The sequence below is a fragment of the Peromyscus californicus genome, unplaced genomic scaffold (genome assembly GCF_007827085.1).
Source record: "Peromyscus californicus insignis strain IS unplaced genomic scaffold, ASM782708v3 Scaffold_11__1_contigs__length_118956290, whole genome shotgun sequence".
NCBI lineage: Eukaryota > Metazoa > Chordata > Mammalia > Rodentia > Cricetidae > Peromyscus > Peromyscus californicus.
This window is the reverse complement of record NW_026294402.1, coordinates 10,392,160-10,464,248: the sequence shown is the minus strand read 5'-3', so window position 1 is coordinate 10,464,248 and position 72,089 is coordinate 10,392,160. Positions and strand designations below refer to the sequence as shown.

General features: G+C 42.4%; 1 protein-coding gene across 2 annotated transcripts; it reads right to left on the bottom strand.

Moving 5' to 3' along the window:
- Positions 1-11,819: 11,819 nt before the first annotated feature.
- On the bottom strand, positions 11,820-71,644 carry Sesn3 (sestrin 3). Of its 2 annotated transcripts, XM_052752368.1 has the most exons (11): positions 71,344-71,642; positions 39,137-39,258; positions 38,792-38,857; positions 36,402-36,599; positions 34,626-34,808; positions 32,065-32,301; positions 30,617-30,791; positions 24,221-24,339; positions 23,290-23,480; positions 21,196-21,340; positions 11,820-19,468 (listed from the first exon to the last, which is right to left on the bottom strand). In XM_052752368.1, exons 3-11 carry the CDS (start codon positions 38,840-38,842, stop codon positions 19,382-19,384), a joined length of 1,386 nt encoding a protein of 461 aa, XP_052608328.1. In that variant the 5' UTR covers positions 38,843-38,857; positions 39,137-39,258; positions 71,344-71,642; the 3' UTR covers positions 11,820-19,381. The 2 variants fall into 2 exon arrangements, with proteins under 2 accessions (XP_052608328.1, XP_052608319.1); XM_052752359.1 differs by lacking the exon at positions 39,137-39,258 and having other exon boundaries at positions 71,344-71,644.
- Positions 71,645-72,089: the final 445 nt, after the last annotated feature.

The window sequence follows — 72,089 nt, the reverse complement described above, 5'->3', positions numbered from 1 at the left end:
ATTCACCCCCTGGTGTGATAAGGAAGGTCTATTTCTCTCCAGGCAGAAAGCGGGCCTTGCACTTTCTTTGGTATCCTAGAAGAGATGGGCGCCCAGGGTGTGGAGGATCAAGACCAGCCAATTGAATGTGGCCACAAAAGGACATTCTTTTCCTTGAAGGTGGAAATGACAAGGCCTGGCTGCCCTGAGAGATGTCCTCCTTCATCCTGACTCACAATGGCTGCGCCCAAACAATACCTTTGTCAAATTTGAGCCTACGGGCTTGGGAAAAAAAAAAAAAGCCAGAACAATTCATTTTCCCAGGAGTAGGAGCTGACTTGGTTGGTGACCTTTACACACAGTGGAGATGTGGACACTTGCAAATTCAGAGGTCAGAGTTGAGAAAGAATGAAACCCTCCTATAGGTCTGCCTACCTGGCAGATGCAAGCACACTGTTGAGTGTGTTGCTGCACCTTGTGCAGGGCCTGAGAGTGAACAGTGTTTGCCTGCAGTTGTAAAATACACACAGAGACTGTGTATGCATTCACACATACATACATCCACATGGGGACTCAGAGGCCCTTGAACAGCATCTCTTGGTTCCTAGGCTGGTGGAGAGAACATCCCTGATGGGATATGCACAGTCAACCTGAGTCTCTCTGGGTTGTTCCCTGCTGATGGGGAACAACAGGGCCGCCCATAGGGCATTGCAGATCTAGGACAAAGTGTTTGTCCCCAGCTGTGATTGAGCCGCCATGCCTGGCTCCTGGCACATCCTGAGAGGGCAGAGCTATGTGAGTCCCAGTGTTTCTTCCCCTCCCCTGTCCAGCTCTGGAGACACACAGCAGGGGTGAGATGGAAGGGGTTAAGAAATGCCGGTGGGATAGTGGGCCCAAGTCCTTTTACTTCGATCCTTTTCTTTTCTTTGGATTGGAGCCTTGGATAGTAGCGTGCATGCCTGCCCACCTTGAGGGTCCTCGCCTTGGTAGGCTGACTGAGATGAGAAGGCTGGTGGTGGAGCCTCTTGCTAATTTGCATCTAGACAGTGCCACTGGGGGTCCCCAGGCATGCCTGACAGACAGCAAGGGGGGGCCGGTGCAGAAGCTGCTAGATGGCGGTGCTCTCAGATCGGGAGTTAGGTGCAGTGAAGGTTGAGTTCCACCAGACTCTGCCAGCCTGCTCGCTTCTGTCAAGGTGGCCAGACATCACTGAACGCTGCCACAGGGCCCTCTTTACTGTGGAGCCTCTGAGCAATCCCAGGCCACACTGCTGTTCTCTACACTCTTGCACAGTGAGTGCATTTCCCAGCTTTACCTGCAGAGGGCACGCTTAGTCCAGGTTTCTGTGTGAGCCCCTCGGCATCGCTCCTCACTCTACCACTGGCAAGGTGGGACTTAAGCGTCTTCCAGGTGGATCTCCCTCTTCTCTGCATGGCTTCTCTTTCCTGCCCCTCTCAGGGCAGCATGGGGCATCCTACACTGGTTCTAACTGGCCAGGCTCTGCAAGAGAAAGTGTCTGTCCTTGTCACTAGTAAAGCCCAGGTAAACTGGCTGTGTGGAGGGGACTGTTCTTTTGTCTCTCCTTCCTTTTAAGAACTGTTTACATTTTAAGTAGCTGAAAAGTTTCCAACATAAGGCAAGAGGGACAGAGAACGGTTGTGTGTAGTATGTGTGTGTGTATCTATGTGTCAGTGTGTGTGTGTGTGTGTGTGTGTGTGTGTGTGAGAGAGAGAGAGAGAGAGAGAGAGAGAGAGAGAGAGAGAGAGAGAGAGAGAGAGAGAGAGAAAGAAAGAGAGAGAGAGAGGGAGGGAGGGAGGGAGAGGGAGGGAGTGACTGCCTGTGCGCAGAGGCCTTTGCTGCCTGCTGTGGTAACAGCAGTGGCTGTGAGCAGAACTGACTGTCCTCTGGATGTCCTCATGAGTTTCCTCTTAAAATGATTCTTCTTGGCAATTAAAGGCTCATATGATCGTTTTTATCATTCAACACATATTTATGGAATATCTACTATGTGCCAGTTAAGGAGGCTTTGCTGGGCCTGTGGTCAGACCCTGAGTGTCACACTCTGCTGGAAAGGGGCAGTTGGATAGAGCTCCACAGGCGTGGCAGATGGTGGATTCAATGGGGAAGCAGGGGAGAATTGTCCTTGGATATTTAGCAGCAGATGGAAATTGATATTCACAATCTGAAGGCCAGAGTAGTGGTGTGTGTGTGTGTGTGTGTGTGTGTGTGTGTGTGTGTGTGTGTGTGTGAGACAGAGAGAGACAGAGAGAGACAGAGAGACAGAGAGAGACAGAGAGACAGAGAGAGACAGAGAGAGAGAGACAGACAGACAGAGAGACAGAGAGACAGAGACAGACAGAGAGTTGAACCTTGACCCATAAGAGCAATGCTAGATTTGAAAGGTCTCCTGTGCCATGATGTATGGGTGCATTAAGAACATCTCTGAGAAGGACGGAGTGGCTTGACCAAGACTGGACAGCTTTGGAAAAGAGAGTAAAGTGGTTTAATTTTGGATACTTTTAAGAAAAGCAGCTAAAAAGGTTGATTAAGCAGACTTCTGCCTGTAGAGAGCCCAGCTAGAAGTGAGAAGTGAGGTTGTCAGGGTATAGGTGTGGGCTGGAAGGGCTTCCAGGACTACTGTGGTTGATGAGGGGACTTGAGGAAATCCAAGCTCTGGGACAGTGGTTCTCAACCTGTGGGTCGCAACCCCTTTGGGGGTCGCATATCAGATATCTGGCATATCAGATATTTATGATTCACAACAGCAAAATTACAGTTATGAAGTAACAACAAAAGTAATTTTATGGTTTGGATGATCACAACATGAGGAACTATGTTAAAGGATCACAGCATTAGGAAGGGTGAGAACCACGGCTCCAGAGGGGTGGTTTATGTGCCTCAGAAAGGAACTGTGTTAGACAATGTAGTGTAAAGGCCACTTCTAAAACTGATATGACAAACGGAAACACACGTAAAAGGAGTGCAAGTCACAAAGTGCCTTGTGTTTGGGTAGAAAAGCTGGGTAGTCTGCCCAAGTAGTAAGTAGAGAAACTGGAGTTGTGTAAGTCCAAGCAGTGTAGGCCATGGGGTAATGGGGGAGTCTGCTGGAGTCCAGCTTCGACCCGTTCTCACCTATTGAAGGGTTCATGGGTGGAGGAGAGAGGAGTGAGGAAATATTAGGTAGAAAGATAGAAAGAGACGACAAGAAATACAGAATAGCTTCAGGAGGGCCCTGGGTCAATACCTAGCCACCCAGAAATTTATTCAAAAGGGTTTTTTTTTTTATAATATACCAAGGGGAGAGGCGAAAAACCTCCCCCTTGCAAGATCAAAGCACACCATACAGCCAAGTGTAGACCCTTCCAAACACCTGGTAAACATGCCCGTGGCCAAATCATCTCCTTGCGCAGCCCTACTGACCCTGAGTAAAGTCTCACTAGGAAGCCTCTGTGGGCCTCCACAGGGTAGGGTGGCAAAGCTGACATTCTATTACCCACTCGTCAAAAAGCCAGGCAGGCAGTTCAGAAGAGACATGGCTTCCACAGCAGGACATGGCAGGTAGTGTGGCCTGGGCTCACTGTTAACTCACACGCAGTGTGTGAAAGATGTGTCCACCTTGGCATTCCCGGGGGAACAAGAAAAGTCTCTTGTCCAACTCAGGAGTTGCATCTCTATACTAGGGCTACTTCTTTGTCTTTGCCACACAACCCTGTCAGCTGCCTGGTCTGTGTTCATCCTTCACTACCTCTCACGGCACCCCACCTGCCTACTCCATAGAAAATGGAGCCCCCATGGCTATGTGGCTCTCTCACGGGTCTGCATTGGACTTCTTCCTCGATATCTTTCCTTTTGTTTGTCATATCCCAAATGGGCAAGGCTGCCAGATTTAGCAAAGGGGGAAATAGATGCTCTTTAAATTAAAACTTTAGGCAAAAAAAAAAATTGTATGGTCCATACTTCTATTTTTAAAATTGTTCATATGGAATTCAGCTGTCCCTGGGTGCCCTGTATTTTCACCTGGGAACCTCCTATGGGAATGGCAGTTCTAAAACTCCATTTCCATCATTCTAAACCTTCCAATGGTTCCTATCATTTCTATGGCGGGAGCCAGGAACTCAGGTTCATGTAGGTACTTAATGCAAAGATCTGAGTGGGTAAGAGAGGTAAGGTAGAAGCAGAGCAACTGTTTTCCCCATCCCAGATATTCACATGTAGACTTAAAAACTATATAATGAATCTCAACTAAAGCAAACACACACACACACACACACACACACACACACACACACACACACACACACCATATACCTACCCTCTTCCCACCCACACCCAACCTGTACGCACACAGTTGTCAGAGCGCCAAGTTTCCCAGTGGAAACCTGGACTAAGCCAAACCACTTGGCCTTCACTTGTAGGTCCTGGTTTGGGCTCTTTGGCCCTTTCTCTCACTACTGTCCAGCTTGGACCCTTCTCTAGCTTTTCTCTACCAACTGACCATGTTCAGCCCTCACAGTCATCTTCCTCTCAAGCTAGTGCCTCTGCCACGCAGGACAACCATGCCCCTCCCTTCATGTTCTGTTTCCATGGTGAAAGTGCCCGTCTATCTAGGGGCAGCTCCAGTGGCCATCGAGTCTTTCCAGCAGACCTAAAAGGAGACAGTCCCACATAGACTCGACCATGTCCTGTGCCCTTTATGTCCAGAATCTCCCAGTGACAGAGTTACTTAAGGGCAGTGACCCTATCTTGTGAACTTTCAGATGCCACAGTGAGCATTGTTGCAAACACGTGCTCAGTGGGTATTTACTATGGGTCTGAAAACTCATAACTGCACCAGCTGCAGACTGATGGCAAAGCTGGAGACCAGGGGTGCCTCCTTTGCCAACACTTCCTGGCCACACCTGTCCCCTCCCTACTCTTTCAAGCAGCTTCCAAGTCAGAGCTTTCAGCCCAAGTTGTGTAAGCATTGGCTTAAATGATGGTTCATGTAGAGCCCAACCTTGAAAGATGGTTTTTTTAAGGCTTCACTCCTGTTGGGCATGTGTAGTAAGCCAGACAAGGAGCTTTGAGAAGAATTCCATTTTGGCGAAGCCTGCCTTCTGGTCCTGAGGAGGGAAAACGCCCAAGGAACATTGGTGACTTGGAGACTGTTTATATAGGTCAGAGTCCTGGAAAAGTGAAAACTAGACATTAAACTTGGTGAAAGAAACAGGCACAGGCCAGGTGACCTCCAGTTTTGCTAACTCTGAAGGCTTTAAATGTATCACCTTCTCCGATTCGTTGGCCCGCCTAGCGACGTTCTGGCTGGTGTGAGCGGGGCAAGGCTGGCTGCCAGCTGTGCCTTCAGAGGACTCCCTCTTCAAGGCTTCCTCCAACCCCAGATATCACCGCTGCCTCTGGGAGCTGTGTGGCCAGCCAGAGCCCCTCTGCGGGTCCAGTGGCCCTTTCCCCTCTGAGCATAGTCATTCCACAGGAAGAGGTGTCTGAAGAAATGCAGCTTCTGTGTAGCGTCAGGCCAAGCTGCGCAGGACAAACCCGGCAGTGGAGTCTCAGTCAGACACACTAGAAGTAGCTCTTTGTTGCCCACCAACTTCCACGAGGCCATACCAGGCCCCTCGGATAGGACTGTAGTGGAGGGATTGGGAGTCATGGTCAGGGGACTAGCATGTGGTGGGGGAATGGGTCTCCTGGGTTAGTGGTATTCTTTCAATCGCCCCGTGTTAGTGTCTGGTGGGCAGAGCTTGCATACACCTGTGTGCCAGGTGCTAGGAGAGGAGCTGCAGAAAATGAATAAAATATGGACGTGACTAAAATACAGTCCCTAGATGTCTCACTCAATGGAGGAGCTGGGCATGGGTGCCATGGGCACTGGAGTTGGCAGCATGGCAGTACCGTGGCTCAGTGGTTCCGAGCACTTCCCTGGCGTCAGACAGCCTGGCGTGGCCACTGATGGGCTGTGTACCACTGAGCTGGGCACTCAGTTTTCCTTTAGCTTGTGTTTTGGATCCTAAGATGGCGCTCACTTCAAGGCGTGGGGCCTTAATGCCTGGCGCTGTTTATCGTTCACACATGTGCGAGGTGGGGGAAGGGTGTAGGTGCACAGAAAGGAGCAGCTCCTTGGATAAGGTGGGGTGCAGGGGCTTCAAGGAGGAGGTGACATTTGCTTTGTACCCTGAAAGATGAGTAGGGGAGTTCAGAAGACTTGGATTCAGGGAAAACTGGGGTTTGGCCATGTGGTCAGAGAGAAGACCGCAGCTGTGGGTGAGGACACATTCCTGCAGGATGGGGGAGTGAGAGTCTGCCCTGGCTCTGAGTAGGTTGGGAAGGGCCTTACTTTTCATTGCTCCTATAAAGGTGAAGAAGGAAGGCAAAGTGTTTTAAGGAATTAAAAACAAACATCATCTACCCAGGGTCACTGAACCAGTTGGTAGAGCTTGGAATTTGAGGTGGGGTCCTGTCACACTGCACAATCCTGCTGCCTTGAAGACCTGCCACCCATGTGTCCAGTTACATTGGGCTGCAGTGCATCAGACCATACTTCTCAAGAATTAAAGGAATCTAGAATGCAGGTGACATGGACCTTGCTGAATCAGCATCAAGATTTAGTCTGGGGTGTGTTTCAGACACCCAACAAAACTGTTAGGCTCTATCCAGATGGCCCGGGACCCAGTAAGTGTGACCGTCTGACTATCTAGTGCTCTGAGCATAAAAATCACCATGGCAACCACAGTTATCTTCGCTTTGGTGTTGGCTTGGCATGGCTGAGAGAGACCCCATACTGGCTGGGTAATTTTGCTTTAACCAAGGGTTTTGTTCCCTTAGGGGCCCATCATGGACCACTTTGTGCAGGCTCCAGGCCTGGGGAAGAGTCCAACTGCCAGTAATCAGCAGGCTGAGAGCTCTGTTCTACCTGGGTGAAATCCAGGGTGATCAAGATGCTGGCCTGACAGCAGTGAGTGGTGGCAGCCAGCAGGGAGAGCATTGGCAGGTGGCATTCTATTGTTACAGTCCTCCTGTCTGATTGGATATTAGGACCCTTAGTCCTACAAACATTGTAGCCCCTTTGCAGGCCTCGGTATCAGAACCCTGGGCTCCTGGCAGTGACCAGTGTTACAGGGCCCAGCTCTCTGGAGCTCTCCTGGTGAGCAGGGCCTGTGTGTTCTCCTCTCTGGCTCCTCACAGCCTTTTATCAGTGCTCTGCTCTCTCATGGCCTCTACTGCTCTTCTTTTCCCGCCCTGGTTGCTCTGAAATTGTTATCATCAAGGCTGCCTGACCCTTCAGTATATACTATCCGGATTAGCTGAAGTGCTGGCCTGCCCAGGACTGTGCCTGAGAGTTGGCCACCTGCTACCCCTTGGGAGCTAGAACAGTCAGCTGACTGCTCAGGACGTGGGCACCAGAATTTGCACCAGTGGGATTGCTGGCCACTAGGTGGGATTCAAGCAAGCAGACAGGGTCTCCAGTGCACAGGGCACACAGCAGAAGGGCCAGTCACTGCGGGGGTTTCAGCTGTCAGCAGTGTTCCTAATGGACGTAAGCTAGGCCGTTGGGGCGCATACTGACGGGGACTGAAAGCTGGGCAGTAGTAGTCCCAGCTGCTGAGCCTACCTCTTCGTGAGCTGTCAAGTCCACCACTGCTGCCCACTCTGTGCTGCCTCTGCTACCAGCCAGCTCTGCACAAGAAGGTGGGTATGTGTGGGGAGATAGATAGATAGATAGATAGATAGATAGATAGATAGATAGATAGATAGATAGTAGATAGATAGATAGATTAGACAGACAGACAGACAGACAGACAGGGCCCATCCTTTACTAGGCCTCATGTTGTAACACCTAAGCAGGTAGCACAGGAGAATGTCTCTCAAGGGGTGTTTGGACCAATCACTGCCACTTGTTTGGGCCAACCATAGCCTTGTCTCTTAGCACCAATCAGTCATTAATGCTTGTGGCTTTGGACCAATCACAGCCTTACTCCTTAGCAACTCCTTAGTCACCTTTGTCCCTTCACCTTGGAAAGTGCTCCTTCTTTTCTCCCTCCCTCCTAAGGAGGAAATGGTCCATCTAGGCTTGTGATTATAGAAAGGTAGACACAACTGTTTCAAATGGGCCTGGCAGGAGCTGCCTTCAGGAGTGGTGATCAGCTGGAATCATTGGGATTGTTTGAAGAAGTCATGGAGAGTTCTGGCTAGCTGGTATTGGCAGAAGGGTAGCCCCACTGACCATTAGGCATTATGGTAGGCCTTGCTTAAGACAGCACAGGAAAGAAGTGAGAATCCAATACCTGGTGATCAGAGTCCAATTGCCCCTTCCCCAACATCATTTCTTATTTACAGGAACATGAGTAGGAGGTGCTTACACCATAAACATAAGAACTACCAACAATAGTTTCAACAGATTTTAACCATGTTTTAACCATGCTTAACATCTCACCCAGTGCCCAGGGAATGCCTAGTCCTCCCACCTGTCTCAACTGGGCCAGGGTCTGTGATGGCTCCTTCACCCATCACATTCATAGACTCCTTCTTTGGTTGTTCTGAGTGGATTCTTCAGCTGTTCTGGTATTTTTGGAGACACTCACTGGTTCAGTCATTCTGAACTGGGGAGGGAAGACCTTGCAGTGGGCGAGGAGGCAACATGTAGAGGGGATTCCCATCTCCATCACTTTTGATGCTAGGAGATGAGACACTACCACAGACCCTATAGCACTTACCATGGGGGCACCTGGCACTCACTAGCATCCTGGTGGGGACTGACTGGCTTGCCTTAACATTTAATCTTATTTCTTGTCTTTCCCCTTTGCTTCAACACATAAGTGAGGTAGCTTTGTGGCCTTCTTGCTTTTTCTCCTCCATTTCTGTTCCCTCCACCACAAGTTCCATGTGAGGACCACATCTCCTCCATTCCCTGTTGCAGCCAGCATGGGGACAGGTGTGGTACAGACCCTTTTCTCTGTATCACTGCTCCTTCCATTCCTTGGTTCTTTCCACTTGTCCTGGCCCGTAACTCTCAGGAGTCCCTCAAGCCTCCTTCATGGCTTACTGTTTCCCTAAGCCCCATATACAAAGCCTCGATTAGTCTACTTGATATCTTTGCCCAAGTGCCTTAAAGTCATCTCAGATTCCCAGATACCAAGACAAGTGGTGTTTTATGGAATCCCTATACTTTGAGTCTTGTCCGATGTGAGAGATTCTGGGAAAGGAGACATTTTCTGAGATGGACTTTCTCCCCACCTTCTCTCCAAGGTAAGGGAAGCTTACCTTAGAAGCTATAGTTTGATTTATAACTTTTTTATATAGAAAAGCCCCCACCAACAAAGTGCATTAATTTAAGGCTTTCCTGAATCTTGTAGTCCATATTCCTAGGTGAGAATGGATTAATGGACTTCACCTCTTATTTATTAAATCATATGGCCTTTTTTGGACTAAAAAAAATTTTTTTAAAATTAAAAATATCAAGTTAGCCAGAGAATAAAATTATCTCATTTTTTGGAGCACATATTATCTTTTTACATCTTAGTAAAGTGTCATATAGATAGCATATGACAATAGTCATTTATACCTCTGATCAAGAAGCCTGGGCTGAATTAAGGTGGTGCACTTCAGTATAAAAATGAGAGAAAGCATCTGGGTCTCTGGCCCTGCTGAGCCAGGGTCTGTATTACCATCGAAGGCCATGTGAATGCCTTACGTCTGGGCCACCACCTGGAGCCATGTTTGTGTCTGAGTGCCACCCTGCTACTGGAGCCATGCCTATCTGAGTAGCATCCAGATCCGGCTGTTGTGGAGGATTATGTCTGTGTCCATAATCCTACCACAGCTGGGGTCTGTGTTGAAGTCCAAGGCCTGTGTGACCACCAAAGGCCACATGAAAGCCTGGGGTATAGGCTACAACCTATGGCCTTGTTAGTGTCCCAGGGCCATGCTGCCACCATAGCCATGCTGAGTGGCTGTGCTGCCACCTGCAGCCATGGTGAGGGCCATGTTTAGGTCTGTGGTCCTGCTGCAGCTGAGGTCTGTGTTGGTATCTGTGGCCTGTGTTACCACAAGGGGCCATAGGAACCATGTGTGATGAAATCAGAAAGCCATGCTGAGCTAGCCCCACCCTTCACTGGCCCCGCCCCTTGCTGGTCACTGCAGCAAGAGATATGCCCCTGACCCTCATGGGAGAGCTACTCCCCACCCCCCCCCCCCCCCCACTTGGGAGAGATGGCCCCAACCCTCACCAAGGGTATGAGGAAACTGGCCCTGATGGCAAGGGCAGAGAAGAGCTGGCTCCGCCCCTCCCCTGAAGTGGGTGGCTCCAGTGGCCTGGACCAACCAGCTCAGCTGCCACACAGGCCTTGGCCTTGGGTTGGCCCACTCTAACATCTACCCCATCTAGGACTTGCTGGAGTTCATGAAGGGACTGATCCTGTGGAATGATACAAACAGGATCTCCATGACTCAGGGTGGCAGAGGGATATCCGAGAGGAGTTTTGGTGAGGGTTCAATGATGGTGGGGTACCAGAAGCCAGAGGCTTTGGACCAAACCAATGACTTAATGCAATGAACATTTGCAAGTAAGGCTGATTGGACAAAAGGGTATACTATGTGACACACTGCAGCTCCCAATGCCACTAAGATGAATGAAGAGGTATTGGAGAGCTGGAAAGATAGTGAATAAAGGCTTTTTGTTTGTTTCTCTTTCAAAAGTTTCTTTTAGGGGGGACACTGTAATGGTGAGGGGTGGATATGGGGGAACCTGGGAGATTAGCAGAATTGGGATGCATGATGTGAAATTCCGAAAGAATCAATAAATAAATTATGTTAATAAAAAATGTCAGAAAGCAGAGTTCAGAGTCTGTATTTGCTAAGTGGTGATTCTTAGATGACAAAGCCAAGTCTTGGCTTTCTCCTCTGTAAAATCAAAGGGTCAGCTCTTTTCAAGTTATCGTGAGGACTGAATGAGACTTTATACAGGACAGAACAAAACACAGACACACACATAAAGTTGTTTGTAACCTTATAAAAGTCTTGAGAGTGTGGACTTTGAGTTTGGGATAATCTGTTTCAGAAGGGCTGGTCTCAGTTGCCTGCCCTTTCTCCCCCTGGAGGTTGCAAATTATATAAAAAAAGGCTCCAACCAGCAAGAAGCTGGTTCTGTTGACCCCTACTGCAGTTGGAATGTGCGCCAAGGAGGTATTTTGTCTTTGGGATGGATTCTTAGGACTTTCATTGGGAAGCCTTCACAAAAGACCCTAAACGTTCCTCCCGATTCTTCCTTGTGTGCCAGGAGCCTCATCACCACTCAACATTATACAGGCATCAGTTCCTTCCCATCCATTCTCCTTCCTACTTGACCTCAGTTCTTAACACCATTCTCTGGGCGTTTTGACTATACATTCAAATTCACTTGTGAGCAAAGAAACCAGTGCACATGACCTGATTCACCAAAAAGGTTTCAGATAGGTACTTCTCTCATTCTGTGTGTGAAAATCAGAATTCATAGAGATTAGATTACTCCCAGTGCCCCAAAGATACCAGAATATGACAAAAATGGGTTTTAAACAGTTCTGACCCTGTGCTGAGCACCCCTCCCCATTCTAATGATGATATTGGCAATAAGACACTAATAACACTGACTTGCCTTTTCTGAGACAACCTTTTAAAAGTAACAGTAGTTCTACATTCTGAACAACTTATGCTACTGTAGATCAAGAGATAAGAAATCAAGACTCAAAACCACTGGGAAAGACAGCAATTCCCACAACCCTCACATATCCCAGAGTGCATGTTTCAGTTGCTAAGCAAATGCAAATTGAGGTGAGAATATTCTTCATTGTAAGTAATGAGAGAAAGTGGGATCAGTTTTGCCGATTTTATTGAACCAATAAAATTCCTACTAATAACAATGAAATAAATTCTGCAGGTATAAACGTGATACAGTTTAACAAAACCCATTGTTCTGTACCTATAAATAGATTTTCAAAATGTCATAAAAAGTGCAGTTATGAATTGTTAACAGGTTAATACACAGTTCCTTTATTTCAGATGTGTTTGTCTTGATTCACTAACAGTTCCTTCTTTATCTGTTCAAATAATATTACCCATCCCTCCAAAACAAAAACAACAACAGCAGAACAAGAAGAGAGGCGTTAAAGCACTAGGATATTACACACAAGCTGGCCTGTTTGGGTCAGCTTTAGTCAGAACTGTCAAGTCAGCAACATAAGAACAAAATTAAGCCTACCTATACATACAAGAAGCTCTCATGGGTTCTGCCATCTCCAGAACTGCCAATGCATGTGGAGGGCATCATCAGTAACCACCATAGTCTACATCTACAGCAGGGTCTGCTCTGCTAGAACAAGGGTGAAGTGGCTGTTGATAAAGCTTTCTATTTTCAGAGTTGAAACTACAAAGAGGATGCTGCCACTTGACAGTGAACTTGTGGACCCTAAACTGCATCAATAGTCTATTGGAGAAAAGCTTATCCTAACTTAAACTGTATAGTAAGAGACTGATGTGTGTGTGTGTGTGTGTGTGTGTGTGTGTGTGTGTGTGTGTGTGTGTGTGTAGCAGTCTTCAAGATCATGTCATCCACCTTACGTGAGTCCAAAGTCACGTGCTTCATAAGGAAAATTACAGCAACAAAGCACAGGACTACGAAGGCGAAATATCACAGCTTCTGATTACATTGAATATAAAGTACCAAGGAACGCAAGGGTAACTCTGTGTTAATACTGATGAATTAAGAACTAGGACAGGTGCTTCACAGCATGCTACATACATCACTCACAACTCAAGGAGAAGATGTCTACATGGAAAGTCATGAAGTTGGCATCTGACTCGTGCAATTCAGCTACAGTCTTCATGGATACATTCATTTATGCAGCTGCCCTGCACAACCAGGATTCCAAAGGATTTTCAAGTTCAACTCCTAGTTCATAGTTAAAAGTTACATCCAGTTCTTCCATGAGAGGAACGCTGCTTTCAGGTTTGAAGGAGGTAAGCCAAGTGGCGAGGCCATGCTTCCAGGGTGGCCTGACAGGGTTTTGGTTGACCTTGTCCAGACTCTGTACCTATTCCATTAGTAAGGAGAAGATGCCAAGTGGCCTGGCACTTGCTTTCACGTCCATCTTGTTTTGGGTTAAAAGAGTAAATGTGACAAGAAAGAGGAAGGAAAAAATCCTATTTTCTCTCTCTGCAGAGACATCCAAATACCAAGGAAATGTCTGCACTAGATGCAAATATGGATCACTTTTCCTTGGTGGACAAGGTACCATTTAACTCATCTTCTATTTTGGGAAACCAGTGAGATTTATGGAGAGATGTCTCTGCTTTAGAAAGGAAAACCTTGGTCACTCACCTGATACACTTCCCTCATCCTACTTTTTGTTCTTTTATCACACTCAGGAGAGCCAGTTAAAGTTTGTAAAGATCAATTAAGAAATCAAGTTTCTTCTGGATGAAAGTGTACATTTAACTCAGTGGTACCCATGAGTAATGTCAATATTTTAACACTAACGACCACAGACTCTCTCTCTTTTAACAATTCTTTCTGTAGAAATGATACATTCATTTTAAAAGGTTACTTGGAATAAGAAATAGACAGTTTTAGCAAAATTTTGCATACCAAAATTATGTTTTATGATATTTCAATTTTTACTGTTTGGGCTCCTATGAACTATGAAGTGGGGGTGCTCATTCTACAGGCTACTTTGTGGCACATGCTGGTTACCTCAAGGGTTTCCACATGCTTTCAGAAGCACACACTCCTTTACCCCTTCCATTCTGAACTTCATGGCAGTGCAAGTCCTAATTTAGTCAAAGCTAAATGAACACTTCATGGTGTGTTAAGTCACCTGGTCATTGCCTAACTAGGTGCCTCCTTCACTTTGAGTCTTTAAATGGATTAATTGGGCATTGCCAAATGTGGTGCTCATGAGTGGCATGGAAACATCTGAAGATCATCTCAGATCTACACTCCCAAACAGAGGGGTTCACCTTTGGGTTAGACAGCCATCTAGCATCCTGTTAGGAGTCTGGTAGTGGGGAAGGAGCAGCGTTACTGCCTCTGTGCGACATCCTCCTTCTTAATGACAACTATCTGGACATACAGGATGGGCAGCTGGGGGAGCAAGACTCAAGCCAGCACATTTCCTTCCTATCTCCCAAGGTAAGTTTTTCTCCCAGCGAGAAGGGGAGGGATGCGATTAGAAGCTTAGTTAATTGAGTCAAATGATCCTGTACTCAGTTTTGTGGGATTTTTTTATCTACATTACACAGCAAATAGGCCAATGTGATCCAATCTGACCCTCTAAACAAACACCTTTAATAATGGCCTTCCATGAGAAATGTGTTTTAGGGTCCAGACAGCACCAGTAAAATGGATGTCTGCACACTGCTCACACTGTCTGCCGGGGATTTCTTGTTCCACTAAAGACTTAGGTTAATCGGGACCATGGGGGAATTTTAACTCTGCATTCAAGCAACCGGGACTATTACCAGTATTTACCATCTAATACAGACCAAGTTAGGCTAGCGATTCAATCACTTTGAATTGAATTGCTAAATGCTAAATTCTGCATGGTAGAAATAGTTCAATTTCTGTATCATGTATAAATATAAAGGTTCCTACTTTGATAGAAGGCAAACATTTTATGATTTATTTAAAATATGGAGTAGTATTACTGAACAACAGAGAATGAACCCATGAGAAGGCTGGGTGCTCTGCATTTATAGGCTCTTTGGGGATGAGGTAGAGGAGAGCAAGATATTTTGGCAGCTGGGAAGAGGGTATGAACAGCTGGGGGTGGACAGGACACACCGGATGCTGTGATATGTCTGGTAAGGTGTCCAGGGCAAAAATATAGACGGGATGGTGGAGAGACCAGAAGGGGCTTGGGGAAAGCCAGATTCTCAATGATGGGGAGACACACTCAGAAAAAGACATCCGGTAATGCTCAGCAGGTGGCTGGCGATGCTCCATTGTGAAAGGCATTCAGACCCGAGAGGCTTGGGGAGGGAGGAGTGGGAGTGGTGGCTGAGGCACTTGGAGGAAGAGGAAGGCAGGAAAGGGTGGACGAAGACTGTGGGACCCTCCACCTATAGAGCAGGCGCAGGCGCCAAGGACAGCCAGAATCTCAGCCCGGTCTTCCAAGTGGTCCTGGAAAACGTTTTCTTCCTCACAGGGCTCAGCCTTGGTGCACATCTCCACTCCAGACCCACTTCACACCAGTCTTTTCTGTTTTTGGTCTTACCTAAGCAGGTGCTGTTGATGGGTCCGAATTAGCAGTAAAAGAAACTACAGATGTGTAGGGTAAACACTCTGCAGACTGACAGGATACACTCCTGCTATGGCCTGCCTTAGGAAAGACTGAGTCTGCATCTGAGTCTCCACAGAGGGACAGTAGGGAACAGTGCAGGGTGACAGCCACCTAGAATTGGTTTCCAGCTGCATAGACACGCAGCATACAGTGCCCTCTTCAGAGGGGCTGCCTTTCTGCTTGCTGGTGAGGTAACCACTAAGAATGCTCATGCACTGTGTATGTGGATCATCCTGCATGTTTTTATTCCATGTAGAATGGTCTGTTGCACTAAGAATGAGAGTGGTGATTTAGAACTGTCCTCAAACATAACAAAGTAAATTATGCGGTTGTCGCAGCACATACCATTTACATGGTACACTGGATTTGTTCTCTGTCCTTATCTTAGTTTAAAGGAGCCTTGCCATCATACAGGCATGCACTTGTCACTGGAAGTGATGACTATTTTAAGTAGTAATCTATAACTGTTTGCTGATAAATTTACTTTGGTGCGGCATAAAATTCTACGATTTTGGATAAGCAAAACTTTATGAGGTGGGGGAGGGAGTACTTCCCTGGATGATATCCATTAGATCTTAGACTTATGTAAAGCCTTTAACAGACATAAATAAAATAGGGCTCTGGTTCAAATTTTACATGACCTTTATATAAATCTTACTTAAGTTTTCTCTTTTAAAAATAGCCCTGAACAGCTGTGCTATTATTGGGTTTAAAACTGGTTTAAAAGGCCAAGGCTACATCCTGGACTCTGTGTTAGCTACCCCTGATTTACAGAGCACCCTAAGGGGTGGGGGGCAAATTATTCCTTGAGACCAAGACAAGGTACTTCTTTTAAAACGTAGTCCATCTCAAAAGCCTTTTCCCATCAGCGTAACCCAAGTCTACCCAAGGAAGCCACTTGGGAGGCAGCCCCAGGGCACTCTGATCACTCCTACAGAAAAAGAGCAAGTGGGTTAAAGAGCAGACCCACTTTCATGGGTAAGGGACTTACATATTTCTTTCTCTCTCTTTTTTAATTTTTGAGACAGGGTATCACCATGTAGCTCAGGCTGGCCTTGAACTCACTATGTAGCCCAGGCTGGCCTCAAAACCACCATCCTCTTGCCTTAGGCTTCCATGCATTGGGATTATAGGTATGTGCCACCAAGCCTGATTTCCTTGGTGTTTCTGAGGGTGATCTGAGAAATTAAGAATTAGCACAGATGCAGGCAAATGTGAAATTCCAGATTGGACAGCATTGTTGCAGCATGTCCATCAGGGTTATCAGGCTGATTTTAACACAAGGAGCAAGGAGTTGAGGGCTTCACGATCAGACGTGCTCTTCACACACACTCGCATGCTCATGTTTGGCACAAGGTGAGCTCTGGGTGCAGCTCAGCTTCTCATAGGCTCTGTTATTACACCGATTGAGTCAGATAGCTCCTTTGAAAAATATCACATTTCAGTATAAAAAGCTACACTATAAATTACTACATTGTAAATTCAATACTCTGAAAAAAATGCCACCCTGGAAAACCGCATCAGAATTTCAAGTTTGCACTGGATAAAGTGGGTTGACTGGCAACTCTTCGAGCAGCATCCACACCAGGAGTACTGGATGCATGCTGTAGTGTGGAGGTGGGGCCACCTTCACAAGCCAACTTTGTGAGGCTGGTTCACTGAGGTTCATAAATACATTGCTGTGTTTTTATTCACGGTTCCAAGTCAACCTTTTTTCCTGATTATTGATTGGTCTGTTGAACTAAAAGGAAGTTTTGCTAGGAGAGAAGTCTATTAAAGGCACTAGTATTTCCACAGTCCAATCTCTACTTACATTTCTGGGGCAACACAAAACCAAAAGCAAAAAGTAAGTAGCCTCTTTACTTAACCCTTTTCTTCCCTTTTGGTCTAAAGCTTATTCATGGTTCTGTGCGAATTCCTCCTTTTAGTCAATACATAAAAACTATTTTCATACTGTCGTTCAGTTCACCTGACCAGAAATACAGGGCTATGAAATCAAAGTTCCTAACACTTACAAAATGCAATAATAAACTAGATCCAAATGTGAAAGCCTTAGAACTGGGGAAAGCACATGGACACATCCTGGCACCTCCTGTGTTTTACCGTTCTTCAAAATACTTTCCTTGTAGTTCACACATAGCTAAAGCTGAAATGAAGGCAGTCCACACAAACAGATAGAACACAGAACCCTGCCACAAGCTCTCTGAATAATCTCTAGGAGAAGCCACCCTGTCTTCAAAAATCCTAGTGACTTTTCTTCCTCACACAGAGGATTTTAAACAAGATCCTGGAGTCTAAAAACGCAGAACTACCTATGCTGACAAGTCTACAGCCATCATTGTTCTCTCTGGAACAGAATGCTAAGGGAAAGGAGCTAACATCCCAGAGGAGGATGGCAGACAGAAGGACAGCCTGACAGAACACCTGGCCCACAGTTCTTTCCTAAGAGAAAAAGTACACCCACACATCAGGGAGACCCTCAGTGAGCGCTCTGTGGGAGCTCCCTGGACGACATCCTAGAGACGGTATGTTCTAGGTTAGCATGCATGTGTAAGATGACGTCACCTGCCATCAAGCTGAGGTGCTTAAGCCGTGCAGCTGTGTCCTCTGGGTGCTACCACGCAGCTCTCTAGGCACTTGACTGGTTCATTAACATAACACAAATTAAAGCTATCAACACATAAGGTTGTGCTCTCTGAAGATAGTCTAATCGAAGAACACAAATGGATGCAAAAATGTGACTTTTTGGCTGCCTTTTCTCTCCCCTATGACAATGCATTTTTTTTTTTAAACTAGTTGTCCAAACAGATTTTTCTGGGGAATGAATGCTTTGGCATGGTGAAATCGTGGTCAAGCTCAACAAGGTAAAACTGAAAAACGCCTAGCACAATAAAGAAATCTGAGGATCATTTCTTGATGGCTCTGTTTAAAAGGACACTTCTGCAGTGACATGATAGGGGAAGTTGAGTTGATTTTTAAAAACATTGCACTGTTTCGTTGTTGTTCAATCACATTAATGCACAGAAACACAATTTTTACTTCTGAATAACAAATTACTTAACCTGTTATAAGAAGAAAGTCATGTAAAATAATTTCCAAAAGTGTAACAGGAAATAGGGTGTATTAACTAACCTTCCTTAACTCTCAGAAAAGGAGAATGTGCAAAGAAACATTTGGTCAGTGTTGTGTGGTGTGGGTTTATGTGTGCCAAGAGTGTGAGCTGTAAGCAGCACTGTGGTACCAGCTACTAGAGGTGATGGAAGACCACGGTGCAGGACTCAGGGGGACTGTCCTCAGTCCACTGCCACACAGACAGCCTTGTGGGAAAATGAGGCCTCTGTTTTAGAAGACAAAGTAGCTGAATTTGGCATTTCAGTAGCATGCTATAGAATTCATCATAATTAATTTCACATTAAATTATGGACGATGTCTGTATCACATTTCACGTTATTGCCAATAGCAGTGTAAGAAAAAAAAAACAAACAGATAAACGAAACCAGAATAGTGCCTGATCATCTCCAGGGACGCAAGCTGTGTCCTGGGAGCAGCTTGGTTCCACAGCACATGCTTTTCCCAGACTCGGGACACACGTGGGCATTAGAGCGGTAGAGGACACCATTCTTTTCTGAATGTTGGTATCTGAAAAACAACTGCTTGAGCGGATTGTAAGCACTTTTCCTTATTTTTTTTTTAAGTAAAGAAAAATAATACACATACACATGAACTCCAAAGTACTGAAGTGAAGCATTAACAAAACAGTTCATGATTTATGGTCAGATCCAAAAATCCAACTCTAAGCAATGTAAAGTAGTGCTCGTCAGGGTTACTTTTTGCAATTGTTAGCAATGTTAAGCATTGAGAAATATAAAACACACCATTGCACATTACAGCCAGGAAAAAAAAAAACAACCAAACAAACAACCAACCCCCCTCCAAATCAAACCCTAACAACAACAAAACAAAAACAAAAACAAAACCCCGACAGCTCAACTTTGACACTAGGGAACTGAACAACCGCTGAGCTGCATCACAAACAAGTTCTGATGGGAGTCCTGTGGGAGAGGCCCTGACATGTGCTGCTGCTTCCTGGTGGTGTTTCAGGTCAGGTGCCGAGTTATCGCACGCAGGGCGTAAAGCAGCTCAGCCTGCATCCGAGCCTCCATCAGAAGCAGGTTCACGTGCACCTGGAAACCAGACGGCATTGGCTCAGTCACTACACAGCACAGTGCAAGGATGCATAGAGGTTCTTAGGTGCCACATTTGCATAGGTTATGTGTATCCTGAGACTACACACAGGCCTGAGTATGCACATATATATGATGAACACTCAAACGTGCATTTGTGGATAGTAAATTTAAGTTAAAAATATATTCCTAGCATTTAACAATTTAAATTAAGAAGTAAAGTTAAAAATGCACTCCCAGCTTTAACTGTAGGCCCTAGAGTGAAGCTGCCACTCAACTCGGTTTGTGTGAGTATGTGACCTCACCATAAGCCCAGCACTTGCACAGACTGTGGTAAAATCTCAGGGCACCTCTGTGGGAAAAACCTCTCAGCTGAAAGGCTGATGTAATACCTCTACACGTTCTAAACTGACTGCAGGGAAATGTTCTAATTCTGAGTTATCACCATGCCTTCCTATCACTTGAACATGTTATTGGGCATATTCTTCTGATGAGAATATACAGTCTCAGGCTGGAGGGATAGCTCAGCCGTTAAAGGCTAGGCTCACAACCAAAAATATAAGAGAATATACAGTTTCTAGAAAGGGAGGAGATCTATTGCAAATATTAAAAACAGCACAAAGATGCATCAAGGCTGAAGATGAATGGGTAATATGCCTGGTGTATGACTAACTTTAAGACTTCAAAAGTTATTAGAAGTTGAGCCATAACATACTTTGCCAAAGCCATACAGCTCACTGGGGACTGTTAGGATTCCAGAATGAGTTTCTTACCTCCAGCTTGAATATGGTAGTATAAAGGAGACTCTTAGATTCAATGTTCAAAGGCCTAGAACCTAAAGCCAGATCTGATCCTATAATATGGTAAAGATTCTTAATGCTTACTAGGTTCTAATCTAAATAATAATTCATATATAGTCCATCTACAGATATTCTTATATAACAATATATTTGGCTCACAGATCCTTCACTATAATGACAAAATACTAAATTACAATGAGAAACTTTTGTTCTGACAATAATGTGGTGGCTACCAAGAGTTTCTAAATGCCAGTGCCTTCAATGCTGGGTACAATTCAACCCAACCCAGCACTACTTCTTAGTGGGCTTTTTAATAGTCACAATGGTAGATTTATTGGTATTTATAGTCAGTCTCTCAGAGGCTGATGCTAAAATTCACATTACGCACTGTGTGGGCTAGTTTTTATGTCAACTTGCCAGAAGGTAGTCCATCTGGGGAGAAAGACTCTTAATTGAGAAGATGCTTCCATAGGATTGGCCTGTGGGCAAATCTGTAGGGCATCTTGGTTGAGAATATGTGGGATGGTCCAGCTCACTGCAAGTGGTGCCACCCTTGGGCAGGTGGTCTTGGGTGCTGAAAGAAAGCAGGCTGAGCAAGGCAGGAAGCAATAAAGCAATGTTCCCTTTCTTCCAGGCTCCTGCTCTGACCTGAGAGCTGTGAGCTGAAATAGCCCTTCTTCCCAAAGGTGCTTTTCATCATGGTGTTTATCACAGCAATAGAATAGACCTTGACCAAGACGTACACCATGTTACACAGAGCACATATCTAATATTTAGTGACTAGTCAATATACTTCAGATTAATAAAACATGAAAAACAATAGCTAGTTCAATGGCACCAATCTATTAATGCCTCCCTCCCTGTTTCATGACTGAAACTGTCATGTTGAACACACGTCTTTGAGGACTGCTTGATGATGACACTGACCTTCTCTGAGTGTGTGAACTGCCGCCAGTAGCTGTCATACATGCGCTTTGTGGTTCTCTCAGGGTAGCAGGTCACTGTCTTGATGTAAACCTTCAGGCTCCGTTCAAGTAGCTGGTTAACTTCCCCATAATCATAGTCGTCATACCTGTGAGTGACAGCACCGTGATGAGAAACCTAAGCTTCACTGCTTAGACCTTGCTATGCAATGACGTCATAAGCAAAGCTCATTAAGTAAGTCGTAGGAAGTATTTCCTGAGTGCCTGGTGTGTCATACATCCTTCTTGTTACTGGGGTTCTGTAGTGAACAGGAGAAAAGAATCCACCCCTAGCATCACAGAGCTTAAACTCTATTAAGGTGTAAAGAGAAAAACACTACAAAGCAAACACACAGTTTGAAGGTGGTGATAACTACTTAGAGAAAAATGGGCCAGGTGGGTGGTGAACACCTCTAATCCCAGCAATCCAGAGGCAGAGGCACACAGATCTCTGAGTTCGTTGCCAGCATGGTCTACAGAGTGAGTCCAAGGACAGACAGAGGTACACAGAGAAACCCTGTCTCAAAACCCAAAAATCAAAACAAAACAAAACAAAAAACCAAACCAAACCAAAAACCAAAGAAGAAAAAGAAAAAGAGATTTGCAGCTTGGGAGGATTGGGCTGTGATTTTAAACAGGACAGGCAGGTGTTCTCTGAAAGAAGCATTTTAGAAAATACTAGAAGGTATTGAATGAGCAAGAGTAAGGCCAGCCAGGAAAGGCTAGTTGGGTGTTCCCAGACAGAGGGTGAAACCCTGAGTCTAACGCATTGTTATGAGTCAGGTGACACTTCAGACCGATGGAGCAGAAAACAGCCTTAAAACTGAAATTCTGAACACTCCAAACTCCAAAGCCATGTGAGCAAGAGGTCACGTTTAGGGTTTGGACATTTTCTGATTTCTCTTTTGCAATGATGGAGATCAAACCCAGGCCTTGCATATGCAAGGCAAATCTTCAGCTTCAGATGCTAGATGCTTTTCAGGTTAGGGATGTTAACCCTGTAGTGTTCTTTACATAATATGTTGCATTATTAGTTGATACGTCAGGAATTTTGTGGTGTTTTGGTTAAAACTATAGAAAAGACTGCTTAACAAACTAAATCCCAGTTCCAGTCTGTACCGCTTTCTTTTATCATAAAGGATCTGGATGCACTAGCTTCTGACTGCATAGCTTCTCTCTGCAATTCAATCTCACAAGGAAGTCTGCAGAGCCCAGCTCAGGCAGCTTTCCCTCTAGCCCTCTCCATCTCCTTCCCTCCAGTACTTACCGTCCTCTCCAGCTAACTTCGTCAGTTTAAAGGCTGTTCATTAACTTGTGAGCCAACCACCTCACCTTGGTGCTTTCGAGAGTGGCCCAGCATTGGGAGGACAGTGTGCCCTAATTATGATTCCTTTATAAGGCAAGCCACAATAACCATACAGAGCTGAATTTCTTATTGCTACTTGAATAGACACTGTTTTTTTTTCTCCCCACACTGACTTACTCTTTCAGGAAGGGTTCCTAAACTTGCATCTCAGACTCTTTATTCCCATCTCTTAGTAGAGTCTTCCTATTGCACTTCTGTCATTATCAAGACTCACGACACACTTTTTATTGATCTGTAATTTACTTACATGTTCATGTACACATGAAGGGCACATGTGGAAGCCAAGGCTGAACCTTAGCACCAGTCTTCAGATGCTGTCCACCGCAGTCTTTGAGACAGGATCTCTTGCTAGGACCTGCAGCTTGACAATCAGGCAAGGCTGGCTGCCCAGTGAGCCCGAGGGACCTGTCCCCACCTTCCCAGTGCTGGGACTACAAGTGGGCATTTAAGTAAGTGCTGGGGATTGAACTCAGGTCCTAATGCTCACATGGCAAGTTTTACCAACTGAGCCATCTCCCTAAGTCCCAGACTCATAACACTTTAAATGAAGAAAATAATCTCTAAGATCAAATTAATTTTTAAATCAGGTAGCATTTCCCCCCAGAAAGATGTACTCCCAAACAGGCTATACATGAAACAAATGCTTGCATTTCTACTCAGAAGTGTGTAAAATAATCTGCACAGTGAACATACCTGATTCCAAACATACAGTGAACATAGTTGAACAAAGCTCTGCGTAGCGTGGTCGTGTCAACATCCTCATGGGTGGCCATTGTGTTGTAGGTGAGATTGTAGACCATTCGAAACTTCTCATCCAGCAGATGTCCAATGTCGGAGTAAAGCCTGTTCACCAGGGAGAACCCGTGGTTTTCCCAGGTGTAGTCCTGTCACAGTAAAAGGGTCCACTTACAAAATGGGCATTCTCTGTTAAACCCTGCAGGTTTTATTTTTAAAATAAAGTAAACCTATTGAAGAAAGTTAGTGGGGGCGTATTTCTAACTCAGTTCTAGGACGGCAGCTTTACCGAGAATGTTTCTGGTCAGGCTGTAGAGTACAGAGCCAGGGTGTGTCTCACAGGATCTAGGGCTTGGCATGTTTGTGATGAACTCTAGCCACCTCCTTTGGACAGGTACTATGTACTTATCTGAAAGGATCCAGAAGTTCTTGACTATTGCTATGTTATCAAACTTACTCAGGCATGAAAGAGTCTGAATTTAACTCCTGTCCCCGACAGAGTCCCATTGTACTGTGGGAGGCTGGTCTTGAAGTACAAACTTCTGATGTAGTCAAATATCAAAATGCCTTATTATAAATGTCATCATATTGTTTGATTTCTTCCCTACCCATCCATGAATGGCACAAATATATGTAATTATCCTGCATAATGCAGGCAACTAAATCAAGCATACTGTTTCCTAGTGACTTCCTAAGGGTGAATATGTTGAAATAATTACCTTCCTAGGAGAACATCAAATAGACTGGGTTGAAAACTAGGTTAGATAAAAAGTATTAAGACACTATCAAAATACCTATTGGCTACTTTAGAAGACACTTTATTTACATTTCAACATTGCCTTAGAAGGGCAGAACTCCCTAGTTTCTCTAAGTCAAAAGCTCTGGGTACCTGGGCTCGGAATGTTGGCAGATGCTCTTCTCCTCGCCTGGCAAAGTCCTCATAGCCAAAACCTGGGTCTTCAATGTATCGAGAGACATCAGCTGTTAGGATCATGTCATCTTCAAAATCTAAGGGACAATGAAGGCATTCAGGACACTTACACAGCTAAGACAATGAGCCTGAAGCCCAGTTCCCTCCACTTTTTAGATTCTCAAAAGTGACAGTGTTGACTACTTGGCTTTTTCTTTTCCTTTTTTTTTTCCCCAGAGTTAAAAGCCCAAGAGGTCAGAGCAGTAGCTGAAAGCTGAGACTTAAAACTGCCTTTCTTACCCTTAGCTGCCGCTGTCATCCTTCCCCTCAGAAAAGAGAGGCCTACTTCCTGTGTGTCTGTCCTTTTATTGACTTTCTGTTCTGCCTTCTCATTGGTTCTAAACCCAACCACATGACCTCCTCGTCACTGCCTGTCTATATAGACCTCCAGGTCTTCTATGGTTGGTATTGAGATTAAAGGCGTGTGTCTACATGCTGGCTGTATCCTTGAACACAAAGAGATCTGCCTAGCTCTGCCAACCAAGTGCTGGGATTAAAGGCGTGCGCCACCACTGCCCAGCTTCTACTATGGCTTGCTATTAGCTCTGACCCCGAGGCAACTTTATTTATTAACATACAAATAAAATCACACTTCAGTACAAATAAAATATCATCATAGTTGTGTGCTAAAACACCCAATTTTTTCACTATTTTTCATTCCTCTTTAGAGGTTCTTTGTTTTTGTCTTGTTTTGTTTTGTTGTTGTTGCCCTGTTTTTTTTTTAAATGCTGAATGCTGTTATTGAAGGAGGGAGGAGGTCTTAAATACAGGCTTACAGCACAATGGGAGAACCCCGGAGGGCAGAAGTTCACTACAGATGTTTTACAATCTTGCATCTAAGCTGTTAATGTCCATTATGCAGGATACACAGACAAGGAACTTCCCTTAAGCATTCATATTCACATAAAGTAAGTTCTAAGTACAATTTCCTTACCAAATATTGGGTATTAAGATTTAATTATAGTTATTTAGGAAAAAAACAACTAAGTTGAAATATTTAAACAACAGTAGCAAAAGATCAGTATGTCATATTTACTAATTTAGAAACAGAAGAAAAGGCTTGTGAATCTAAGATCTAAAGCTTGTTTGATCTCTTCAAAAAGATAAAGTGGGATATGGGGAAAAGAGAAAGGGACAAGGGAGACGATGACTGAGTCTGAAGACAGATCTTTTAGAATTACATCTGATTACATTTAACAGCAAAAATCTCTTCACTCTAGTTCACTGTTACCTTCCAGGAGGCGAGCCAGTCAAGAGATGAGGCATGGAGTCCCAAGAGAAGGGGCCTTCTAGGTGCTAGGTCAGCCTCTCTGTGAAGTTAGTGAACACTCACACTAGCCCACCACGCTCCTAGCCCACCACGCACGTAGGAGCAGAACACTCCCGTGCTGTTCAGAAAGCCACTGAGGCTGTGGTCAGGGCATCGCCCCAGAGTGCAGGGACGCAGGGAGGCAACGCCGCTATTTACAATAGGTTCTACATGCTCGATGGTGAAAACCCCCGGCTGAGAAACTGCAAATGCTTAGTGCACGTTCTTTTAAGCCAAAGACAATTGTCTTCTAACTCACTGTTTTTTAGATTAGTATCTTTGTAATTATCCATCCCCTCCCTGACTCCAATTATTTAACAGTGAATAAACAAACTTTGTTTTTCTTTATTCCATAAATGAACGTATCATTCTCAAAACAAAAAAGCAGTTCCTATACAAGGAATAAGTTCTTTGTAAGCAATTCAATTAATGTTAAATTGATTCTGTCTTTAATAAAAAACTGTAATTCTCATCTGGATATAATTTTTAGGAATTTGAAAAACAATCATACAAATTCTTCTAAAAGACTATACATGAAAATTCCAGTAAGAAAAAGTTCCTTTTTATCTTTAAGTTGGGGCCATGGACTAACTTCAGGATGCATGAGACCAGCAGATCAAATTCCTAGGTCACACAATGTTGAACACATGTTACTCAGGCAGAGAAGAAACTGACACCTGCTGAGCACTTCCTGCATGGCAGGTGTGATGCTGTACCCCTAACAGCCGTCACATTTTCTTTATTTCATTATATTAAAAAGAAAACTCCATTTAAGAAATAAGTAACTATTAGTTCTGACGTGAGGTCTTTCTCCAGTGAGTACAGGGCAAATATGCATATAGGCCTTGTGCATACAGAGCAACTACTCCACCCAGGGGCTCTGTCCCCAGTGCCAGCTAAAGTTTTGAAGTAGTGTTCCTCTATGAGGAAAGCCCTGTATGAGGGCTTACTTGTAATACAAACTCATAACCACTGATTCTCCTACAGTCCAGACTCCATTCAAATTAACATTAGCACAGCAAGGGAATTTTCAAAGCATCAGCTCCTGACTCAAAGAAGTCATACTTTCTTTCATCCACCCCATCACACCATAATCAAATGACAACAGACATATGTAAAAACGTAATCACAGTCAGACGAGCCTACTAAGAAAATTAGAGTTTTGTGGCTTGCAAAGTAAAATCCAACTAAGAATATCTGTGGTACTGAACTGTCAGTTTCCCTAGCCCCTGTGCCACTGATTCTTTTGCAAATGCTAACACTGGACTTGATGGTCACAGTACTTCCTTTGCCTTTGATAGTAGTATTTTATTTGCTCATATACAATTTTAAACACTTTAATTTCAAAATAAATAGTAACTAACCACATAAAAGTGGATCCCAGGAAAAACCTCGTAACTTAGAAGTAGCAGCAGGTAAGACCCATTTTCTAAGTAATCTGTCCATAAAAAAGGATGTATGACGGCCCCTTAACTACTTACAGTTTACTACACTTGGGTCTTAACTGTTCTTCCAATGTCCACATGGGAAAGGCTGGACCTGCAGGAGGTGGAGCCTCCTATGAGGTGTTTGGGTGGTTAGGGTTCCCTCAAAAGTAGCCGTATAGGACCTTGTGTCTTCCTGGATTTGTGCTGCCACAGACCCAAAGCAATGGAGCCAGCCAATCTAGGCTGATGTCTAATAGGTCAGCCAATCCAGGCTGATGTCTAATAGGCCAGCCAATCCAGGCTGATGTCTAATAGGCCAGCCAATCACAGGTTGACTCAGTATTTTTAAGAGTCATAGAGAACTAATAGACACCATTCTTTCTAGATTTACCTTGAAGACTTAAAATTACTATTCTGGTAATCAGGTGATCAAAAACCTAAAATTAATTCTGATTTTACCTAAACAAACATTTAAGTGTGTAATGAAAGCAAACAGCATTTTACACACACATATATACAACTTTCTGGGTTTTTTGGTTTATTTTTGTTTCTTTTTTTGAGACAGGGCCTCTCTATTATGTGTGTATATATACAATTTTCAATAGATAAGTAGTTAGTAATATGAGACATAAGACACTCCGTTGTAGTAATGGAGTGATTTTCTCATAAAGATAATATAAACTAATACAATAAAGATGTATTTTCTTCAGGATTAAAAGAGTTCTTCCCTACATCGAATCTGGGAGCTTTGTCATACTAATTTTTTTTTAGATAGGAAAAATTAACTCTATTTTATTCTAAAATTGATAAATATATTTGTATGTGTGTGTGTAATTTTCTATCTATCTATCTATCTATCTATCTATCTATCTATCTATCTGAAACTCAATTAGCCACTGTACAGGATCATTTTTCTATACTACCTTTCTACAGTTGGCAAATTTGGTACTGGGATGGTTAATGGTAAAAATATTTAATACAATAGAATGACTGATATATGATATGGCCTTATTTATTTAAATCAGAGTTGGAGAGATGGATAAGCTGTTAAGTGCACTTGTTTCTCTCTCTGAGGACCCAGGTTTAGTTCCCAGTACCTATTTGGCAGCTCATAACCACCTAAAACTCCAGTTCCAGGGGATTCAATATCCTCTTCTGACCTCTCTGGTACCAGGCACACATACACTTGTTGCATATATATACACACACAGAAAAAACACTCATATATATAAAATAAATCTAAAAAATATTTTAAATTAGAATATAATTTTTGAAATAGGTTCAAATTTTTTTTAGTTAAAATTTCTTCTCAAGTAGTCTGTGTAAGGGTTCAACAAGTCTACTTAGAGCCTGGGGTGGCAGCATACACCTTTAATACCAGCACTCTAAAGGCAGGATTCTGAGTTCAAGGTCAGCCTCGTCTATAGCATGAATTCTAGGACAGCCAGGGCCCCATAGAGAAACCCTGTCTTGAAAAGATAAAAAGAAGTCTACTTGGAACCTAAAATATCTATTATTTCAAAACAACATGAAGAGGTAAAGTATTTACATTTTGAAAGCTCCAGTGATCTTAAAGAAATGGAAAATGCTAAAGTAAATGGATATTAACTCTAGCATCATTGTCTGCCTTTTCTACCAGCAAGACCCCTCACTGCAGTATCAACACACCACTGCATCCCCACTGCAGTATCATCAACACACCACTGCATCCCCACTGCAGTATCATCAACACACCACTGCATCCCCACTGCAGTATCATCAACACACCACTGCATCCCCACTGCAGTATTATCAACACACCACTGTATCCCCACTGCAGTGTCAACACACCACTGCATCCCCACTGCAGTATCAACACACCACTGCATCCCCACTGCATTGTCAACACACCACTGCATCCCCACTGCAGTATCAACACACCACTGCATCCTCACTGCGTTGTCAACACACCACTGCATCCCCACTGCATTGTCAACACACCACTGAACCACTTGTTCTCTCTGTAGTTTTCAGTTTGTTGTTGTTAAAGTCAGCAGTTCAGCTCACTGCCACGCACCCAGCTCATTTCTTAGTTTCTGACTCAAGCTCACAGTGAGACATTGATATGTCCCACACTGTTCTCAAGCTTAGGACCCTCCTGGTCTCTGCTCTGCTCCTGGGTGCTGTGCAAAGGTGTTTGGTCTGTAGGCACGGCTGAGGGTGGATAGAGATTGGGGGCTGAGAGGTGGCTCTCAGTTAAGAACATTGGCTACTCTTGTGCTGGGTTTGATTCACAGAACCTACATGTGGCTCACAGCCATTCATAACTCCAGTTCCAAGGGATCAACGATCTCCACAGGCACCAGGCACACATGTGACATACATACATACATGTGAGAAAAACACTCATTCACATAAAATAAAATAAGTCTAAAAGTTTTATTTAAAATGATCAAGAAAATGACAAATGGTATTCTGTTCTTCCTACAGCACTTCTGAGTTACTGTTCCATGCTCTTTGGCACACACATCTCTGCAGCATAACTCTCAGAACCTAAGACTGACTGATCTAGTTTCAAGAGGAATATGACTTAGACAACACCTTTGAGGCGTTCATATTTGTGTTTAGTCCATGCTGCTGAGGTAGTATTTACTATGTGGTGCTCAGTGCCTTTAAAAGATGGAATTGGAAAGTTGCCTACTATTCCAAAATTCCTTAAGTGTAAAAGAATAACTCATTTTTACATATATATAAATGTATGTATATGTATAATAATATATGTATAGTAAAATATATGTGTGTGTGTGTGTGTGTGTGTGTGTGTGCCATGGAGGATATGTGGAGGTTAGACAAAAGCCTACAGGAGTAAGCTCTTGCCTTTCACTATGTGGGTCTCAGGATCAAACTCAGACTGTCAAGTTTGTAGTAAGTACTACTACTAGGCCATCTTGCTGACCTCAGCAATTGACCTGCTTTAAATATGTATCCAGGACAGAATAAGGACAACAACCCTACAAATCTCTTTCAGGATTAGTGATAGCCATGTGCTGTGTAATAACACTTTAGTCAAAGACTGAATGCATATATGAAGGTGGTTCCTCAAGATGATACTGGATCTAGAAAATTCCTACTGCCTGTGACACTACAGCTAACACATTGCAATCTCAGGCATTCCACATTTGTGGTGACAACCCTGTAAACAGACCTGGTGCCCTGCCAGTCACCCAGCATATACCATGATGCAACACAAAAACAGAGCTACTGATTTATGCACTTGCTGTCTGTGCTTCTCATGTGATTGTTGAACACACCCCTTTCCCTCATCAAACATGCACTGTAGAATATCATGCAACGTTCTGCTGGCAGCAGCTGCACACTCCCCTTGTTCAGAAGCTGCACCATGTAGGTATGTGGGAGTGCACTTCATAGTGTGTGCATAACTGCAGATTTCTCCGAATGCACCCCACTACCAGTGAAGCATGAGTGCATAGGGTAAAAGAAAGATGGCAACAGACTCATCTTTATGAAGCTGTACGGAAAAACCAAAGGCTGGTGGCTAACGGTCTCTGAACAACTAGCCAAGAGCAAGGAAGAACACACCTGAGTGAGGAAACGAATGGAAAGTCTCTCCAGGGACCACAAAGAGACTCTCTTTCTTTTCCTGTTCAAAGCGCGTGGTCATTTCTTCACAAGTCGTCTCTCCATCCTCCCTGTCTTCCTGAAGCCTTTTCATCCTTTCCATTAAGGCTTCTAGCTCACCCAGTGAATCCACAATCTGGAAGAACATCACAATGTTGGTGCTATGGCACTACGAACTGCTCCAGGAAGCCCCTCCTTCTCCAGCTCCACTCTAGTATGCACAGAGGACAGTCATCTAGGCTCCAGCAGAGATGCCAGTCAAATGATAGGAACTTTTAATTGCCAGGAACATTTAAAACATGGCTAGGGTAGGCAAGTACACCGAGATAGAAGGTAGATGAGTGACTGCCATGGGCTAGGCATGAGGGAAGAGGACCTGGGGTGTGATGCTAATGGCTATGGAGTTCCTTTTTATACTGTGGTAACATCCTAAAGTTTATTGTTGCCAAACTCTATGATCATCCTCAGAACTATTTGGTTGTACCCTTTTAATGGGCAAATTGGGTGATATGTGATTAACATTTCACTGAAGCTATTTAAAAAATATCTGGAGTTTTTCATTAACTCCACAGCAATTATATGACATACTTAAATATTTTCAGATGTATGAGTCTGCTTCAGGTATAAATATAAAAAAAATTATAGGTGTGGGGTATGTGTGTGTGTTTGTGTGTTGAAATACAGAATTCCAGTGTTTGGTTCACAGTAACTTGTAATTTACTGAAAAATCAAGCAGTCTCAAAATTTCTCCTTTCTGCCTCCTACGGTATGTTTTCCTTAGTTGTCCAGCATCCTACAGACAGATGCAGCATTTTGAGATCTGCTGTGCATGGGTCTGACTTTAAAAGGCTGTGATACTAAATGTATCAATGCTCAGTTTTTGTTATTTCTAACAGTATCACTTTGCTTAAGGTGTCAAGAAGAAAGGTATAGGAAATCCAAAGAAGGATACAGACATCATGTATACCAAGAAATTAAGGCCAAGAAGTCACCTGGGCAGTGAAGCTATTTAGAAAGACATTTAAGAAGAGAAAAAGTTAGTTTAATGATAAATTTCAGTATGATTTTTCACTGTTAGTGGAAAGGTGAACTCTGTAAATATGGGTGTGTGTTTAAAGAAGAAAGCTTAGGGTCTTCCTGGTTATAGTATCTTCAACATTCACATGGAGATCATGAATGAGGCTGCTAGGAATCCCAGAGTAATAACAACTTAAAAGTTCAGGTATGGGTGGGCAAAGGTATTGTATAATAAAGCCCTAAAGTTAAAAAAAAAAAAGTCAGAACTTCAGGTACTAATGAAACTGTTATAGTGCTACAAGCATCTTTTAGTACATAACATCCTATCTGGTCACAGCGAACTCTCTAGATAATATCAGCAAGAAAGTTCCGAGAGAAAGTTGAGAACAAACCCCGAAGTTGTTGCCCGCCAGGGATGCGTTGTCAATATTGTTGTCATTAGCCAGGTCACAGACGCAGAAGCTGTTCACCGAGATTAGTCTGAATCCATTGGAGATTCCTGGCTCTCTCTCTGGGTTGATGCCACTACCAAAAACAAAGCTAGCCAAAGCGTGATAGTGAGCCAGGAGGACCACAGCGTGCACTAGCTCAGGCAGGGACCAATTATTTTCTCCAGTTTTGACAAGTTTCTGAAATGAGAATATGCGCCAAGGTCAACACGGAAACCAGAGGAAGCCACAGTCTTGCATGCTCACTTGTAGTAATACAAACTAATACTTCTTTTAAAATCCTTCACACAACAAAGTACCAAAGCCTCACAACATAATTATGTGGTGGCATCGCCTATAATAAATACTGAACTAAAGCACTTTAAAAACATAAAATGTTAAGAGAATCAAGAAACTTTAAAGCTAGAAGGGATTTTGACAATTTCTACCAAAGCCATTCATTTTCAGGCATTTTGGATATGTCCAGTTTAACAGGGTAGCTATTGATTTCCCTCTAGATAGCATCTTGTGGAGTCCCCACCACCCCATGCCACAGGATTGAATATGACCATACACTGGAATAAAAACTTATGATATGTCAGTACATTTTTCCATATGCTATTTTATTTGGCCTGTATTTAGAGCCACAATTAAACCCATTAAAAACAACAATACCAGCCGGGTGGTGGTGACACACGCCTTTCATTCCAGCACTTGGGAGGCAGAAGCAGGTGGGTGGATCTCTGTGAGTTCAAGGCTAGCCTGGTCTACAGAGCAAGATCCAGGACAGGCTCCAAAGCTACACAGAGAAACCCTGTCTCGAAAAAACAAAAAACAAAACAAAACAAAACACCAAAGACAAAAACAAAACAACCTTGTAATGCCCAGTCTTGGTTATCAACTTGACTATATCTGGAGTCAAGTACAAGGCAAGTTATTGTGCACTCTAGTGAGGAATTTTCTTAACTGGATTACTTGAAGACATACCCTAAAAATGGGCCAGGTCCTGAATTGTATAAAAGTAGAGGAAAGTGAGCTGAGCAGTTGAAATGCATGCATGTATTCTCTCTCTGCTCCTGCAGTGTGGATTTGCTAGCTGCTTCAAGCTCCTGTCTTCACTTCCCTGCAATTACTGATGGACTACAACTTGGAATTGTAATTTACAATACATCCTTTCTCTCATAGGTTGCTTTTTGCAGAGTAACTTCCAAGGGTGAATTTCACCAATACTCCCCAGAGACTCCTTCCCAAGTTCAATATTCATTCACACAGGCAATGCTGTTCTTTTCTTTATTTTAAAAAATAATCACCTTTATATGACCACAGCCATAGACATATATTTTTCTGCTTTTCAAATATGATATTTTGACATGTTCATTTTTTTTGAGGTTATACTATTATACTAATTTTAAACACAGGTACAATTGTAATGCGCCTAACTACTTCATTTCTGAATTGATGTCAAATTGTTCTTTTTTCCCCTTCAGTTATTTGCTACAATGAATAGCTTCTTCATGCTACAGCTTCTTTCAAACCCTGAAACGGGTCCTCCTCATCATCATCACTTGCCTTTGAAATGTTGGCTTATCCCGCCCTGTGCACAGTCCTTCCTCAGTCTTAAGACCTTAGGTGATTGTTCCTTCACCTCGACTTTTGCTTATTTCCCCGCTTCTTTCCTTCCTATCTAATCTCCTTCCCATCATTTCTCTGATGGAACTAACACACTGTGAAATCAGAACACAGACCTAGAACAATGCTGTGCTTCATAGAGTCCAAAAGTTATCAAAATCTAATATTTAAAAAAAATGGAAACAGGATACTTGCTTTAAAAACTGGACCAATCACACTGATGTGGACAATTGTTTCAAAGGCATTTCTATGTGTAAGCACATTACATATGCATTTGTAAGCAAGTGTCTGAGATGGAGGTGAAGGTCTCCAGTGCTGAACACTACTGAGCAGCACTGCAGCTGATGGACAGAAGGAACAAGGAAGTGTCTGAGATGGACACTACTTTCTGGTTAGTAATTCCCACACCAGCTGGCAAGCCACCTTTGATTTACAAAACTATTTCTTTATCAATCTTAAAACTAGTGAAGGATTTAGAACTCACAGATCTCCCCACTTCATGGAATTTACTAACTAAAGGGCACATATTGCTGACAATAGCAGCCAGAAGTCAGGATCTATCATCTCCTGGACAACAGAAGCCAACTTCCTCCACAGCCAATCACCACAGCACAAGTTCAGGCCAATGAGTAATGCTCACGGAGGATCAGTTTTCATTTGCACTTAAATAAAACCCACTGAATTTCTAATTATCTTTTCTATACGTAATACGCATCTCTTATTTCTCAAGTTGCTAATATATAGGCGTTTAAAATTGAGTATACACACACACACACACACACACACACACACACACACACACACACACACACGCGCATGTATAATGGAAAAAGAGGGTATGAATAAACTCTCAAACTTCAAGTGTAACTGAGAACCTGTATAGAAACACCCAATACCTGAATGTGCTCTTTCGTGATCAGCCAGGGCCGGTGTGCCAGCAGCTTGTTAATTTCATTAAGATTTCTCAGTCGTTGTGGTACATATTCCAAGCCGTTCAGCCACTCAGCAATCCCCCCGGTCTTTAAAAATTCATCCACATGCATGTTTATTAGGTAGGAACACTGGTGTCTGGCTGCAGCCTAAAGCACAGAACAAGTTTCCTGAGAACAGTCATGAGCAGGCCTTTCCACAAGTGAGTCATTTAGATGGAGCCAATACTATTTTTCACTCAGTAACTCTTTTCTCACAAACCCTCCTTCTTCAAAAACGTTCACCACACTGTTGTTGCAGATTCTTGAATCAGTATGTGAGGCAGGTAAGGAGTTTTAAAGGCAAATACTTGTCACATGAAGCCAACAACTTCTTTCTCAGTTTGGTATGCACAGACCTGCAACTACACTAGCTGTTTTCAGGAAATGGACAGGCATGGTCCAACTCTGCTATGGGGAAGCTACAGTATGTTCTATTTAAAATTCAGGAACTTTTTAGTAGCGTGCATCCTAGTCAGGACTCTTGCTTATGTGAGGACCTGTAGCATAGCTGGAGTAACTATATCTGACCTCAGGCATCGCCAGTCCTCTCTGTATGTAGTCAGTGTCAACTGAGTACTGCCAATGGGACATTAAGATAAAGTACTTTTGCCCTCTCTTCTGTGGCTGCTGCTTGTAAAACAATCTGTTTTGTTCTTTCCAATCTCTGTGTCTGCACTGTCTTATGAGGGAGCATTCTCAGCTGCTTTCAGCCTTTCTGTTAAAATCATAGTACTCATCACGCTCATGTGAGAAAGCACAGAATGCTGCTTTTTTGTTCATCTTGCTGACACTCACCTCCTGAGTCCAGGGCAGCTCTGCTGGCTGCTGCTGCCTTTGCCTTCCCACGCACAGCACCATGGCCCCTGCCCCCACTGGCCGGCTAGAGCACAGCTTCTGCCTTCCTCCTACTGCTCCAGGACCTCCATCACAGCCTCCTCCGTGGCCCTCTACAGTGTTGCAGGTAACACTGACTAATTAGCCAACCTGTAGCCAGGTCTACACTGGAAGTGCTGTGATCCACTCACTAATTCTCCTCTTAACAGATCTGTCACTAGTGACAACTGGTCCTTTTCTCCTACCCCACACCAGGGATCATCTTCATGTATGAGACGAAAGGAAAATGCCCACAATCAGCTTATGCAAAAGAAGACCCAGGAGCCATCTTTAATCATAAGAAACTAGATATGAAAAATAATTCTACTGAAGGTTATACGAGAAACACTTATTAAGTGGCTTAAAGCAGCTCTGAATGTATCCAAGGGATATGATATTGAAAGAGCCAGAGGCTTCCTCGGCTTTGCCCCATGTAACTATACTCAGCTTCACACACATGCACACATACATACATGCACACTCACACACACATATGCATGCATACATACACATGCACTCTCACACATATACATACACACAAACATATACACATATACACATACACAACCATGTATGCATTCACTCACCCCACACATACACCGCACACACTTACACATACATCCCACACATAAAATCTCTCACATACTCACATACACACTAACCCAACCCACCCTTAAACATTCATGCACACACATTCCATACATATACATACAGTCTTTTACAGGCAGACTCACTCACACCCCTCCCCAAACACAGACTTTAGAAGGGACACAGAACATGTGGAACCTAGTTCATGACAGTAGGAAATAGCAGGAAGTAAGCACCTACCATGATGGCAATGTAGTGCCTGTCTGGGAGGGGGAGGGGGCCATCCATGCGCAGCATGTAGAACTGGCTCCGCAAGAAAGACTCCAGGTACTGAGTGTGCAAGCTCATCACCTGAGTGATGTTGTCCAGGCGACCGGATGTAGAGTACTCTTCCACAAGGAAGTTTGTTCGCTCATCCACTGTGTTTGCTTGGACAACCTTTGAACCAAGAAGCAGAGAATGCTGTGACTACTGTGACGTAAGACAGCTTTGGTTTACATAGACTCTGCCTCTACTGAAGAAATACGTATTCATTTGATGCTAACAGACACTGAAACTGTGCAGTTGCTCATACTAGAAACAGAAATTTAAAAAGAGAAAGTACCATTCAGTTTTGGCTTTGGTACCACACTTTATTAAACAACAAATGGTAAGTTATCAAACATTAAACACACAGTTATAAAGCTGAGGAAAGAAGCCTCCATCTGTCTTTGCAGGCGAGCAGGCAGACTCCAGAGCTGTTGCCTGGCCATTGTCACACAAATGTAGAGAGGCAAAGCCAGCAGCATTTGGTCACATGCATTTGCAGCCTACTCTCATCAACTGACAAAGAAAACTAATTGAATTATTTTGTACAAATAGCTGATCCTTTGTTGTTTTTGCTAGTCAACATTTTTAAAAGCTTTATGAAATCTGTTTTAGAGATACAGGAACATACGATAACTTGTGGGAAAATATTAGTTGAAAATTAATATGGACACTAGATCCTGTCATTGTTAGCTTAAGCCTATCGTAGTAATCATTAAAATCAAGGCATGAAAATAGAACTTACTTCCTCCATCTAGGGACCAAAAAACTTTCTCAAAATGGTAATATCCAGCCGTATGCACCACGCCAGCTTGGTGTCACACACAAACTGACTGCGGCAATGTGAAGAGCTTGTTAACGCTTGTGGGAAGATGCAGCTCCATGGCAATGGATGGACACAAGTGTGATTCCATCACTGGCTTATTTCTCATTTGTGTTTTAGAGCTATACTTCTAGATGTAAGATGAACATGCTTCTCAGTTTAGACATAAGGAAGTGGATTCTGGATTTAATTCAACCTTGTGCATCTAGTTAATAGCAAAGTGGTTTGACTAGACCCTGTGAAGTCCAAAGTGATGGTCTTTTAAAGACTCACACTACAGTCAGGAAACTGCTCTCTTCAGAGCTGGCTTCACAGTTCCTTTTACCCCCTGGGAAGTCTTCATTATACAAAGGAACTGTTTATGGATAAAGACTTATTCTTGAATGGAGCATATCTGAACTTGAGGCAGTGAAGAAATGCTAGTTACACTGGCATAAATAACAAAGGCTACTTCACCTCAGCTCATTACCGAACCCTGGGTACTCTCATTTGCCCATTTCTCTGTTCAGTGGCCTAGAGGGACTGAGCTAAGAGGATCCAAACCCAAACATAATTGGGGCTAGAATAGTCTACTATTTTGATTTGCTTTCTTTAGAAGTTTCTTAATTCTCACAGGATGTTCACAATAATCACTAGATTTGTATGCTGTAACAGATCCTAAGAATGCTCTGGAGGTCATTCATATGTGTTAGGCCACCATCCCACAGTGCAGTCCTGAACTAGGAGACAAACAGGCACATGCACAGCAGTGCCTCTTGTACTTGAAGCTGCCACCTTTGAGCTCTGGAGATGCACCACTGTCACTTTAGTTTGCGTCAATGACAAGGTCATTACAGCAGGGAAGGAAGGTGAAGTAAAGGCACCATCCTAGACATCCACAGATAAAGACGTCTATGCACAACTAGGGAACAGCAGCCATGAGACAACTGCATCCCCGCGCACTGGGCACTCCTTAAGCACACAAGTAAGTCCGTAACAGTGGCTCTCAGCCTGATGACAGCCAAGAGGCATCACAAAGACCCCAGACCTCACTGTCATCAGCCACCAGGATGTCTACCAACAAAACAGGCATAAACCTTACTCTGTACCACTGATAACCTCTCTGCCTTGCACTTAACCATCTCGTTACCAAACCCTCACCAAAGACACACAACTGTTGGAGAGTCTATGGCATCCTGGCAATCAAACTTGTAAAGGAGAAGAAAGAGCAAATACAGACAATGAAGGCATTGTCTGTCTTTTAAAGGTATGGTTGGAAACTCACATCTCATTTCAAAATATCTTTTTAACCCAATTATGAGATATAAGTACTGTGAAATACTGGTCTCTTTAAACCTGAAAACCTTCAAACTTTCTTAGTGAATCTGAAAAAACTCTGAATTTTTCTGACACAAATAACACATTAAAGAGCAAAAACACATCTACTTTTTCATGAAAAAAATGGATGTAGTTTTAGAGTTAGTTTCTGACTAGACAATGTATTAAACACAAATGAACTTACTTCCTTCTCTGGAATAAAGGCACTTGGTCCTCTTGTTAGGGGTTGAGACATTCTGATCCTTTTATCCTGTTTGCAAAAGAAAAGTTCAATGTGTTATGATGTCTTTCCCAGAAAATTTGATTGTTAGACATTTACAGCCAACGTAAGTCAACAGAACTATGTAACCCTGAAGAAGTTTGGGGTCCAGGTCAAAGAAAATCCAGAGCAGCACTGGTTGTGTAGAAGTGAGATAAAGGGACAGACTTCTACCACAGTGCTGGGGGAAACTCCGTCATCATAGCTCACAGGACGTTAGCCCACATTTTACACCACTGAAAGCCATTAACCTCTACAATAAATTCATACCTGTCAGTACACTGCCACGGTTGGACATCGTGTTGAGGAATATTAATATTTTTGTTCTCACTTAAGTCTCTCTATAAATCATGAAGATCCTAATGAGATTGCTTCCCTCTTCATGGGCAAGCCTAGGTGCAGAGAACAAGGAGCCCTCTTGAATTCCTTAGCCAGGAGAAGACTTGAGGAAAACAGCCACTTGATTTTCTATGATCAAGGTAACACTCTGAGTTAAGAATCAATCTTTTGAAGTCACAACATGAACTATGGATGACAGAATGGTTTAAAAAAGACTGAGCAGGAAGAGTAAGGAATACAGGCCTTGTGCCTATTAGAAAAGTTTGTTAAGCTTTTGATGCCATAAACCCTCTCGAGGAAACTTGAAGTTAAGAAAGTAACTCCGGGGCTCCTTGTGTGAAAGTAAATGAGCCTATGCTAAGATCCAGATAATCATATGGAAGCTGACTGGTGGCCCATGGGTAGATACCTGGGTATAAACGTTCTGTCCAAACCAAATTACGGCTAATTAGCGTACAATAACAATTCCTCAGGACTACACAGTAGAGTTACATGGACATGATGCAACCAGAGCGCTAGGAGAAACAAAATGTCACTCAAATGCAGATGTAGGAGGAAACAAAAGAAAAGCCCCGGGTGGGTATCAACAGAGAAACCAGTGGCGTTACTATGGATTTCTGGAAAAAAGTAAAGCTTAAACATGGTCATTTATATTCATTCTCTCCCTTTCTCCCTCCCCTTGTTAGTGGGTAACTTTAGTCTTTTGTTCCTTACAAAGCAAAGAGCCTACCAAACACAAAATAGTTATTTAAATCCTTTAAGTCCCTTACTTCATTAGGAAGCAGTTTTAAAACAAATTGGCAAAAGTAGGCAGTTGGGTATCCAACAATGATGTCTTTGAGAGCCTAATTGGATATTGTGATAGACCGAGGAGAGGGGTAAGAAAACAGACATAGCCCAACCCTTCTGAGCTTGGCACACACTCTTTATCAACTGTCAGTACTCTAGCGAAATGTATATATCACATGACAACTTTAAGCAGCTCAAGTTTCCAAACAAGTGACACATCTAGATTACAAAGCAATGACATAATTCCCAATCGATTGCTCAAGTGCACTAGTGGATGGTACGTGAACTGGATTAATTCAGAATTTCTTATACTGGTATTTCTTGTCTACACTGACCATAATTTAATTTGTCTAGAAAAAGAATTCAAAATGGAAGATGTATGTTTCCCTAGCTCCCCTCTGCAAATGACAACAGCTAAAATGTCAAGACAATCATGGAGGTGACACCTGTCCCAGACCAGCCTGGGCTACATAGATCAGCCTGTGCTACATAGACCAGCCTGGGCTACACAGCTATCTGATCTTTAGAAACACAAAAGCAAGAATAAAACCTCCAATGCACCTGTCTGTGGAACTTCATGAACTAGTATGGGAAAATCAAACTTCCTGGATAACTAATCATTTCCAATAAACAAAGAATCTAAGAAGCTGCTATAAAGGGGAAATCAAGTTTGAAAAGAAAAAGATGTAAGTATGGAGATAAATGAACACTGTAAAATAAAAAAATATATATTAAATTCAGAAAAATTTAGAGAAATGTAGGGTAGAAAAATACACTTACTCTTATATGGAAGTATACAAGGGGTTTCTGGAGACAGAATGAGGTACTATTGTTATAATATATTTATAAAAATCCTGAGTTAATTCATTAATGAACCTAATTCACCTTTAAATTTTTGAAACTGTTACTTTGCTTACAAAAGTACTTTCTGGAACAGGCAACATTTAAATATGAAATGTGTTTTCATTGTAATATAGCTACAGGCTCCTGCATGCAGATAAATATAGCATCATTTTTAACCCACTACGAAGAAGGCAGACATACTCGCAGCTAAGTATACCATTTGCCTCACACTGGCAGGCGCACACAGTGTGGCTGGGATGAGTGTGCTAGCAACCATCATCTACCTCAAGGTTCCAAATGCAGGGTGTGTGCACTTCAGTCATGAGTAATGCTGGTAGGAACATCTTTATAGCAAGAGACCTGTGGCATAGTTCTTGAGACTTAGCTTAGGTTCTGTTGCAAGATGACTTCCTGGGGTTTAGATTATAATTAACATTAAAAGAGTTGCATAGTGCTACAGAAAAGCAAAAATGCCCATTTTCATCACCCGAGAAAATGTCCACATAACACACTAATTTCAAAAGAGAAATGTACTTGGGTTCTTTTACTGTATGCTATTTGAGTACCAGGTTCATAAACAGAGATGAGGACCAAATCTGCATCTGAAATGTCATTCTGGGGGTGACACTGCATCTGGGTCATGGAGAGGAAAATGGCAGTGCTCTGGTGAGAGCCCATGAGAGGTAGTACACTCCTACCTGAGGGCACTGTCTTTTCAATAAGTTGAATGGAGAGCTAATACCATTTTCTTTTCTCTTTTCTCAGATACACACATACACACTATATACATATATTTATATATCACATATATAGTATGTAATAGTGTATATATGCAAATATACCTACATGTCCATGTATACTATGTGTATATATGATGGTTTTGTTTGAGACGGGTCTTGCTATGTAGCTCTGGCTGGCCTGGAACTCAACAATCTGGACCTGTAGCCATCTTCCAGTCTCTGCCTCCTCTTGGATTACAAGTGTAAGGAGTCATTACACCCTCCCTCAGTCACACTCTTTAACTGGTACCACTTTTGAAGTCACCACCCTGTCCCTGCTTCTGCATGAGACAGCCTTTCTGGTGTTTTTCTGCTACATCAAATGGCTGTTGTATACATTTCTAAAAGGCTGAAATCAGATTTTAAAAATGGTCAAGTCAGATCCTCAATTTTATATTGAATTCATTTTACTCTAAAAATAATTCTACCCATCACTTTTTATCACTGTATGTTTTAAGGTAAGAACAAACATAAGAGAAATAAAAAACCAAGATGACCACGAAATTTGCTTTACACTATATACTAGAGTTCTAGTCAACCTTTCCTCAGCTTTTCCTTGGGTATCTGAAATACCAAAGGACCAGATTCCTACTTCATTCTTTCTGATAACCATCCTAAAAGCCTAGCCTCGGGTGCTCAGATGGCAGACATTGGCTACATTTAGCTACATTTAAATAAGTTTAAAGCAGTTTGAGTCTACACTAGTCACACTTCCGGTGCTTGAGACACACTACTTGACAAAAGCTGCCAGGCTAGCCAGTTCTGGCACCACTGCAGAGGAATGGCCAGTACTATTGTCCCCTCTTCCCTCGGCTCTGAAAATGTGTCTAGATTCTGTTCACATTACTCTCCACAAAAGTGCTGAACACTACTCCCCCTTTTTAAAATTAACACTACAAGGGATCTACCTTTACCCAGCATGTGATACCAAACTGTAAGTGACCAGCAAGGGCAGCTCTGTGAGCTTCTTAGTACTGAGAAACTGAAACTAAACCCATTTAACACAGCTGAGCCACCAGCCTCCTACAAGACTCTCTTCTAAGCAAACTCTACCTGAGGGCCTTCTCAAGGAATGCTCAGTTCACGCTTGCTCTCAGCTCTCCCTTACTCAGCTTCCAGGACTCAAAAGCAACATGGCAAGTGGGTTCCAAGCCATGTGATTCTAGAGCATTCCATCATGATCTCTAAGAGCCGCATGGCCCACCAGGGCACTCTTGCATTTCTTTCACCACAAAGAATGCTTCTCTCCAGTGAACACTCTCTTCCATGGCTTTTACTGTCACAAAACAAAAGTCAACCACAATCTTTAACACTGGAGGAAGAGGGTGCTCAATGACAAGGGTTTTAAGGGAAAAGGAACAAAAGATGTGACTGTATCTTCTCTAAGTGAGGAGTAAGCTCTCCGAAGTCCTTAAGCCGGCACTAGGGTGTCCTGGGATATTGTCAGATGCATTCCATTTTTTATACTACAAAATGACTTTGTTATTTATGAAGTACACTCTGGAACTGCATGACTGAATGGCAAAGAAAAGAATAATCTCAATGTTTTACCTGAGTTTACAATTTCATGTTTTGTAGCTGTCTTTGAGCACATGAGGCCCTGAGCTGCAACCTGGACACATGTAAAAACTCACAGGTTGGAAGTAGTCTTTTACTCCAAAGACTTCATGATGCTAGGTGATAAGGGCACATGACCCAGCAGTGACCCTGCTTTCACTCAGTGGAGGGTGATCCTGCATGCAGACAGCTGACAATCCTGTAATGCCTTTCAGTCTTCAGTGTTTGCTCATGCTAAGGAAGATGTCAGCTCTCGGCTGTAGCTCCTACCCTTGTTGAGAGGCTCTGGCAACACTTCCAACTGACACACAAAGCTTGGTGTAAAATGAGGCTCTGTAGTCTCCTTCTGCCCATTTTCCCCAATGGGAGAAAAAAGCTACACGGAAACTTAGGTTACTCTATATTACAGGGAAAATAACCTGCAGCTGTATGAAATTCAAACTTTTATTACATTTATCGATTTATATGTGTGATGGGGGTACATACACCTTGGTGTATATGCAGAGGTCAGAGAATAACACTTGGAATCAGTTCTCCCCTCCCACCATGTGAGCCCCAGGACAGGACTCAGGTTGTGGGGCTTGGTAGCAAGTACTTTGCCAGTTGACTCATCTCATGGACCCAGCTACATTAATTTTAAGGGGGAAAATGTCCTGGGTCCTTTTCTTTAACTATCTGTGATAAAGTTATTCTTGGATTTAAAAGTCTTTTATCATACTAGTGAATTTTACCATGGCATTTACATCAAGAATCTTGTTTAGCTTTTCTGAAAGCCACAGGAAGCAAACAGCCTAGAGCTTTTCTAAGCTGGGCTGTCCATCACGGTAGCCACTAGCCACATGGACTGCTGGATTTTAAGTTGATTAATATTAAGTTACAGATTTTAAGCCTCAACTGCCTACCTACATGCCCAGGATTCAAAAGCAACATGGCAAGTGAGTTCCAAGCCATGTGATTCTAGAGTATTCCATCATCACCAAAGGTTCTGTGGTACAGTAAGGCAGGGCTGATTTGGGGGCAATGGATAGATGGAAAATGGCTGTTTTCAATGGGACTGAACCCAGTACAACATGTACAAGTGTGGGGGTTGGATGGGCAGGAGACAAGATGTAATTGTAGGAAAACGTAAAACCAAATTAACTAGCTAGAAAAGCTGGAAGACACCATTCCTCAGTCTTCATTTGTTAACAACTTTGAAACCACCAAAAATGAAGAGAAATTATCTATAGTGCTGATTCCAGTGTTGAAAAACAAAAAGGAGTATAGGGGCATCTAAAGTACCTAAAACAGCAGGAATTTAACCTGTGGCTTGTTTTCAAATATTTTAGGCAACAGTCAAAACGTGCTTATTTTATCTATAAGACTCGATCATTTCAATCAAGAAAGAACTGGCCATAACACAGGAGCCATAACACAGGAGTCATAACACAGGAGCCATAACACAGGAGCTATACTTCATGCCTCCCATCCTACACACTCTGAGGGGATCAAGAAAGAACTGGCCATAACACAGGAGCTATAACACAGGAGTCATAACACAGGAGCTATAACACAGGAGCTATAACCCAGGAGCTATACTTCACGCCTCCCCTCCTACACACTCTGAGGGGCTTCAGCAGTGCTGCCAGCATGGCCCCTTCTGGACAGTGCAAGCAGAGAGGATCTACTAGACAGAAATCAGCTGAAATTATGCCCGGTAAGCAATTACCTGCTGGCAAACAAAACCCTGAAAGGATAAAGTTGAGATATATTTAAAAATTAGTTATTTTGACACTTAAGAGCTAAGCACTTTACCAGATCATTTTATATAAATTAATCCCAATAGAAAATTAAGACACTTGCAAGCTAGGGACTCTGAAAATTATGAGTCTTTAAAATTAAGCAGCAAATTACTTGCCCCTAAAAGCCAATGAGAATTAATTGCTATATTCTAAGCTGCTAAAAGATTTAAATGATTAAATTTAATTTTTACTTATCTTTTCTTCAGTTTGTGTCATTAGAAAATGCAAAAACAAAAATGTGCACTTGTACCTACTCATGTAAAGCTGTTCCTGCACTCACTCCACAGAGAATATGAATAGCAGCATGTGTGATTAATTTTATAAAGACATTCTGTGTCTTTGTAAGTGCCATCTGCTTAATGTGTAAAACCATTCTGGCAAAGTGAAATCTAACCCCATAGCTTTTAGATAGCCTCAGATGACAGTGTAACAGTTTCAGCAGTTTTAATGTACAACAGCAACAAAAACATCTTAATGATTACACACTCCCTAAACAAACTTTCCTGTGAATATAAGAGATCTGATTGTCCCTGATGAGGTGAGTCATGCATTTCAGTTATTGTCTGTCCTCACACTGACGACAGATGCTCCATCTCAGCAGAATCACTGAAGAAAGACCAGGGCTAGACGACAGGCACTGTGCTAGGAAACAATGTAGATGCTTCTGCTTAGGTTCTTGGCAGGTAATTTCAGCTATATGACTTTTGCAGATACTAATGACATTGTATATTTCAAAAGGAATGGTATTAGAAAGAAGCACAGAGGGACTGCTTTAACAACTCAATCCGAGCTAGGGAGATGACTTAGTGGCTAAAGCATTTGGCACAAAAGTGTCATTCCCTACTTTCAGTGTGTAACTATTCCTACTATTTTGAGAAGAAAAATATAATAGACTTTTAAAAAGTCACACCTCTCCCAGGCTTAATTAAAATGTGTATTTATATTTGCAATACCATAATGTCTGAGATCTACAGCCACTTAGTGAGAAAGATCTGGAATGAGGAGAGCCACAGCACAAGAATCTTTTATATATGACCTCTCTCCTCTTATTCTAAGCTAGTGTTTCAGGAAGTGCAGAGCATCAGGAACTGGCCTGGGCACTGTGCTGTGTGAAAGTTCACAGATACCCTAAAGGGCATCCAAGCTGTCCTCATTGTGAGAATGCCATCTTGTTCTAGAAAACTTTGGAAGTGGGTTACCACTTGCAACTGAGCTACAGACGCTGTGGCATTTTGAATAAGAATGGCCCTCATAGGCTCACACATTTGAATGAATTGCCAAGATCATGGTGTCTCTTCACAGCAATAGAACATCAACTAAGACAGAAGTTGGTGCCAGGGAGCAGGGTATTGCTGTGACAGGCCTGCCTGACCATGTTGCTTTATTGGCAGAATGTTGACTTTGAGACTTTGGATTAGGAAAGCAGTTGAATGCTTTAAGCAGGACTTAATGGGCCATACTAATAGGAGCATATTAGTATATTAGGATAATAGCACTGAGGACAATTTGAACTATGGGGGCCCAGCTTAAGAAGTTTCAGAGGAAAAGAGTATTAGTAAGTGGCCTAGAGACAACATGATATTTTGGAGAAGAATGTGGCTGCTTTCTGTCCTTGTCCAAAAAAATCTGCCTGAGGCTAAATTAAAGAGTTTTGGATTAATGGTGCTGGCAGAGGCGATTTCCAGACAGCCTAGTACTGACTCTGTCATGTGATTATTGGTGGTCACTCTTATCAGATCTATAATGAAAAGGAGCAAGCTGAGCAAGGAAAAATGCAAAATGTACAGTTTGAGGAGAAAGGGAGAACCAGAAATTATAGTGGAGCTAAGTCCTGTGCTCAAGGAGATAAAAACTTTAAAGAAAAGCCTGATGCTAAATGCAGTAAAGGGAGTGATGGCCTCAGGGCAAGATCCTACCCAACTAAGCTTTCAACTTATGAAAAGGAATTAAAGAAAAGCTTAAGCAGTGAAGAAAACCACTGAAAACAGAAAGCTGATGAAAAATGTATTTGAATGAAGGGGCCCAATTTCAGCCTCAGCAAGAGAAGAATTTGGCAGCTTCAGCTGCATGGTTCTGGCTTTAAGTCAAGGACACAAGAAAGGGGTTATGGAATATCCCTCCACAGCTAAGGAAAGCCACTGAGGGCAGCAGGCATGTCTCAGGGGAGTCCCTGCATGGAGGCCCAGAGAGGCCATTGAGTGAAGCTGTGAGGGTGAAACCAGGTTTTGTTGGAAACTCCAAGATGTTGGAGATGCCACAGTCATGGGATACCAACCAAGGAGAGCTGCTAACAGGGTGTAGAACCAGCCCAAGAGAAAGAAGTGTGTTACATTTAACAAAGCTAAAAGCGGTTAGAGATCTGAAGAATGCTTTGACATCAGACATGGAGATGCAGAGTCTGGAGTCTGCCCAGCTGGTTTTTGGTTTCGCTTTGATCCAGTATTTCCACATTATGCTAACTTTTGGAATGGTAATGTACAATCTGTGCCCATAGTATGTTGGAAGTTTGTGATCTGCTTTTGGATTCTGGTTTTACAGGGGGTTACAATTAAGAGATTGTCATGAAGCCAGGCAGTGGTGGTGCACACCTTTAATCCCAGCACTCTGTGAGTTCGAGGCCAGCCTGGGCTACAGATTGAGTTCCAGGAAAGGTGCAAAGCTACACAGAGAAATCCTGTCGGGGGGGGGGGGGGGGGGGGGGATTGCCATGAGTCTCAGGAGAGACTTTGGACATTTAAACAGTGTAAGATTATTATAGACTACAGGGACTTTTGTAGTTGGACTGAATGCATTTTTGCATTATGATATGGCTACAAGTCTATGGGGCCAGAGAGTGGAAGGGAGTGGTTTGAATAAGAATGGCCCCCATAGGCTCATATATTTGAATGCTTAATCATCAGGGAGTGACACTACTTAGGATTAGGAGGTGTGGCCTTGTTAGAGGAAGTGTGTCACTAGGGTTGGGCTTTGAAGTTTTAGAAACCCAAGCCAGACACACTGGCTCTTTCTCTTCCTACTGTCTGCAGATTTGGATGTAGAACTCCGAGCTCCTTCTCCAGCACCATGTCTTCCTGCATGCCACCATGCTTCCACCATGCTGATAACAGACTAAACCTCTGAAACTGTAAGAAAGCCCCAATTAAATGCTTTCTTTTATAAGAGTTGCCATGGTCATGGTGTCTCTTCATAGCAATAGAATACTGACTACGACAGAAGCCAAGACTATTAAGTGTTTCCTAGTCATGTTCTAATTCTGGGGCCATGAAAGCAATATCCCAGAGATCCTGTTATAGGACAAAATTGAGCCTGCTTTAACGGTTCATATAGATTTCTTAAGTGGAAATCTGAAAATATCTGTACTCAAAAACACTGCATTCACCAACTGTATCATAATTTCTTTACCTTCACCCTCCCCAAGCCACCAGTCCCATTGCAGGCTGGGACAGTACTCTGCTCATCTCTAAGCACTGGTATATGACAGAAATTAGTGGAACTCCTTGTAGTGAATTAGTTCACAGATCCCTAGGAATCTTCATCTCAGGAATGAAGGGACATTGTTATGTGAAGAATCAAAACATAGCCACAAAACAAAGTGAGGCTAATAATAAACTGTATGCACACTGAAAAGAGCTGCAGCTAAATGAGTTCTCCCTAGCTTAGTAACAACAGCCCTTTAAATTTCATTCATTAGATAATATTTTATATCTTCCCCTTTTTCTTTTTAGTGTAGATTCAATGATCTACCCATTTATCCTATTATTTCTTTATCTTTTTTCTCAGAGTAGATTTGATGATCTACCTTATATCAATATTCTCTTTTTCCTTTTTCTTTTTCTTAAACAAAACCTCTGAATCTAATCTCCTTGTTCAGCTTTTTTCCTGACCACTAACAATTAACAACTTGTAACCAACCATCATAAACAATGACAATATCCATAACTCATTAAACGACCAAAAAATACCCACCCCACCTTTTGGGAATATGGGTGTAGTTTTCGTAAAATTACTTCCTGCTTCCTGGGGGTGAAGACATCTTTAGGGAATCCTGAAAAGAAAATTTTTGGTTAATTGTGAAGTCCTGTATCATTTGTCCAGTCTCTGCATAATGAGAAAGTGCAGGGTTTCTTTCAAGTCCTTGTTCGAGTAGTCTGTCAGGCTGGATCATCTCAGCTAGCCATCTCAAACTTGTCCTGAGTAGTTTTTAGTCCAAAGTCGATCTTTTGGTGGTGTTAATCAGCTTAACGGCTTTATCATAGTCCATGTGGAATCGTCATTGTGGGCTCCTGTCATCTTTTTGAAGATTTCAAAGTTGCTGTTAGGCGTGGTCATGGTTCCCTAAAGAATTTTTTTTTTTTTTTTTTTTTTTTTTTTTTTGCCTCCTCTGTGGTTTGGTGCAATCACAGTCTGATAAATGTCTGTCTCTTGGAACCATGAACATTCTTCCCTAGAAGAGAAAATCATCCCAGCAATTTCTCCCCACCATTTGTCTTGCCAAACTTTTCCAAACTGACCTTTGTTGATGCTTTCTTGTAACATGATGGTCCTGGCAATTCTTCTCTGAACAAGCAGCGGTAAATCCTTCGTCCCAGGTAGCAGCATCACCACAGTCACCAACACGATGAGAAGAAGCCAGCAACTGGGAGCAGCAGCCGCTGCCTCCATGTTTGTGGCTCGGCCCCACCACCGTTTGTGGCTCGGTCCTGGACAAAGCTTCTCCTAGGTTGGCCTCAAACTCGGAATCCTCCTGCCTCTTTCAGCAAATCCTATTTTATTTGTACTGAAATGTGAATTTATTTGTATGTTAATAAATAAAATTGCCTGGGGGTCAGAGCTAATAGCAAGCCATAGCAGAAGCTGGGCGGTGGCAGCAGCAGTGCACGCCTTTAATCTCAGCACTTGGGAGGCAGAGCTAGGCAGATCTCTGTATGTTCAAGGATACAGCCAGCATGGAGACACACACCTTTGATCTCAATACCAACCATAGAAGACCTGGAGGTCTGTATAGACAGGCAGTGACAAGAAGGTCATGTGGTTGGGTTTAGAACCAATGAGAAGGCAGAACAGAAAGTCAATAAAAGGACAGACACACAGGAAGTAGGCCTCTCTTTTCTGAGGGGAAGGACAGCAGTGGCAGCTAAGGGTAAGAAAGGTGGTTTTAAGTTTTAGTTCTTAGCTATTGCTCTAACCTCTTGGGCTTTTAACTCTTCAATTGGCTCTGTGTTTCTTATTTAATAAGACTGTTCATCTACACATCAACAAAAGTGATTGTTTGTAAACTATAATTTAGATAAAATTAAGGAGTTTGTCTTATATTTGTGCAAATATTTGACTGAATTAAACGCAGCTGGAGTCTCACATACACTCCAGTATTTCATTTGCTATAGGTCATGGTGACTGAAAATCACAAAGAGAATCTGGGCTCAGAACTATGTGACTGGGAAGCAGAACAGTCTTACATTTTTAATTTATTTACATGTGTGGGGGTTTGCATGAATATGTGTGTGTGTGTGTATGCTCACGTGTGTGTTCACGTGTGTGTGGAGGCCGATGGTCAACCTTGGATGCCATTCCCAGGTGTGGTTCACCTTGTTTTGGGTGATCCTGCCTCCTCTCCTCCCCAGTGCTGAGATTACTAGTGCACACCCATCATGCCCAGGTTTTGCAGTTGGTCCTGGGGACTGAACTCAGCACTGTACTACCTGAGTTATCTCTCCAGACCAGAATATCTTAGTGGTCCTCTAAATATAATGTTAGACATTCTTTTATCAAACTCTCAAGTTTCATGACAGAGCTTTTAGAGAAACATGGTGCTATGTAGAATCTGATACTATATCAAATTTCTTCTGCAATTACATTAAAATCCATTGGTTCACCAGATAGTTTGAATGACTTATTTTACCCATGCTTGATTTCATAATACTAATCTCTCATCATTTATAAAATATTGGTTCACTGAGCTCTGCAAGTTGCAGATGTTGATACATTTAATACAGTATTAAAAATAAAATTTGTTAGCATAATATCACTTCTGGTAAGTCTTTTTTTTTTAAAGGCATGTGCCACCACCGCCCGGCATTTTTTTTAAAGATTTATTTATTATGTATACAGTGTTCTGCCTACACACCAGATCTAATTATAGATGGTTGTGAGCCATCATGTGGTTGATGGGAATTGAACTCATGACCTCTGGAAGAGCAGCCAGTGCTCTTAACCTCTGAGCCATCTCTCCAGTCCTCTGGTGAGTCTTTAAGTGTTGAGGTAGTCAAGCTCATGGCAAGATACACATTTTCCAAAATGCTTTTCTTCTCACAGCCTTGTCACCAGCAGGAAATCCTGTTAGCTGTTTTCCTTTAAGTGAGAGTCTGCTTTGTTCATTTTTGTGAAGCTGTATGCCAAAATACCCAAGTCTGAATGCTCACAATTATGGTGCCCAGCAGTTTACAGACGTGGCTCACACTCCATCACAGGACTGCTTTTGCTGGACAAGAGCAGAGCTCTATGCATTTTCTCCATTTTGAAGCACAGATTATTAAGTCATAATCATTCAACAGTGGAGACTTGACTGAACATAGCATTCTTCTGCTTCATCAAGGACTTTCTTGAATAAACTGGCATCTTTTCATGTGAGCACTGAGTGGTGAAGAATACAGTAGTTATGGTGGGGCTGATGCATTCTATTCTATGACCTTGTTGAAGATGTGTCTATGTCCTTGTCCTAGGGTTCTCCTCCCACATACATCCCCGTAATTGGAAGGTTTGGTCTCGTCATTGTGCCCCACATTTCCCACGTGTTCATTTCCTGTTGTCTTCAAATTGTTCATCTTCTTTGCTTACTTCCTCTAGAGCCTCCTCTTTATCTTCGAGTCCTGATAGTCTACCTTTTGCTTCATTCATTCTACTTGTAAGACTTTTTTTCTTGAGTTTTCTCATTGGTTTACTGGGTTTTCAATGCCATTTTAATTTCCGCTTGAATCTTTAATGTTTCTATCTCTTTACTGAATTCTGTTTTCAACTCCTGGATTGTCTTTGTCATTTCCATCAGCCTTATGTTTGTATTTTCTTGGGCATCACTCAGAAATTTACTCTCTTTATGTTCCTTCTCTATAATTCACTGCTTTGTTTCTTTGTGCCTTCACCAAACTTTTCTTTGAATCCTTTGATGAAACTCATGATTCTTCTTTTAAATTCTGTGTTCCGGAGTTCATCTACGTCATTCTCACTGGTGAACACTTCTGTAATCTGGCAGATTTTAGAGGACAGATACTGCCTTGATCTTCCAAGCTGTTTGTATTTCTGTGATGAGATCTGGACATGTGGACTTCTTTTGTTAGTTCTGTGTCTGATATGGACAGAGAAGGCTGATGCAGCAGAATACAGGATGTTGTGAGCTGGGTTCGGGCTAAGGGTTAGACATGGCTTGGGTGGAAGGAAGTCAAGTGAACATAGTAGATGGGGCTATGTTATCATGGAAGATGTGTGTCCCAGCCTAGGCTTGGGGTTTGGAGATCTGAAGATGTGGGGAGGTGCAGGTATGGAAGGGAGGATGAGGTAGACTAGCCCAGTCAGACTCTGGGGCAAGATGTGCAGGACCTGTCTGGGCAGAGAAGTACAAATATGGTGCCTGAGGGACCTGCAGATTGGAGGTGGGTGAGGCATGGCATGTCCTGGCAAGTTGGGGGCTACACAGGCAGGAGTAGCCAGACTAGGCCAGGTTTCAGGATGTGGAACCCAGACTAGATGTTTGGGGTTGATGAGCATGCACAGAGGGGAGTAGACTCACTGGGTTCAATCCTTGAAAAGGTTCTGATTTGTGTGTGAGGTCCACAGAATACATTTTGACAACCACTGACTGAAATGAACACTACCAAAACAGCTCATTTCCTTTCCTGCAATATACATTTGTTAAAACTCCTTTAGCCACTTGAAAAAACAAATTAACAAATGAAGAACTTCCCCAAACAAACCACCCCAAATTACTCAACATTCACATAAAGACCAAATACTAAGAAACTTAAGAGCAATGGCTATTTCTTGCTTTTATATCAAAGCCTTAAATTTCCAAATGAAGTATTAATTTCTTTTTGTAAAATAAAACTTTAAAACAATTTAAAAACACAAATGACATGAAAAACCTGTAAAAAGAGCAACAAGGAAGGGATATTTGGCCCGCCATACAGTCTGACTCCATTTACTACACTGTTGGTATGTAGCCTTTATTATTTGGAAGTATGTTCCATCTATTCCTAAAAGTCTCCAGGACTTTTCTAATTAAGGCATGCTGAATTTTGTTCAGTGCCTTTTCAGCATCAATCTAGATGATTGTGCTGGCTAATTCTATGTCAACTTGACATAGGCTGGAGTCATCTGACAGGAGGGAGCCCCAATAGAGAAAATACCTCCATAAGATTGTAGACAAACCTGTCAGGCATTTTCTTAATTAGTGGGGGAGGGTCCAGGTCATTGGGTGTGGAGTCATCCCTTGGCAGGTGGTCCTGGGTTCTATAAGAAAGCAAGCTGAGCAAGCCATGGGGAGCAAGTCAGTAGGCAGCACCCCTCCATGGCCTCTGCATCAGCTTGGCCTCCAAGTTCCCGTCCTGACTTCCTTCAGTGATGGGCTATGATGCTGAAGCATAAGCCAAATAAACCCTTTTCTCCTCATCTTGCTTTTAGTCATGCCGTTTCAGCAACAAAAACACTAACTAAGATGGTTATGTGGTTTCTGTCCTTAAGTCTATTCATAACGGTCTGTTACATTTATTGATTTGCATATGTTGACTCAACCTTGCCTTTCTGGGTTCCTATCTTGACTTGTTCACAGTGATAGACTATAACCTGGAACTGTGAGCTAAAATAAACCCTTTCTCTCCTAGTTGTTTTTGTCAGGGTATTTTATCTCAGCAACAGGAACCCGAATCAAGACAACAGCTTAAAGGAGAACAAGTTTGCTTTGGCTCATGACTCTGATGGTTCAGTCCTTCATGGTAGAGAACATGTATTGGAGCTTTTATATCACGGTGACAGAAGGCAGATCAAAGGGAATACAGGAAGGGGCCAGGACAAGATTTAGCCCAAAGAAATGCTCCCAGTGATTTACTTCCTCCAACTAGGCCCAACCTCATACCTTTTACCAACTCCAAATAATGCTATCTTATTAATACACAGAGGGTCAATCCATTCATTAGCCCATAGCTTTCAAGATCTGTCTCTGGCCATACCTATAAAGACATACCCAGAAGTGTGCTACTCTAATCTTCTAGGCCATCTAAGATGACAGTCAAGACTAACAATCGCAATATGAGTAACCATTTCAGGACAGTAGCCATTCTAAGCATTGTTCTGACATTCTACACACACACACACACACACACACACACACACACACACACACACACACACAAACACAGAACATACCATACTCTAAGAAAATTAAATCCATTTTAATAGATATAGTTTAATGTTATAGTGCTTAATTATTTTCCTCTCTGTATTTTTCTTTTCTTTATCAATCAAGAGATAATAAAGTTATATAAATGAGCATTCTTTTTAATAATCTTTGTGATCTATTATTATGAATAATTTAAAAAGTTCTCACAAAACAATGTATGGATATGTTGTCCTCGGGTATTTCCATTAAAAACAGAGTATGGAATTTTAGCTTCAGCCTTAAGCATTATCTGATCTGGATATACTGTAGGTTTGTGTGGGATGTGTGTGAGCACATGGGGCTAAAGGTAAACTTTGGGTGTCATTCCTCAGGAGCTATCCCTCTTGAAGATTTATTTATTTTTATGTGTATGAATGTTTGCTTGCAAGTATGCATGTACACATGTATGTGCCTGGTGCCCATGGAGGTCAAAGAAAGCATTAGATCCCCTGGTACTCAAGTTACAGGTGGCTGTGATATGCCATACAGGAGCTATGAATCAAACCTAGTTCTTCTGCAAGAGCAACAAGTGTTCTTATCCCCTGGGCCATCTCTCCATCCCCTCCCCTCTGTTTAGATGGAATCTCTCATTGGATTGGAGCTCAACAGATAGCCCAGCTGGCTGGGTATTGAGCCTGAGAGGTCCTCCCGTCTATGCATCCTCAGCGCTGGGATTAGAGTGTGTGCCACCATGCTTGGCTTTTTACCTGGTTGTGGCACTCAAACTCAGGTCTTCATGCTCACACAGAGAGTACTTTTCCAACGGAGCCAGCTCCCCAGCTCAGTACTGTGTTTTAACTTTTCATTAAGTTTGTTAGGGAGTTCCCAGGATCCCGACAGACCTTCTAAGTACAGCTGTTCCTGCCTAAGAATGGCATCTCCCCAAACCACAATTTTCTCTGATAAAAGGTAACTATGTGATCCCCAATGTGCCAAGCTCATTTATCACTGTCACAGCACATGGGTGGGCTGATGGGTCAGGATTTCGCAAGCTAATGGCTGGTCTCTGGAATACTGCTGTCTCAATATCCTGCTTTTCCCTCACAGGGACTGCTCCCACATTCTCTAGCCATGGGGTTTATTCCCCAAACAAGTATCCAAACAGGCAAAGACCGAAGCTGCAGGGTCTCCTGAGAAGTTCCTGTTGGCTCTTTGGACTAATTCTACTTTCTAAGGCAAAGCATTTGAGTTCCCAGGTACACCCCAAATTATCATTTTCCTTAAAGCTGTGGGAACAGCTTTAAGACTTTTCAGCAGTTACCTAAGTGGCAACAAGACCTTGGAGTTGAGTTCCACATGACAAAGTACATTTCCAGATCAAGCAATACAGTGGACTTATTGACCACTCCAATGGTGGCTTTATCCTGTGAATGACAGCAGAAGTCAAATTACCAAGGCATACTTATCACTCACCCATAATGCGAGGAAAATCATTTTAAGTTATAGTTTGGACAGGCACATATATTTAATAAGCAGAATTTAGTTGGCAAATGTTTTCAAAGAATTAACACACCAAGACATCTGGACTTCAAAGTGCACATGTAAATAAGAACCTCTTATATTTGCTTTTTTGTTTGTTTTTTATTGAGAGATTTTCTATTCATTTTCCATACCAACCACAGATTCCCCTGTCCTCCCTCCTCCTGCCCCCCAGCCTTCCCTTCCAACTCACCCCCCATTCCCATCTCCTCCAAGGCAAGGTCTCCCATGGGGAGTCAGCAGAGCCTGGTACATTCGAGGACCTCTTATATTTGAATGCTAGTTGATTTCCTAGGGAAAGACATGCAGGCATTACACACGAATGTTGTAGGGAACAAGGGGTCAGCTCAGTTCCATCAGCTCTGAATTAATAGTTCTTTCTCTATTGGACAAATCATGAAATATCGATTCCCAAGGCTATATGGCAATGAAACCCTTCTGCACAAAAGCTGACAAGTATTTTCCCTAGAAAAGATGTGCTTTTTTCTAACTTAGAAAACAAGATAGTTGTATTTTTATTATACATAATAATTTTAAAATGAAATTGTTCCCTTAATCAACATTTTCCTAGAGAAGGAAAGTTTTATGTTACCACAGTACCATACCAGTGCACATACCAGTGCACCACTGGACCAGGAGGAAAACATTCTTTCATGAAGTGGGGATGGCATCTTAACTTCATAAAGTACTTATAGAAAATAAATGAGATAACCTGTGAAGAAAATTCTAATGCCGCCTCAAGAAACTGTGACCTCAAAATGATACATTCAAATTTCAGTCAGACCATTTCTGACAAGAAACAGTCACTTCCCTCATTCTAGAGGACTATGCTTTTCCTCAGAAAGACATGTAGGAAGTTTACAAGAATTCCATATTAACCACTCTTCTGTTCCATATAGTAATATCTTTGAGTGGCTGGAGTTGTATCTGTTCTGTGACCACTGTTAATAGTAATAAGCGAATAAACTAAGCAGTTATAAACCCCAGTGGGGGATGTTGGGAATTAGAGTTCAGTTGTAGAGTGTGTGCCTCACATGTGCAGTAACAGCTTTAAACATGTTTATCAATTCATGCTTAGTGATAAAAACAACTCTAAAACAAGAAGAATAAGCATTGCTAAAATAGTCTTCCATCTCAGCATCTCCAATTAACCGTGCCAGTGTGGACATTCCTTCCTCTGTGTCTGTCTTCTTAAAAATGAAAACATCACGTACTTGAAGAAGCTAGCCTTTCCCATCCTGGACTCTGTTGTGGCTGCACCCTGACTGGCCCAGCACTAGTCAAAGGCTCTGTCTCTCCTATGGGTGTGGGCAGAAGCAGAACCCGGAGGCCCAGGGTGCCAGTTGTCTTTTAAACAGATAAGCGATCTGAAGACTACAAATTGTAGGGACCAGAAAATACATTTTTATTAAACTTTAAATATTGTCATTACTTCCACTATTTCAGAGATAATTCTGCTTAAACATAATCAAGAATACCCCATCAGTTGGTCAGTATTTTCTTTCTTTGCAAGAATACAACCAGAGAGAAATAACACCTTTTTCTCAGGCCCCGGCCCCAGTTCTAAGTTTGTAAGAGATTCTTGAGTTTACTGTCACCCCTTAATTAAGAGGAGGAGTTGTCCAGACTAAAAATGCTCAGATCAAGCGCTACTCAAAGAAAGGCACCCTATTCTGGTGGAGTCAAGGGTGCAGCGGCTGACAGGAAGCACTCTCACGCTTTCCTGATGCCATACTGCTATTTCAGACCATGAAAATATGTTTTTAAATTTCCCTTTTTATAAGACTCCAAGTCAAAAGCTGACTGTCCATTGCCATGGAGACAGTTCTATTTAAGGCATTCTATTAGTCCTTTCCTCACAGAAGACAGAAAAATGGTCAATAGAAAAGCATCTCTCCCCACGGTTTTGAATTAAGTAACTGCAATTGCTTCTCCAGCAGCCAACACCTGAGCATCTGGAGGTGTGATAGGGAACCATGTAATGAGCCTCCTCTTTCCTAAGATCAACAACAGCCTCAAGTTTAGCACTAGAGACAACACAAGGAAAACACTCATTACCACAAAATTAGAATCAACCAAACAGAATAAAATTAGTTGTGATTGCTACTGTAGATAAAACTGTGATTGACTGAAGCAATCTGTGCTTTGAAAGAGGTGGCTTCCACTTAGTGACATGTGCGTGCATGTGTGCATGAGCATGTGTGTGTATGTATGTATGTGTGCACATGCGTGTAAGATACAGCTGTGTATCCTGGGGTTGTTCTTCATTTATAGACTTCCTAAAGTCACCATCTGATACTTACACAAGGCAAGTAAATGACTATAAATGAAAACATACCTATAGCGTATATAAACAATCCTCTCTAAGGACTCAAAACAATAAAACAAATACATCAATCCTTGGTCTTTCCTTAGGATATGTGTCCTAGTTCTCTTTAAGGGGAAAATTACTTTTGTTGTGAGAGTTTAAATGCCAGTCTTTGGACTCAGCAGTTAAGAGCACTTGCTGCTCTTGTAGAGGAACCAGGATTGATTCCAAGCACCGACACGGTGGCTCACATCTCTAGTTCCAGAAGATCTGACTCCCACTTCTGGACTCCTCCAACAGGCACTGCCCACACGTGGCGCACATATATGCATGCAGACAGAACACTCACACACTGGTCTCGATTTTTGTCCATATGCTTCTATAACTAGGGTCATTTTAGAATTCCCTCATGTTAATACTTCAATCTTTCCAAAATGAACTTTTAAAAAGAAAAACATGGTTTCAGTGGGGTGGGAGGGCAGTCAATCATAGTAATTTAGAGAAGGTATTTGCTTTGGCTGAGACCTAAGTTACTTCCTACAACTTGTCATTAGTGGCCAGTGAAGTGCTGTAACAGCCACGCAGAAACCAAACCTTGAGTGGTGCTGAAGAACATGCATCCTATGCATTCACTGACTTCAAGAAGCAGGTCCTACTGCTAGGAACTGAAGAGGAACTTACTACCTGTATGTAAATTTCTCTTAAAAATAACTGAAAGCCAATTATGCATTATTCATATTCCAGAAAAAGGCAAGCATCTGCATCTTGTGAGCCTAATCCAGGTTTTCCATACTTACATCTTTATCTTAAAACTCCTTCATCTTGAATTGATTGATCTCCAATAGACTGCACAGCATACCTTTGTTTTCAAGCTTTTACAGTTCTTGCCAAAGTTAATTATCCCTAAAGACTAAAGTGCATTAAATGACTATGGGGAAGAAAAGAGGGAAATGGGCTCCAGGCCTCTGCTCTGGGTGTATAACATATTCCGCAATACTTTCCATAAAGACAACAGTTAGCAAGGAAAGTAAAATAGAACCACCTAGACATTAGTGAATAATCAGTAAAGGAAGCAAGGTACAAATACATAAATTTAAAAGTTCAAAGCCATCGAGGAGTAAAATATTTTCCATTTCATATGGCTGCTTATGTATCATCAAGTTATTTTTTTAAACCAACATATTGGTTAGTGAATATTTCACAAGAGTAAATAGACTAAGCATGATCACCCATGTTAACATATGGGTTGTATGTACTCAAGTTCTACGTGGGCATCATGGCAAGAGCTTGTCAAAGTGCTTCCTCCAGACCTAAGTGCAGGATTGTCATCTCTGCATTCAGTGAGAATTCTGACCAAATAGGCTTGAACTGTGCACACTGAATGGCTGTGTCATCATCTGAGTGTCAGTAGATTTCTACTATCACATCTGGATGCTCCTACATCTGTGACCCAGATAAACAGTACCATATTATAGTCACTGATCAAATGCTTAGTACCCCATTTTAAAAACTCACCCTCATCAGAAGTATTTAGAACACTCCTTAGAAGGATTACCTTCTAGTGAATATCCCCCTTCACTACGTCCCCCAGGCCAACACTCATGCAGCCTGCATCAGATGCTATCCTTGTCAGCTCTGGGGGATGGAGGCATTTTCTTCCATGACACACTTCATGGGTGCTTTTGTCAATGTTGGTTAAGGAAGGTAGGCAGAGAACCAAGCCAAGATCAGAAAAAGACATACACTCCACACTATTTATTGTGGCTAAAGGTACTATGTTTGTGAGTATGAACTGAAGCCCAAAGTATTACCCGGTCATTACAGAAAGTATGCAAACCTTCTTTTGTACTATAAAATGAAGGATATAACCACAAGCCTGAAGGATTTTTGCAAGACCCAAAGGTACACTGCAAAATCACTGCTTAGGTAAAAATGATGGTCTTCTCATTTTCTGTTCTTTTGGTACCTAGCAGGTAGAAGGATTTAATGTATGAAGGAATAAATAAATTAATGGAAGATACATAGTATTGAATGGTTTATAGATACTAACAGACAATATTTCTTGTCTGAGAATGTGAGGGCCATTTAAAAGAAATAGTATTTGACACAGAAACATACTGTTATTAAAAAAATCTACAGTTTTATAAAGAAAGTGTTTCTATTTACCTAAACATATATTTTCCCCATTTTAAAAAATGCCAACTACTAAATAGGTTTCTACCATAGTCAAATGAAATCAATATTTTACAGTAATTTCTTTTATGTATTATTGGGGGATTAAATCCAGAGCCTCAAACATGCTAGACATGTAATCTGCTACTGATTCATACCCTGGCTAAGCCAAAATAATTTCCAAGTATCAACAACTTAGCCTAGATAATATTTCAGAACCTGTGTCTTATAGCTACATTTAATATCTACACTATTATATAGTACTAACATGATGTATTTAAATATAATATATGCCAAATATAATGTATTTAAACAACAAACTCACACTATAAATAGGTAGGCTACAATACAACTGAGAATTCACCAATGTCAGGTAATACACAGGAAAGTTTTGATGAGAAGTTAAATAATTTTCCTTGCATGTACACCCAAATCAGTACCCTTCTAAAATATTCGTTAGGAAAGATGGTTTGTAAAGAAGCTGTCACTTCCATCTCAGGACTTCCTTTCTTCTGGAAACAATACCTAGTGGCCAGGTTTGCAGGCTCATCAGTGAGCACCTCTGCAGACTTGCAGTATCCACAGCAATCTACCACACAGAGGCATCTTAGGTGTTTCTGTGGGAACTCTTTGTTGTGGGGTATTTGTACACTTTGTGAAAATGTATTGCTGTGGTTGGTGTAATAAAAAACTGAACAGCCAATAGCTAGGCAGGCGGTGTAGGCAGGACTTTAGGGCAGAGAGAGAATTCTGGGAAGATTAAGGAGGAGTCACCAGCCAGCTGAGGAGGAAGCAGCATGAGCAGTACGGAGAGATGAGGTAACAAGCTGTGTGACAGAACATAGATAAAAATAAATGGGTCAATTTAAGTTATAAGTGCTAGTGGGACAAGCCTAAGCTAAAGTTGAGCTTTCATAATTAATAATAAGCTCTGTATCATTATTTGGGAGTTCTGATCTACAACAGCAGACCTGCACCTTCCAGAAATCCCTCTCTCCAAACAAACCCAGTTAAAGGATAGAACAGTGCTGAGGATACAGCACAACAGCAGATGCAGGGAGCTGGGGTAGAGGGGGGCAGCAAGCAGGGGACACCACCTTTAACTAATGCTCAATGTGAATGCTGACCTGAATGGTAGAAGTGAGCACTCATGTCACTTCTTACCTTCATAAAGCACTGCAAAGGAATTTACCAAAAAGCGAGGATATTTCTTGGGGGTCCTATTCAAGAAACACAATACTGAAATATTTCTAGACAATGTTTTTTCAAAGATACAATATTAGTCCTTGGTGATACAGTGAGATTAAGTCATGACTGGCTGGTTGACAGGAAGAGGGGTCAAGTGTGCTGGGCAGTTTGAAAAAGACATTCTGAGATCAGGAAAAACTGGCCACATAATTGGGGGTTTGAAAAGATAAAAGCAAAAACTAACAGGTGAAAACTGCAATAAGCACTTCCACCGTCTCCCATGTGCACAACCCTGGGTTCAACTGTCACTACAAGAAAAAAAAAAACAACAACCTAGATCTGTCTGAATCAATCTTGTGATTAATCATATCAACAGAGTATGACCCAGATTGCTAATAACCTCATTTAAAATCATTAAGAATGAAAAAACAAAACATCTAAACTTGAGATCACACCTATTAATAATCTCTTGAGGCTCTGGGTTCCTATCCAATACAGTCATTTTACTTTATAAGACTTGATGAGTTGTTCACATCAAGAAAACTGTGGAATATACAGTCATGCAATGTTTCTATCTGTATACCATGCTACACTTGGGATCTCAAACTTGTTTCAAATGTTCTTTGTTTGTTGGTACTGTGACGCACAGACAGTTCCTAAAGCCCTCTGAGTCTGTTTTTCCACCGTTACAGAGTGAGAGCTGGGTTTAGTGGGGAAAGTGCTTGCTGTGTGAGCGTGAGGTTCTGAGTCTGTCTCCAGCGCCCATGCAGAAAGCTGGCCAAGGAGACACCCGCCTGTATGGCCAGTGCTGGGAGAGGGAGGAGAGAAAGGAGGACCCGGGCGGGGGCCTTGCTGGCCAGCTTCTTCTCTCGCTGCATTGGTGAGCTTCTGGGTCAGTGAGAGGCCTGATTTCAAAAAATAAGGTGGAGAGCAATTGAGAAGATATTCAATGTCAATGTATGTCCTCTAAACACATGCACAGATGAGCGAAACACATACATGCACACATAAACACACGAGAGAGAGAGAGAGAGAGAGAGAGAGAGAGATATGGGAGCTGGCAACCCAGGGAGCATATACTGAAAGCTGCCTTGTTATTGATATTATAAAATATACCTGAAATGTGTCACAGCCTCAGATAATTATAATGATCTAAAAATCCAGTTTTAGTTACCCGTGTTGGGAGCTTTCTAAATATTGGACACACATCTGTAATCACAATGACGAAATTCATTTCTTCAACTGTCCTGCTTTAGCTGCTGTACAGGGAAAGGCAAGAATGAAATAAGACATCCAGATGCATTCCTCTATTACAACTAGTTGATTTGTAGAAAATAAAGTGAAAATATGCATCTTATACTGGTATAAGAATAACCCAGTTCTAAGCTAGGCATCTTTAAATGCTTGGTCATGCTTGTTCACATATGAACTTTACTCCTTAAGTGTCTGTCACAGCTTATCCGAAGTTTCTGTGGTAGAATGTGTGAGTTTTCAACCCACCATTGACTTCCAAATAAGGATGAAATGTCCTGCAATCTTCCTATCTGTAATATCTATGTCTTCTCCTTGGTGACAACCAATATCCTGGCTTACAGAGCAATGGATGAGTCATTCTTGGGTGGATCTTAGAGGTAAAGGCTAGTTACGGGGTAGTCAGAGCCTACAAAACGTTCTGTTTCATGGTTACTACAGGAGTGCTTGATGACCAAGGTGCCTGCAGCTGGCGTGGGAGCCTTGTAAAGGAAAGGGCTTGGAGGAGGAGAAAGGAAAGGTCAAGTAGAACCCTTTACTGAATGGGAACTTTCAGAGATACCCACAAAGCATTTTGGAAATTGAAGATATGCCCTTAACTACTCGTCTAAAACAGTCATTCCTTGCAGAACACTGGCAAATTCTAAGAGATATAACTTAAGTTCACACCAAAGCAACAGCTATTTTATACTTCTAAGCATGACTAGCAGCTGAGGCTGGTGTTGGCACACTTTCTCAGTAGACATTCTTACTCTTTATGACAACACTGTCCAAAGACTAGCAGGATAGTTGAAACAGTCTCATGGCCACAATAACAATAAAATAGCAAAACAGTCAAATAACCAGTATACTTTATTTTTCAAGGCATCTTTGTTACTGTACTTCTGAAAATGTTTCTTATAACAACAGTAGAACCAAGCAGGAAAGATCATACACACACTGGATATATTTTGGAAATGGTGTGATTGTATTGTATCTGCTCTACTGTACTGCATCCAATATGAATACACTGCCAATACCTATGTGTTTAAATAGAAGTCTCATCATTTAAAAGAGGGGGGAAAAACCTTCATGAACCAGATCCCAAATAAGAGACCATCTGGTAAGACAAAAATCCATGTCACTTGTTAGTGCTAATGAAGCATGAGAAGGACAACTGATGCCGTAGTTGGACAGCCTGGCGTCCAGGCAATAGCAGAAGGAAAAGGGTGGGAAGATTAAGAGCAAATTATATTTTCTTTCTCACACCTATCACAATGATATCTAAGATAGACCAGATGCTGCTAGCCACTTTCAGGTCTTAGTTAATCACAGAGAGGAAATAGATCCCTATCCTGTACCCTGGAGAACACAGGATAGGCTGCTATCCTACTAGTAATGGCTACTGAGCTTCCATGCACTCTTACACTGCATCTGCATCCTTTCCCTCACACACACACACACACACACACACACACACACACACACACACACACACACACACACACACACAACTTTCCTGTGAAGGAAGCAGCCAGCAGCCCCGACTGCAGAGTTGTGCTATTTCCCACCCACACCAGTGGTCTTGCTTTCCTTTGTCATATAATGCTAACTATCAAAGCCTTGGGTTGACACTTCTCTGGTCTGATTCTCCCTTGTTTCTCTCCTGCTTCCACAGGCCTCTGCTTCCAAGCCCTACAAGCTAACCCTGCAACTCAGGGTCTTCCTTTCCTTTTCTGCAAACACCAGTCAATTAGAGTGTAATGAACACAGCCCTGGACCAGACCTTTCCTCAGTTGCTTTACATAGTAGGGAGAATAGTCCTTCAGAACCAAAATTTTGCCCTGTCACCTAATTTCTACCACATAAAGGGATGCCCACAAGAATCAGTTGATCAAAGTCTTACCATGCTAAGAGAGAAGCTTCTGGAGCATCAAAAGGTGCCAGGCAGTGTCTACAAGCATCTCCACACAACAGAGATGACTGGGTGGCCTTATCCATATCTTCTGCCAGTACTATCATGGCTTTCTTTTCATTTTCTCCATTGAATTCCTTCTACTTGTACCATACTCTACTGTCCATAACTCCAGCATAAGTTTTCAGATGTCCCACTCATGGATGCCCTTCACACTCAAAAATTATTGCAAATGCCAGAGAAGTTATAACTGTCAATAGTTACTGTAATAGATATTAAAGCCAGGGAAAGTTTAAATGTTTAATTCACCTAAAATAAAAGTCTATTGCATGTTAACATAAATCACACATCTTTATGGAACTTTATTTTCCATAACAAAACAGTGAGATTCACATTTACATTTTTGCAAATCTCTTCAATGTCTGTTTATCATAAGACAGCTGTTTTTTCTGCATTCATTGGCTGTGATGTTTTGACTGAAGAATGTTTAAAGAAAATCAGATATGTGGTTGGAAAAAAGGAGACAATTATGGATACTTTTCTTTGACATCACATCAAACCTTATAAATATCCCTTCTGAAACCATATACATGAATTTAACATTTTGTATTCTATTAAAATCCACCTGTCCATCTTGCATTTTGAATAGATATGTTATCTCTATGTGATCTTGATAAACACCTCAAAAATGAATAATACGATCCTGAAATTTCAAAGAAAACAACTGACAATATTCATTGTCAATGTTAAAACAATCAATAGCAAAGCCCAAAGTTTATACCCATTGTGATGTAATGATTTGGTTCTTGGCCGAAAAGTATCGGGTGGGACGTGGGGTGTAGCAGTTTTCACAAACTGGTTCACTGGGTTCTGTGTATCTTCCAAATGTTGGTGCACATGTGTTATCAAAAAAAAAAATCACATCCATTAATGTAATCCTTCATCTGAAGAGGAGAGACTTCAAAAAGTGAGAAGCTTGCACCTGGTATGGTGGTGCATGCCTTTAATCCCAGGACTAGGGAAGCACAGGCTTCCCTGTGGGTTCCAAGATCTCTGTGGGTTCCAAGCCAGACAGGTCTCCATACTGAATTCTAGGCCAGTCAGGGCTATATAATGAGCCTGTCTCAAAAGCAAAACAGATACAAGAAACTTTCTAATTTAATGGAAACAAATATAATTTTACAAAAATTTACTCATTTTAATGTATGTGTTTACTTAAGCACTCAAATCTGAGGAAGCAAAGTCTGTCCGTCAGTGCTCTTCTTAGTAAAGTGGTTTAGATGAAAAACTGGCTGATTCAGCTCGTTACTAAAGCTATTGCACATGTTTACACATGAGACAAGCAGCTTGCTACACAGAGGTACTGTGCACCTTCCCACTGCCTCACACATGTGAAAGGAAGGAGCCTCCAGGGTGAAGATTCAAAACATAAAGCTTCCTGCTTCTTCAACAGCATTCTTAAATGAAACTGTTCATTTCCCCCACGTTGAGTGGTGCCACTTTCTTGATTCACACTGAAAGATCATCACATTTATGCCCACACTGCTTTTATACACAGTAACAAAGAAAAATCAGAACAGTTTTGAGGTTCTAGCCTCAAAAACAGTTTTTGAATATGTCTAGTATGTCTAGACATACTCCCAGAGTCCAGGGCCCAGAGTGAGGAGTGATGGGCCTACAAGCATTCAGGAGCTGAGAGGGGTACCTGACTGCTGCTCTTTCCCCTTTAGCTTCTGCAACCCAGTCAAGAAGGCCAACTTTCCTAATCTCAGTTCTAGGATCGTTGGAGCATTCCACAGAGGCCGAGTGTGGAATGGAGATATTCCCTTGCAGCCTCAGCACTGCAGGGAACAAGGAAGAGAGTTCATCACAGCAACAGAGCCTGGCTTAAGGGGTCTTCTTAGTTGTATGGCAGACACTCTGCCACCCAAACCTCCTCAGTGTTGAGAAGAACCTGAGATGATGCAAAGGCACTCTATAAACTAGCAAGGTCACTGTCTTCAATGGAAAAATCAGGTGGTAAGATTAGGAGACTACTGCTTCAGAACTCTTCTCCTAAACTGAATAACTAGATGCCCTTGCTTTATCCTAGATCTTCTCTGTTATTGGGCACATCAGCTCTAACACATCGTCTTTTCAAGCCAAATACCAATTTCCCTTGTCAAAGACATTTAATTAAATTATCGGAAAATCCAAAAGCAATGGATCACATTACTCTTTAAAGGAGGGTGTGTGAAGAGAGGAGATACAAATGGAAACGTGAAACCAAAAATAAGCATAAGGGTTACTCTCAATAAAAATATCATCATGACCTCTCTTTTACTAGCAATCATTAAAATTCCTATGAAAAATGACTACAAACCAAATTATTCAGTGTATATTAGTGGCTACAATCCTAAAAAACAGGAAAATACACAGACTGAGCTTTTCATTCCTGTATAGTGACATTTGAGGGTTTGCATAGTGCTTACATACATTCTCTCTAAGCCACCAAGCCACCATGAGACAGGTAGAAACCATGTGTTGTCTACAGGAAAAAACTGGGTTTCAAGGAAGTTAGGTCACTTAACCCCAAGTGAAAGACCAATGCCAAAGATCAAACTGTAAACATCTGATAAACTATGGGAAGCAACAGAAACCATGTCACAAATTAAATCTTACACTGAACTTGAACTATGAAGCATTAAATGCACAAACCAACAATTTAAATACATATTTTGTTATAAATTAATAATTATTATATTACTAAGTTCTTGGTCCCAGAAACAAATATGTGATATTTGCTTTTTACAAAGGCTAGTGCCTTCACAAACAATGACAATCTTCCTAGTAAATAATGTAATAAAAAAGTTCTAAGGTATATAACCACCATTATCATCATCATCATCACCATCTTGTAACAAGATAATTATGACAGATTCAAATGCGTTAAAATTATGGGTACAATTTTCAAGTATCTATATTTTAATTACATTAAAAAAACCGAACACATACTTAAATACTTAATCCAACTCAAGCATTTTAACACCCTAAAGCATCTTAGGACTCCACAGAGAGCAGTCTGAAGAGAACTGCATCTAAGGTTGCTATCACAAACTCACTACTTGACCTCTACTTTGGGTTATTTAAGATAACATTAACTGAAAACCACCTCACAACCAAAAATATAAAACCCAATAAAGCTCACTAGCCAAAAGCAGAAGATGGCTACCTGTCCATCACGTAAGTAAATCCATTCCACTGGATAAACTATATAAAATTTTTAATACTGACTATTTTGATTATATTGAGGATCATATGGGTCAAACTAACATTTTTCATTTTAGATGATAGTCTCTTTGCTTATAAAAACATCATGAAGTTGGAAGAGTACCAAATTGCATAAGTGAAAAAATACTATAGCCACAATAAGATGTATCACTAGAACTACTTAGAATCACATTAAAAATTGAAACTGCTCAGCATGGTGTTGCACACTTGTAATCTCAGCACTTGGAGGACTAAAGCAGGAGAATCAAGAGTTCAAGGCTAGCCTGAACTACATTGAGGATAGTCCACGCTACAGAGTGAGAGCCTGTTTTGTTAAAAAGAAATTAAAATGTTAGCTCCTTTAATTTTTTTTTTTTTTTTTTTTTTTTTTTTTTTGTTTTGTTTTGTTTTTTCGAGACAGGGTTTCTCTGTGTAGCTTTGCGCCTTTCCTGGGACTCACTTGGTAGCCCAGGCCGGCCTCGAACTCACAGAGATCCGCCTGGCTCTGCCTCCCGAGTGCTGGGATTAAAGGCGTGCGCCACCACCGCCCGGCTCCTTTAATTTTTTATATCAAAAAAATTCTATTCATCTACTAGTTCAACACTCAAAAGTATGTAAGCATGCCACTTACTCTGAAGTGGCAGGTGAACGGACTGACAGTCACCTACCTTCCTCAATGTGCTTTGCCACTTCATGTTTGAAATTAAAGATCAGATCCCTGCAGCTGTCACTGGAATTTCTTAAAGTCAAATGTTTTACATTTCCAGTCTTGCTATGTCCCAAAAGTAAATGGTTTTCCTCTTATGAAGAAGTTCATTCAACTGTGTAATGGTGACAGAGCAGGCTGACTTAGACCTACGGATCTGATGCTCTTGCTTTCTCCTCTGCTCTTCTATGACTCAAATTACCAAATCAGATACATCAGCAATTCTCTTTATTTTGCAAAACGGTCAACCTAAATGGTGAAGAGACTTCCAAGAATAAATGAGATTCTCATACAATATACAATTCACTGTTCAGACACCAAGTTAAAACAAATTATTTTCTTTGAAGGCTAATTCAGTTCCTTTTGAAGTTTCCTCAGAATCCATCATACATATTGCATGAATTAGGTTGTTCACAGATGGGAAAAAAGCCTTCTGCCATATATAAAGGTAAAGGCCTTCTCTCACCATTAATGTCAGTTCTGATAGCAAAGGGTTACTGACATGAATGTATGTGATGGTGACTCTTCCATTGCAATTGACACTCAAAACCCAAAGTGCTGTCACTCATTTGTTTATTACTGTATACTATTAAATGGACACAAGAAAATGTAAAACCAGGCTGTGAGAGCTGTAGATAAACTTTACATAGTCATATTCTATCAAAACTAAAAACATGTCTTTATCAGAAGTCAATCTTTACGTGGCATTTTTAGAATGATAGAGCATTTTCTTTCTAGAATCCTTAAGAATGGCAATCTTAAAAAGCTTCAAATGTTGCCAGGTCATGCCTTCCTGGCACAGACAATTCTTTCCCCATCTAAACTCATTTCATGCTACTACACGAGTCCAAACTAAACACCTTGTCATTACTGAAAACTGGATACTGGCAGAGGTGGGCACCACAGTTATAAAACAGGAACATGTGTGTGCCCTGTGTGCACATACTTCTTTCTTTCAGTGATGGCTACAAATGAAAGAGATCTGCCTAGGTAAACAGAATACTAGTGCCTTAATAACTAGAAGAAAATCATAAATATGTACTTAGTGCTAGTGTTACGGATCCATAATCAAAGCTCTTTCAAAAAAAAAAAGTGTGAAGCCTAGTATCTTTTTGAAGTATCCTATTAGCCAAACTGCTATTAACTTTTTAAAAATTTTTATTAAAATTTTTACGTGCTTTCATTGAAACAGAATTATATCACTTAAGCAAGTCAATAATAGCACCTTTCCCCGCATTCAGTTAAAAAAATATAATTTCCTTTCATTTTAACTGAGAGTAAATTGAATTAAACAGGCCTCACTGGCATTGTTTTTTCTGACAAAGACAGTTTCGGTTTAAACATTAAGAAACAATATTTTTTAAAAGCTAAATTCAGATGCCATCTGGTCCAGCAGTGAAAGAGTTAACATTCAACTGCGCTGAACAGAGCTTCTGATCCATTACATTTCTCACAAGCTGCCCTACAATGAGCTGAGCAAGTATCAACTGTAATTTGATCCAGGAGTTTATGGGGAAAAAAATAACTGCACATACTCAACATGCACATTTAATAAAAATCAGTTTTAAGAGAAACATATCCAATAAACACAATTTAAGGCGTATTTAATTGTTTGATTAACTTCAAACCTGCAATCTCTTTGCTTTCCTGACGCTCTCAAATAAAATAGGAGAAAGGAGGAAAAAAAAAAAAACCCAGCTTCACTGCAGGGAAAAGAGGCTTGAAAAACAACTTTGATTGGCACTTGGCCTGACCCACAGAGGAAGAAAAACAGTTTTTGGACAAAGAGCACAAATATTTGAGCTTGCTTATTTATGTGCTTGCTTGCTTGTTTTTCTTAATACATAAAGAAAAATCTAAAGTGACTGTAGATAGGGAAATTGACAAAAACGGCACTGTATTCATCATAGCTCTCTCTCAGATATGCACAGCTCAGCAATTTTAATTCATTGGTGCTGGACAAACAGAAGCACCTAACCTAATGATCTCACTTCATGCAATGTAAAAATAGAGTGCGGAGTAGAAACGGATTATATTATTCAAGGAAGCTGTTCAGATCTGTTAAAAACTCTTCTGCGCCTACAGGGACATTTTGTCATCCTTTCTCTCCCTGCATTCCCATCCCCCACGGAGCGATTAAGCCAAGTAAGCTAAACAATACTGGAGTAAACTTTCTATCAGTCACTCTGGAAAGCAATAAGCCGATCCTGGGTCGGATTTTCTGGATCCACCCCGCGGTGGGGGATGATAAGGAGGGCGAACCCACGTCCACTTCAGCCTCCACCTCCACCTCCACCAACCCCAGCCGAAGCACTGGAAGAACCAACAGCGTTTCCCATGGGCATAAAGTTCAAGATGCCTTCACGGTGCCTTTCGGGAGCCACCAAGAGAATGTCAAGAGGGGGTGCCGGGGCACGGTAGGCCTGGCAGAAGCGACCCAGGCAAAGAAAACAGCCCCCAGAGTCAGCCTCGGCGGAGAGGGAGCCAGGCTCCTGCAGACCAGACAGGCTGCAGTGATTTCAGGCCAGCCTCCATCCCCAGTCGAGCCGGTCCCTCCCAGCATCCCAGCATCCCTTCAGCCTCGGGGCAGACCGGGCGGCAGCCCAGGGCCGGGCGCGGGGACCCCGCGGGGGGACCCTTCGCGTCTCGCCCCCCTTGAGCTCCGGCCGGACCCCTACCCTGGGGAGCGCCTCTCCGCCGGACGCGGGCGCGCCGTACCTTCCGCAGCACTTTCCGGCAGTTGGTGCAGAGCAGGTAGTTGGCCGAGGCCGACGCGCTGCTGCCACCGCGGTTCATCGCGCCGACGCCGGGTTGTCACCGCGGCTGCTAGCGGAGGGCCTCTCCAACGTCCTCTTCTCTGGGGGTCGGGCGGCAACTACGGCGCAGCGGCTGCCCGCGCGAGCTCGGCGGGGACGGCGGCCGTGGCGCTCACCGGCCCGTTGTTCCTCCCGCCCCCATCGCCAGACCCCCGCCCCGCCAGCCAGGACGAGCAGCCGCGGCCGTCTCAGCGCCTCAGTGCAGCCCCGCCCCCGCGGTTCGCGGCCTTCAGGGCTGCCGCGCTGGGAGCCGCCCCCTCCCGCCAATCAGACAGTGCCGGCCACGCCCCCTTCCGCACCCACAGCCAATGAGTGGCGTCGGCCAATCGCGGGAGGCGAGAGCACCTCGAATCTCCGGGCAAGTTAAGTTTATCTCCGAGGCTCCGCGGTGAAGGGTGACCGCGGGTTAGTTAGGTAGTGGGGTGGGAGGGACTCCAGTCTGCCAATGAGATGCTGAGGGTGTGATGTATGCAAATTAACCCGGGACTCTAGCGCCACCCTCAGGACAAGCCACGCCCCCTCTGCGAGGTCTGGGCAGAATGGGGTGAGATTAAATAGCTGGAAGCTAGAGCTCGCTAGAGGATCTGAGACCGGGCTAAACATTTCCTGATCTCTCGGGGGTGGGCAGGCTGGACGCTAGAACGTTCC

Excerpts from the sequence above, each read along its gene's own strand:
- Sesn3 (XM_052752359.1), bottom strand. The coding sequence starts at position 71,421 with ATGAACCGCGGTGGCAGCAGCGCGTCGGCCTCGGCCAACTACCTGCTC. Across the intron at positions 36,600-38,791 it reads CCTTTATTCCAGAGAAGGAA|GTTGTCCAAGCAAACACAGT; the intron begins GTAAGTTCATTT and ends CTTGGTTCAAAG. Across the intron at positions 23,481-24,220 it reads TGCCAACATTCCGAGCCCAG|GACTACACCTGGGAAAACCA; the intron begins GTACCCAGAGCT and ends TTACTGTGACAG.